Here is a 72,089-nt window from a genome sequence, read left to right as displayed (position 1 = left end):
ATATTACATAATCGTCAATTTGACCGATGGAAGGCTTCAGCGACCGTAAGCCTTTCTTCAACGATTTCCTTCTAGAATGACTGGTGGCCTCACTAACGCGCGCTTGTACCATTATACCGTTGGTATGATGGGTAGTACCTCGCCCAGAAAGTGTCTCTTCCCCGAAATCAATGTTGTCCCATACAAGAATAGTGGGCACGCTCTTTGCAAAGCCATGAGGAACAGAGTCATGTTCATTCACCAGTCGAAGTTCGGCCAGACTAGTTTCTAACCCAATGATTGTGTCAACTGAAGCACTATGCCCGAGCTTATTGATGATAGACAGTAATCGAGACGAACCAGTCAAATGACGAATGGTCATGCCTAGTGCGAGGGATTTGGGTGTCTGTGTCCGGCCCTTAGATTGGAAGCCAGGTAAATGATATCCTAGCAGATTGATGTCAATTTGACCTCAGCAGTATTGTCTACCTTAACATAATTCGTGGCTATGGGATCATCGGACACACCAACAATCCATGCAAGAAGGTTATACAATTCGTTTGGAATAATACCTTTCGCAGAGGACAGCGTCAGATCGTTGGCAGTAGGAGGCCATGGACAGTCCATCACAGTTGTTGGTTGTTGAATCGCATTCTTGATGATGAGCGCCGCTTGATATACAGTCCTCAGTTCGTCTACTTTGGGTAAATGACTTGACGGTTTCTCCAGGGTTTCATCTATCAAAGTGGATTCTGCTTCGGAGGATGAACCGTCTGACTGCCCTGAGGATACGTCCACGAGGCGATCCAAAACCGTACCGGTCGAGAGGACGTCCACAAATACCAGCTGACTTTTGTGCCGCTTATTTGGCTGGTGGAATACAAGCTGCGGGTAGTCTTGCTGTAACTTTCGCTTGAGCTTGTCCGACCGGTAGAACACACCGAATACACTGACATGAAAGGGACATCAATTAGACCGACTTCGAACCAAGGATCAGGACATTTTTTCAGTGTGGCCGCCAAAGGACACCACCTGTTGATCCAACAAACAAAATACGCAGGAAGGCAAATCAAATCATGATCCATCTACCTGAAGTCTGTGATACCAACTCCCTCTGCTTCAACCCATTTTATGAATAAGGTGACAAGTTTCGTCATCCGGATCACTTCATGATTCTTGATCACTTGTTCTACTACGACCGAACTGCAAAATGCTGCATAGGCTTTTGCATGCAGACCACTGAAATTAGAAAGCAAACGTAAAATGCAGACATATGTATTCATGTGGAGTAACCGGCCATGTGGAGAGATCACCTTGTGCCTTAGGCCCTGTGGAGTCAACTTCACAAAACAGGAAATTGTTAAAGTCACTGAAGAGGGACAGCGAACATGGCTGGCTCAGCCATCTGGCAGATGATGCTGGTATCATTACTTGGCTGGCACATGTGCTGAAGTGTTGCACACATTTCTTCCAGCAGGACATTAGCCAGAAAAACACATCGCTGCATAAATTTCAATTCATGTTCTGGTACAAAAACATTATTTCACACTTTAGCAGTGGTTTCGAAACTTACCTCTCAGCTGTACTGCTTTGCACTTTCATCGGGGTTTTCCACAAAATTTTACAGTAATCTTTGTAATAAAGCGCGGCGTTACTCGCGCTGCTTGCGAGCAAGGAGGAAGCGGACAAGCGGTAACTTATAAGCGTCTTTATTTCAGGAGCTCACTGTAACACTCGCGCGCTCCGGGCTGCGCGCCCGGTGTATATCATGAGGCCACGCCTACCCCTCGGGCGTGGCCACCGCCCACTTGGTGCGCGGAATGATGTCACCACGCCAGTGGGCTTTTGTGTCCGCCACACGCGCCCCCCCAGAATTCCCGCGCACCTGGAGGGCCAGTTTGCGGGGCAGACGAATGACCCGGCCGAAGCGCCCCCTGGCGATCGGCGGCGTCCGGGGTGCAGGGATGCCAAGTGGGATGCCCCTGGCTGCCCCTGGGATGGGTGCAGGACCAGGGGGCGGCGGGGTGGCGGGGCTGGGCGGTGCCGGGGGTCCGCCCGCAGGGGGGCGGTCCTGACGTGGGGGTCGGGCCACTGGCGGTGGATGGTCCACGTCGAGGTGGGCCGGCTTGAGGCGGTCTACCGAAACGCGGTCAGGACTACCGCCGATGTCCAGGGTGAAGTGCTTCGCCCCGGTCTCCAGCACGTGGAAAGGCCCGTCGTACGGGGGCCGCAGTGGTGTCCGGTGGGCATCGTGGCGGACGAAGACGTACTCCGCCGTGCGAAGCTCCGGGGCGACGTGCGTCGGTGGGTGCCCGTGGCGAACCTCTGGGCGGTCTCTTGCAGAGCGGAGCGCTGCTGTGCCGCGGACCATGGTGCCGTGGAGTCGGGGAGGAACTCGCCCGGCACCCGCAGTGGTTGCCCGAAGACCAACTCCACCGCGGATGCGCGCAGGTCCTCCTTGGGCGCCGTCCGGAGGCCCAGCAGGACCCAGGGGAGCCTGTCGACCCAGCCGCCATCGCGGAGGGTGGCCCGGAGCGCGGCCTTCAATGAGCGGTGAAATCGCTCACACAGGCCGTTAGCCTGGGGGTGGTAGGCCGTGGTTCGGTGCAGCCAGACCCCGAGCCCCTGTGCGACCGCCCCCCAGAGCTCCGAGGTGAACTGGGGGCCGCAGTCGGACGAGATGTCTGAGGGGGCGCCGAACCGGGCGACCCAGGTGGCGATGAAAGCCTGCGCGACATCGGCCGCCGTTGTCGACGCCAAGGGCACGGCCTCCGGCCACCGGGTAGTGCGGTCCACCATGGTGAGGATGTAGGTGAAACCCCGCGAGGGGGGCAGAGGTCCCACCAGGTCCACGTGGACGTGGTCAAACCGGCGTTCCGGCACCGTGAACGGGGCCAACGGGGCCTGGGTGTGCCGGTGCACCTTGGCGCGCTGGCACGCGAGGCACGTCCTGGCCCAGCCGCGGACGGCCTTCCGGAGGCCATGCCAGACGAACTTGTCGGCGATCAGCCTTTGGGAGGCCCTCGCGCCCGGGTGGGACAGGCCGTGGATGGCGTCAAACACCTGGCGCTGCCAGCCCGCGGGCACGATGGGGCGAGGACGCCCGAGGGAGACGTTGCACAAGAGGGCCGCGCCCGCGCCGTCGAACGCCACCTCGGTGACGCGGAGGCCCGTGACGGCGGTCCGCAAGGCCTGGATGTCGGGGTCAGCGGCCTGGTCCGCTGCCATCCGGGCATAGTCGATGCCGAGGTGGACTGCATGGGCGACGGCCCGGGAAAGGCAATCCGCCACCGGGTTGTCCTTCCCCGCGACGTGCTGGATGTCCGTCGTGTACTCGGACACGGCCGAGAGGTGACGCTGCTGCCGGGCCGACCACGGCTCGGTGACCTTGCCCATCGCGAAGATCAGCGGCTTGTGGTCGACGAAGGCAGTGAACGCACGGCCCTCGAGCAGATGGCGGAAGTGCCTGACCGCCAAGTGAAGCCCGAGCAACTCGCGGTCGAAGGTACTGTAACGGCGTTCGGGCGGGCAAAGCTGCCGGCTAAAGAACGCCAGCGGTTGCCAAGCTCCACGCACCCATTGCTCGTGCACCACGCCCACCGCGTAGTCCGAGGCATCAGTGGTGAGGGCGATCGGTGCATCGGGCGCCGGGTGCGCGAGCATGGTGGCGTTAGCCAAGGCGAGCTTCGCGCCCGTGAACGCCGTGTCCATCTGCTCGGTCCAGGTAACGTCGCCTTTGCCCGGCTTACCTCGGAGAGCTTCGTGCAGGGGGCGCAGGAGCTGGGCGATACGGGGCAGGAACCGATGGTAAAAGTTCACCATGCCCAGGAACTCCTGCAGCCCTCTGATCGTGCGGGGGCGCGGAAACCCCTTCACCGCCTCCACCTTGGCCGGCAGGGGGACGGCTCCGTGCCTGGTGACACGGTGCCCCAGAAAATCGATTATGGCGGCGCCGAACCGGCACTTTGCGGGGTTCACAATCAGGCCATGCTGGCCCAGGCATTCGAAGAGCGTGTGGAGGTGGCGTAGGTGCTCTTCGCGGGACGCGCTGGCGACGAGGATATCGTCCAGGTAGACGTAGACAAAATCCAAGTCACGCAGGACACTGTCCATCAGTTGCTGGAACGCCTGAGCCGCATTCTTCAGACCGAAGGGCATGCGCAGGAACTCGAAGAGACCGAACGGCGTGATGACTGCCGTTTTAGGGACGTCGGCCGCCCTGACAGGTACCTGGTGATATCCCCGTATGAGATCAATTTTCGAAAAAATGACCCGTCCCGCCAGACGGGCGGAGAAGTCTTGGATATGCGGGATCGGGTACCTGTCGGGGGTGGTAGCGTCATTGAGATGGCGGTAGTCGCCACACGGGCGCCATCCACCCCCCGGCTTTGGCACGATGTGCAGTGGCGAGGCCCACGCGCTATCGGAGCGCCGCACGATGCCGAGGTGCTCCAACGCGTCGAATTCGGCCTTCGCCATGGCGAGCTTGGCTGGGTCGAGGCGGCGGGCCCTGGCATAGACCGGCGGCCCGTGGTTGGTCTGTGGTGCTCGATCCCATGCCGTACTGCGACGGCCGAAAACGTCGGCTGCGTGAGGGCCGGGAACTCCGTGAGCAGGCGAGCAAACTCGTTCGCCGCCGGGACGGCGCATGCCAGCTCGGTCGGCGCAGAGCTGCTCAATGTGCATACCAGGGAGCTGAAGGTTTCGGCGTTGATTAAACGACGCCGTTGGACGTCCACCAGCAGTCCGTGTGCGCAGAGGAAGTCGGCGCCTAGCAGAGCCATGGGCACGTTTGCGGTTACAAACGTCCAAGCAAAGCGTTGGCCGCCGAAGCAGAGGGTGACATTGCGCGGGCCGAAGGTGCGGATGGTCGATCCGTTGGCCGCAACCAAGGAGGGGCCGCAAACCGCGGATTGCCTGTCCTGGTCAGAGGCGGGTATGACGCTCAGTTGGGCGCCGGTGTCGCACAGGAAACGCCGTCCGGACGCTTTATCCGTGATGAACAGTAAGTTGCCCGTGTGGCCGGCGCTCATGGCTGGTAATGAACGCCGGCCCGGCCGTTTCCCGGCCTGCCGAAGGTGCACGGGGGTCGGCATGTCCGGGCCTTCTGTCCGAACCTGGCATGATAGTAACACCATGCTTGGTCAGGTGGAGGCCCCGGTCGTCGTGCTGGAGGTGGTCGGCTCGGTGTAGCGGCCGCCAATTGCGTCGGCAGTTCGGTCTTCGACCGTGCCGGGTGCTCGGGCGCCATGGGTGTTGCGTCGGACGGCGGTGAGTCACATGTCGCCGCTGCGATGCACTGTCCTGCGGCGGAGATCTTGTCGGCTTCTCTGGCAAGGGCCCGGGGATCTGTGATCGTCGTGCTTGCCAGGGCGAGGCGTACCGGGTTAGGCAGCTGACGGAGGAACAGCTCCCGGAACAGGAATGCCGGAGAGTGCTCGCTGAGCAGTGAAAGCATGTAGTCCATTCGCTCGGAAGGGCGCATGTCGCCGAGCTCGGGCAGGTCGAGCAGGCGCCGTGCGCGTTCCGCCGATGGGAGGGCGAAAGTGTCGAGGAGAAGCTTCTTAATCGCGCCGTATTTGTCAGCGGCTGGCGGGCTCTCGAGGAGGCTCAGGGCGCGGGCCGCGGTGGCCGAACCGAGCGCTGCTACCACATGGTGGAAGCGGGTGTCGTCGGCCGTGATGCCTCGCAGGGCGAACAGGGAATCCGCCTGTGCGAACCAAACCGCCGCGTGAGCCTCCCAGAAGGTAGGCAGTTTAAGGGCGACTGCCGTGTCCATGTCGGTAGGTCACCAATGAAGGAGCTGGGGCTCCCACGTCGATCGGAAGAATGGACGCGACAAAAAGCTGGAATTCATCCGAGTTGCTTTAATCAAACCAAACACTCAGGCACTCTGAAAAGCCCGTTTATCGGGCAGCAATATATATACATATTATCCCGGAGCGTTTGCCTAGGAAAGGCGAGAGGGGGCGTGGCCCAGCGTCCCGGCTGCAGCCTGGCAAGTTGAGCGCGGGCCTGCCCGGGCGTCCTGGACGAGCCCGGCATGGTGATCGCTCCGCGTCCTTGATAGGTGCAAGGCGATTGTGAAAACCCAGCGGTAGCCGCTACACCAACATCCATTTTTAACGTACGCTGGAACGACCCATTGTCCCTGTGTCTTGTCCTATTGAGGGGGCTGATGTCCCGTCCTTTGGGGGCCCATACGCTGGTTACAGGGGTGGGGGCTGGGAGGGTGGTGCCTGGAGCCCGCGGACAGGGCCCAGGTCTTGGGAGGGTAGGTGTCTGGTAATTATTTCCCCTGATGCGGGGTCTCTACTCTGAACCAGCGGCATCAATCGCTGGTTTGCCTGCTTAACTATTTCTTTGATTGTTTTCTCCTGAACTTTATCCGCTTGCTTCCTTTCTCCTTGTAGTTTTAGTACTTCTCCTGTCAGACTAGCTTGCTTCGACGCTGCCTGTCTTATCATAGCTTCCTCTTTCCACCAACCATAAACCTTCCAATAGTCGGATGGGAAATGTTTTTTCTCTTTTTCCAGCTTGTCTAAAGCTCCATACAGCGCTCCTAATTTCTCTAGCGCAAATGATCCTTCCTCTGGCCAGGAATTACTTAGGTCCTTCGTTAGCTCAGCCCATGATTTACCTGGTCTAACAGCAGCATAACTATGCTTGTTATACATAAAATATGACTGGGTCTTTTTGAGGGGCTCACTCTCCCTTCCTGGTTTGTTTCCCATCTTGTCTGTCTAGGCCTTCCTTCCTGGGATGTTCTTGGTCTTACAGGTGTCGCCCTGCGTCTACCTCACAATCCCCTTTCCTGCTAACTGTCCTACCCTTGGTATTTCAATAAAACTCGTTACTCTGGGCAAAACACCCGTGCTTACAGTTTGTCCATGGCCCGAGCTTGGACGACGAAGAGGAGGATGGACTAAACCCAGAGCGAGAGAGTGAAGCACGTAATTTTTTGATAACCCCAGCACAAAAGCTCACCTTAATCGAATCGGATGCTGGCCAGTCTCTCTGCTCGATCCCTCCGGGGTCCGTCCTCTCCCTTGACTCTGAGTCGAAAACCCCACTCCTGGTACCAAATGTCGGTGAATCAATCGAAGTTCCACCAAGGATGAAAAGGAGTAACAAGATTTATTAATATACCAAAAACACGATCGCGGAGATGCTGGAAAGAGAAGGACTCACAAAGCCTTCAGACTTTCCAAACATCTGACCCTACCATACCAAGAGTTGAGTTTAAATACAAAATCTAATCTAATTATTCTTCCGCGAAACAAAAGGCAGTTTCAAAGGCATAAAGAATTTGAATTGCCCCATCCTGTCTTTATCGGCTTGAATTGTTAATGAAAACCAGACTCAAATCTTATCCCCTTTCCTATTGATTGAATTGTTCATCTTAGCCCTGGCTCCAAACGTTTATCAGAGAAGAGCTGTTCTCAGCTAAACGAAATAATTATTTATTTAATAACCTAACGTAAGTAAAGCAAATTGCCATCATTTTAATGGACAATTTCCCACATTTGTTTGCAAAGGAACTGTGCTTCAGTGATATTCCCCATTTTTCCAACCATTTATCGAGTGTGGATTGCTGGATGGCCTAGAGGTACGCACGTTCACCTCTGAGTTGTCGATTCTGGATTTGAATCCTGACCCAGCTGTAAACAGTCATCCTGTTGTTTCACAGGCAGGGTAATTCATCAATGTGTGTCGTTCCTCAGATGGATAGTAAATTGGGGGCCCATCTGCTAGCATTAGTGGTGGACTTTGAAGATTTCATGGTGTCCTTCGCAAAGAGTGGACGAGATATCGCCCGCACCCTAAACAAATTCCATATTGTTGCCCTGACTTCCTGCGTTGGAGTTTGTAACCCGATCCTAGAAACCTCTTCGGCAAAACCCGCGCTCTGCATATAGAGCACCGTTGATGTTTATGCCTCTCGGTGCTGCAAATGTTGATATCGATGGCGGACCTTTCCCACAGCGACACCACGAACCCAGGAAGGACCAGCAGCATTCGTATCGCAAGCAGAACGTCACACACACACACACTCACACACACACACTCACACACACACACACACACACACACACACACACACACACACACTCACACACACACACACACACACACACACACACACACACACACACACACACTCACACACACACACACATATATATATATATATATATATATATATATATATATATATATATATATATATATATATTGTTGCGAATATGGAATTTGGCCTCCATATCCGCTTGTAAATATTCCCCTATTTTCTCCAATACTCCCCAACTTTCCCCAATCCCCCATTCCCTAGTCCCATTGCATGTAAACAACAATCAGTAGAGCCGACCTTCCCCTTATTCCCCCATTAAATGTCGTGCCCAGGTCCACCGCACCACACGTAGACAACTTTCGGACATCTTCCTAGTTATTCTTAATCTATGTCAGTTAAGGCCTCGTTTCCATTAATTATGACTCTTCGTTGCACCAGAATGTGATTATATGGCATCAGTAGTGAGTTTAGGACCTTTCCCATACCTCCTCCCATCTTCTTCCCCAAACAACAACAATAACAACAACTACAACAACAATTACAACTACAACAACAACTACAACAACAATTACAACTACAACTACGACTACAACAACAGAGGGGCGGGGAGTGTGCGTCCTCACACCGGCTCGGTTACCCGCCATGACCATGCGCTCCACGGCGTTACCCCGAAGGGGCTGGCTGTCAGCTCCTCGTCAGGGGCGGAGCCAGTAACCCCCCCACGCACCCAATGAGAAGCAACGTGCCGATTCCATCTGGGGCGGAGCTAACGAGCCGAGGGCGTGTCACTCCCCGCCGGATATACGCGGCCCCGCGCCGGATGTGACGTAAGATGCGCCTCAGCTTGGAGAGAGAAGCCACCGCCACCCCCAGCGCGACGATACCTCCCCGCATCTTTGGACCGGACCGGACCGTACTGTACCCTGCCCCGAGCCCAGGAGGACCTGGAGCCATCGATACCCGCTTTCCTGCCATCAACCCCCGTGTGAGTCAGCCGTTGTCCCGTTTGTCTGTCGTCTGTCCGGGGTTAATATAAGAGTGTGTCTAAGTGCCTGTCTTTCTGTGATTATACCTCTAGCCCCTGTAATCTGACCTTTCCGTACGAATATAATCTCCTCCGGAGGTCTTGAGAATTGAAACATTGGTGTCGTATTGTGTTATTGTAATCCCGCCGGGTGTCTTCTTTTTCTTATTGAGCCAGCATCGCGCGACTAGTCAACGTTCGGGCACAATCGGGTAACTTGTGCAGACGTGGTCATACCATAAAACCGCTCGGTAAATAACATCCAAGCCACGTCTGTAACAATATATATATATATATATATATATATATATATATATATATATATATATATATATATGTACACACACACACACACACACACACACACGTATGTACACAAATGAATGAATTTGGCAGCCATTGCCAAGTTGCAAATAACCCTTATATTTTGCTTTCTACAAGACACTAGTATATCTGTAGTTCACCTGCAGTGGGTGTGGTGGTGTCAGTATGCTAACCAGCAACATTTTGATTGCCACTTCCATCCAATGGCATTCTCTGCTTGAGCATTCTTGATTTGTGCCACCTGCATATGGTTCCATTTGCATTTCGGGACCTTGCTTGACATTTCGCCACAGGAATTTAGACCCCAGGGAAGCACATGCAAGACACATAGAGGAACCCTGGTGTAGTTCTCTCTGTAGTATGGCGTGCAGCTATATTGCTCCTTCCCAACCTTAAGGGCACACTACTCACACCTGACACTGTTTTCCTTGAAGGCACACGCAATCACCACCTGCAGCTCTCACGACACGTTGCATTACACCATCTACTCTCCTCTTCTCTCTTACCCTCCTCCCTGTTTTGTTGGGACCAATGTAAGCCCCCAGCTTGCCTCCGTTGAGCGAGAGGCCACAAACACACCTCGTACTTCTTTCTATTCTCCCTATGCCTCTTCCTTACCTCGTTTTCCCGGAATGACTGAAGCGCTTGTATTGTAGAACTGCGACTACGTAACTGGATAAGAAGGGCTTCTGTGCTAAGGGTAAGAGCTTTTATTTGTAACAATGCCTTGTAAATACGTGTCTTTGGTTAATTTGATAAACCTTTCCAAAACAGTCCGATTTTCAGCTTCTATTGGTTTGACGTAGTGCGTGAACCGGGAGTTCCCCCTTGCCATTTCGTTATGGGTAACCTCTAGCCAATTTTTTCCACTTACGGTATCGCTTGGCCATTTGATAAATCGCAGTGGAACATTGAGAGCACAGTATTTTATCTGGGGGGCGGGGGGGGGCAGGGTCAATTTGCCGGAAAGCTAAAGTGGATTAGATGCTGCACCCTGCCTGAATTAAACATCTTGGACAGCGTCTGTCATTTGCTTAGCAACCCACTGCACCACGGAATTTTTCACGGTTCGTCAGCTTACAGGATCGATCGTCAGCTGGATAGTTCATTCAAGAACTTCCCTCATCATCCATACTGCTCTAAATCTGCAATGATACATACATACATACATACACTTACACAAACATGTACCCATGCATACACACCCACACAAACATACATATCCACACAAATACACTCACATACAGTGCTCTCCATAAGTATTGGAAAAGTATAGTCACATTTGTTATTTCCATATACTCAAGAAATTTGGATTTGACATCAAAATAGGAATATGAGGCAAAAATACAGAATCTCAGATTTATTTCTTGGTATTTCTTTGCATATATGTTTTACCATTTTAGAACAATAGCACTTTTTATGCTCAGTTCCTCATTTCCCCTCCTCCTCCCCATTTTAGGTAAGCATAAGTATTATAATAAATGATTGACAGGTGTTTCTTGGTGCTCAGGTATTCCTTGTTGCATTGATTGGTCACACATAAGAGCAGTGAATGTCTAGTCTTGGTTTTAGCCTTTGATTTTACCTTGGGAGTCTGCCTTTGGAGTCAGTAAGCATAAACCAACATGAAGACAAGAGAACTGTCTATGAAAGAAAAGGAAGCAGTTTGGAAGGTGAAAGAACAGAAGAATTCAATTAGAATCATAGCAGAAAAATTGTGTATAGCAAATACAACAATTTGGAACGTTTTGCAATAGAAAAAGAAACCATGAGTGTACTTAGCAACAGACAACGGTCAGGTTGGCCAAGGAAAACAACTGCAGTTGATGACAGAAAAACAATCAGTGCGATGAAGAAGAACCATAAAACAACTGTCAGTGACATCACGAACAACCTCCAGAGTACAAGGGTGAAAGTATCACAATGTACCGTTCGCAGAAGACTTCAGCAGCAGAATTACCAAGGCTACACTGCACAATGCAAACCTCTCATCAGCATGAAAAATAGAAAGTCCAGCTTAGAATTTCGGAATTTTTTTTTTCCCACTGATATTATGGGGTATTATGTGTAAATCAGTGACAAAAAAAATCTAAATTTAATCCATTTTTAATTCAGGCTGTAACACAACAAAATGTGAAACAAGTACAGATACATTCAAAGTACACCTCACCCATGCCAAATAATTAAATATCCTCCAGCACAGCATTGCCGGGGCACCTCTGGCGCCCGGCAATACCGCCGTGCAGCTCATAGAGACTGTATTTGGAGGTAGAGGTGCTCTAATATTTGATTGATTAATTGCATAATTAAAATCTATAAAAGATTGTCATAAAATATTTTTTAAATCAATTGGCTAATAGCATAACTAAACCACTAGTGCTTCATCCAAAGATGTAACTTTTAGAAATTTAATTAAATAAGTCATTAATGAAAATTAAATAATTAATTTATTAATCAATAAATAATTAATCGATTAATTGATTAATCAATGAATCAAAAATACCCTTTACAGACAAATCACGTGGTCATTGTCATGTCCAAATATCAGCTTCCTAGCTCAAAAGGTGCCTGAGATATTGGCGAGATGAGAAAGAAAATAAATAAATGATTAATAATGAAAATAAATAAATAATAATCGTAAAAAAAATAAAAAATTAATCAATTGCCTCATAGAACACATTAGTCCTTGAGCCCAGACCCCAATTTTCACATATTGGTACCACCCAGAGGGACCAAACCAAATTGCTATTTTCAGCTTGCTAGATGTCCCTAGTTTACATTTTGGTATGATAGATAGCCTTTGTAGATGAGTAGCTTAATGGTGGTTATCACCTCATATGTAAACATACCCTGCGCAAAAAAGACGAAACACACGTTTTTCCTTGTACTTTACGCTAAGAATAACAACTTTATTAAGATAGTTAGGAAAGAGTCAAAAGTACATTTTGAGTTATTTTTCAGTAGAAAACAATCTTAAAATGTGTCTTTTTATGAACTGGGATGTTTCACACACTTGAAGGTAAATTGAAATAAATGTGTTCATACACTCAATGTTGTTACTTCTGGCAATGTCATTTCAAAGAACTTTTTATATTTACATGGATTCACACCCTTATTCTGTTTAGAAAAGCCTAAATAATAAAATAAAACCAATATGTCACTTATCATGTCATCACTTAATAACCCAAGTCAAAATTGAAATTTCTGTTACCATGATACACACTCTCATACATGACTGTACACTGCCAAGTTAATCAGTGTCATCATCAGTGTCTGAGTCTGACAACTCTACTTCCAGCTCTTTTTCTCTGGCTTGGTTGGTGCAGGTTTGTAGTTTGCACATGTCTGTGCACTTCAAGCTATATGCCAGGCAGGTACAGTCCGGTAGTTTGCATGAGCGCACGCATTTGCAGGACAGCAACTGGAGCACAGCTTCTGGTGCAGGTGATCCACGCATCCACTGCACAGCAAGCTTGCCCTCTTCATCTGTGGTCCAACCACAGTCCTTGGGGTCAGGGATGAATGGGTGACTCTGCAAACATCTCCTCCAGATGGCCGCTTGATAGTTCGCACGGAGGGCATGCAGGAAGAGACAGTCCTCACAGGGAGGCAGCTGGCTAGACTCCACTTCACCACGTCTCGCACAGAACAGTTGGTAGCGAAGCTTGTTGACTGTGGCAGTCTGTGCAGAAGGCATGTAGAGATGGCAGGTGACCTTTTGGAGTTTACTGAACAGCTCCCCAGATACCTCCCATGACTGACCAAGTTCAGCAAAGGCCTCCAGATAGGTCTTGTCAGACTTCATTCGCTTGAAGGCAGCCAACTTGCCACGTCCAGCAAATGCGCTGACTGTATCACAGCCTGTGTAGCCATGCATACCAATCAGTGCCTCACACACCTCACCTCCCAGAGCATGGTTCAGCTTCTGGATGTCAAGGTATCTTGTCCTGGGGGCACAACATTCAACAGTGGAGAAAGTTCACCTCCAGTTCATCTAACAAGACCAGCTTGATCGAGTTCCTTGTGCAGACGTGGAAGGGGCCAGAACACAGGCAGAAGCTTGACAACAAGTTACTGTATGTGACCTGTGGACATCAATGTTACAAACTGTCGAAAGAGCACTGGGAGGAGGCCACAGAGCTAAAGTCCTCACAGGAAGAAGCTGACACCCGCATCTTACTACATGGTGTTCATGCAGCAGAATCTGGCATCAGGTCCGTTGTGATCAGTGCAGAAGACACAGATGTCCTCGTGCTGTGCCTGGCTGTTGCCAAGTCCATCCCATGTCCCATGTACATGAAGTGCGGAACCACAGGTGCTGTGGTCTTGAACTGCAATGCTGTGTCTCCTCCCCTGTTGCCCCTTTCCGCATTTTTGATGGATGTGTCTCTGTAGACATCGAAGACGACATCAATGCGGTGGCTCTTTCCACCTTCGTGGAGGACTTGAGACGGTGCTGATTCTGCCAGCTGTGAGAAGGTCTTTTCATTTCCTTTCAGTTTATGGACTCGGCTCATCCCATCAATGACTGTTGCTGAGGGCTCTGGGATGACCTCTGCTGGAGAAACATTCTTTTCCAACTCCCTGGCAAGGGCAGCTTTGTTGGTCTTGCAGAGAAGCCCATCACCATTGGCCAGAGCCCATGGCAGGGGCCCCAGTGGATGAGCCAGCACGTCACTCATGTGTAGTTTCCTGCTTTCGGCAACAAGTATAATCTGGCCAAACAGTTTCCTGTCAGCTTTGATGACTACTTCTTTGGCAGAGCTTTTACTCCATGACTTCTTTCTGATGTCTGAAAACGTCTTCAGCTTCTTCTTTGACATCTTGTCATGAAACGTTGTAGCTGGGGCAGCTGCTTCCAAGCGCTCTTGTTTGAACGTTTGATATGCCTCCTCTCCTACCTTGCGGGCGTCGAGAAGGTCCTTGGCAACTTCTGCTGGGGCCACCGCACCAGTTGACAGACTGACAAGCTCTCCATGGTCAAGGTTGAATGGATTCAACCAGCTGGTTTCCATCAGTGGAACCATGGACTGGATGTCAGCCTCATCTCTTCTGATTCTTGGCATCTGTAGGTCAGGATGACTGAAGTTGTCATGTTGGCCTACATGAACCATGTCCCTTAGCTGTCTCATATAAGTGCTTCGGTACTCAGATGTCAGGTAGTATCTAGCCACAGCTCCAGGTTTCAGGCTGAACCCTTTTGTGCCTCCAGGTGTCTGGGTGTCCTTGTTGACAGTCTCTTCGATCGTCTGGTCCACAGGTATCCGCCCAAAGGGATTCTTGCAGCCGATCTGCACAGAAAATCCACCTTGCATAAAGTGGGCATGGATGTCAGGATGTTCGATGGGTAGCCGAGACATTGTGGCATAGTAGTAGGTCAGGAACCGGGCATAGTTCACCTTGTCATAGGCAAAGCACCAGGGAATCATCTCTCGAATAGCTGCCAGGTGAAGCATCCAGTTACCTTCTCGAGATGCTCGGATGAGGCCCAGCATAATCTCAACCATGTCTAGGTAAGACATCCAGAAGGCTGCAAGGCTGTTCTCATCTCTGAGGGAGTTCAGGTAGGTTTCGAACAGCTCCAAGATACGTGTGCATGATTCATCCTGAAGCAGGTCCTGGAAGGATGCTTGGCAAACATTGTTGTGGAACTCTCCAATGCTCTTCAGGGCTTCTTCTAGGTGTTGGCTGTCTTCAGGATGAGTGTTCTCTATCCACAGAAGGAAGCCTTTCCAGGCAAGCCTCATCAGTTCTTCATATGCAGTCTTGTGTGCTCTAACTGCCCGGTTGTACCTGCGACCTTCCATCAGCCCAGCCACAGACCCTTCTGCAATGACACCTGATTCAACAAACACATCTCTGAGTCCTGCATCTTCAAATCTCTTCCCTAGGATGGACAGGAGGTTGCAGATTGTGTGGAAGACGCCCATCCTGATGATGATGTTCTTGAATTTGTCATGTTTCCACACTATCTCAACAGCCTTGGCAAAGAGTGCTTGGTCAAACACACAGACGATCTTGTTGAGCTGTAAGGACTGCATGATGCCAAGTGTTTGCTCCAGTACGTCATTCACAGTTGACATCTCAGTTGCAGGAGCATTGATTGTGGGAAGGTAGCTCACAGTGTCCTGGATCACTGTCACATCATTGCGGATCTGGATGTTGAACCCTGTCCAGCTGCTTATGGTCTGGTTCTCAGAATCTGACATTCGAGTCAGGAGCCATACATGGTTCTTCTTCTTTGCATCTTGAACTTCTTTGTTTGTGTCGGAATCAAGGGTCTCAGTCTTAGGTGGCCCAGTTCGCTGTCCAACATTGTAGGTTGGTAGCATCAATGGGGCAGGACTGATGCTCCTCTTCTTGGATTTGCTGACTGCAGGCAGGACCTTCTGTGGCATGGGCCCTGCAACTTTGGGTTGGACAGCAATGCCATTGACCCTGTGAGAGGTGCCTTCTCCACTCTGTGTCTCTTCAAGACGGTCAATGGGATTCCCACCTTGCCACCACCCAGGTCAGGGTGGTAAACACACCAGGATGCATGTCTTCTGGCAGTGGTATGTCCTCTGCTGAGCGTTCCAGCTTCTGGACACAAAGAGCTGTGTCAATCTCCTCTACTTGGGAGTAGGAAATAGCATAGCCAAGACTATTCAGACTTCGTATCAGTTCTGTGTTTCCTGTCAGTGACTTCACAGCAAATGGGAGGAGTATGTGCTTGGGTGGCTTAGTCTTGCCACAGGTGACAGCAAAGACTAGATCACTGCCAAAAGAAGCAGCAAGACGCTGGACTCTTTCAGAGGGATTTGCACACTCAGTATCCCCAGTCAGCAGGGTATACAGGAACCTAGTGACAGCTTCAGGGATGACACTTTTCTGTGTATCAGGTGGCCATGACTGTTGGACATCTTGTTTCTTGATCTGATTCCTCAGCTGTATGGCTGCTTTGGTGAGGACATCCATGGATTTGATAGACTGTGCTTCACGTAGATCTTGCTTCATGTTGTGGGCTTCCTTGACAAGGTCATCCATTGACAGGCTGTTTGGATAGAGAAGCACCCTTCCTTTCTCATTTGAGACAAAGTGAAGTGACCCTTCCAGCTCACTTTCAAGCTGGCGACGAACATGCTTCTTTGTCGAGGGTTTGATCTTGGTGATGCCATGGGAGTTCATGGATCTCTCAAGCCTGGCTGTGAGGTCTGTTAAAGGCAATATTTCAGGGTTTGGGAGGAATTCAGTCCTCACATGCATGAACAGTTCCTCATAGGCTTGTCTCTCTGTCTCCTCATAATCTGCTGCCTCACTCTCTTCCTGTTGTACTTCTGAAGAGCTGGTAGAAGACACTCTTCTTGTGTACTCTTTGTAGCACGTCTTGTGGTAATTCCCCTCTGCGGCAACTAGGTCTCTGCTCAGCAATGCAAGCACTCTTAGATCACATTTCTTTATTGCCGCCTTGCGGATGGTGTCGTCTGCTCGTAACTCAAGACACTGCATAAGAGGTTCCCTTGATTTTTGTCCTTTGATGTATTTCGGCTTCTGGCAGAAGATGCAGATCTTGTCGTACAGTCTTGAAGTAGGCCTACTTGGTGCATCCCTGGTCCTGGATGATGATCTTCTGGAAGCAGCTTCTGTGGGTTCAGCACTGGCACCTTTGGAGAGGATCGAGTCCAAAGACTTCTTCATGGTAAACATGCTGCGGCATTTGCGATGGTACTGTACCTGAGGTACTTCCCCTTCTTTTAGTCCTTTTGCCAAGTCAAGGACTGGGGCATGCTGTCTGATCTCTGCAGCCCGGAGCAAAGCCTTCCATGAATCCAGGTCCCTCAATGTCACCAGGGAATCAGAGTCATCGTCTGAGCAATGAATAAGACAGTTTGTGCACGGCCGCTTCTTCGGCAGGGTGGTACCTTGATCCATCGACATCACTCTGATCACTGTACAACACTATCTGCAACATACAAAAATATAATATTGGTTAAGATATTAGTTTTGAAAGAAAAGATAATATAAGTATAATTGGTGAAAAAAAAAACGCTTAAATCTACCTGTAATTCAAAATTTTAAGTTTCCAGCTGGAGATAAATACAATTATTGCAGGCAGTAAACACAATACAATGTAAAAAATAGTGTGAATCACATTTATTTTGTATTTTGCTTTTTAATCAAATGGAAATAACCTTATTTGCATTGTTTTAATCCACATTGGTGGAGATAGAAATTTGACACTGGCGTATCTTTCATTTTTTGCAAATTACACAATGGCGCTAATGACAAAAAAATGAGTTTTAAAAATTATTGACAAAGCTACCTATCTCAAAAGGCTATCATATCTTATTACACTCATATCAACCCTATAAACATTTTAGTACTACTTTGGTTTGGTCCCCCCAGGTGGTACCGATATCTGCTCTGGCCCATGGACTACATAAACCACCACCATTTCATCCAAATCTGTAACTTAAAAAAAATAAATAAATAATCAATTAATTGATTAATCAATAATTCAAAAATATCCTTTACAGCTAAATCACTTGGTCATTGGCATGTCCAAATATCAGCTTCCCAACTCAAAAGGTGCCTGAGATGATGGCCAGAAGAGAAAGGAAATGTATAAGTACTTAATTAATCGCTAATAATGAAATAACTCATCAATTAATTGATTAATCAAAAAACAAAAAATACCGTTTTTGACAAAGTACTTGCTCACTATTAGTCCAGGAGCCCAGAAGGTATATTCAAGTGAAAAGGGCCGGAACGTTTGACCTCATGGGCTGATGGGGTGGGTCATCCACCGACATCACAAAAATGCATTGCTGCCGGGTCTGACCCGTGGCTTTCCCCCCGAAATCACTCAATTAGTGACGCCATTACCAAAAAAAACTATTTTGCTCAATATCTGGAGAACTATGCATGATAATATCACGAATAAGGTGTCTATACCGATGTTTACATGGTCAATCATTACACTGACATCCGCATTATTGCTAGAAAATGTATAGTTTTCCAGTTAAATGTGTAGCCCACCCGCTCATTAACGACGCCATTACCGAACAACGATATATGGAAAACTTGCAAATGTGCAGTTCACATAATTAACTTGATGTCCTCTTGGCATTAGAAGTCTTCTCGATCACTTTCGTCACTCTCATCACTGTCCTCACTCCAAGCATTATCTGACTCTTCCTCATCGACTGAATTATCTTCCACGCCATCCCCGTCATCCTCATGTGGGCCTGTGAGGGACTCTGGAACTGAACTTCCTGGACACCAGTCTGGTTCAAAGCAGTTTTTAGACAACTTCCATCCATCGTCTGTCGGACTCGCCCCACCAGTTGGATCTATCTGATCAGCTCTCTTCCAGATTCTTGCCACATAGTGCGCCCTTTTCATATGATTATCAAGTGTCTTGGCGCACGGCGGAAGAGAGGCACAGTTTATCTTCTTTATTCTGGCAAGGGGCTCTTTTTCGTCACCACCACCCATTCGCATGAATGCCTTGTATCTGGCTTCATTAATGTCAGAGGTTTTGAAGCCATACAGCATGCAGACAAAGGATGTAACAGCTTGGATCTCTACCTCCTCAGCTGTTAGAGATCGCAATGCCATCACATGAGCTGCATCTGACTCCATCCGCTGGAAGGGCTTCACTTTGCACTTTCTGTAGAAACACGATGTGAAATCACAACCAGTCAAGGCATGAAGGCCGATTAGTGCTTCAGTGACACCAGTCTGTTTCTTCTCAAGAATGGCAGCTAGTTTAGTGACATCAATGTACCTTCGGTGGTTGCCAGATCCATAGTCCATGATGATGTTGATCCCTTCCGACCTTCCAGAAAGCTCAAGCAGAATGATGAAGACGTCCGTATCAGTGGACCGTACTGAATGTTACCAGTGGAAATGTTGTTTGCGTGAAAGGCAATGAGTGTGTCAGCTTCTTCATGTCGACATTGGAGGTGATTCTGTTCCTCTATTTGCAGCACATCATCCTCGTTGTTCTTCATCTTCACACACACACCACCATGTGAAACATAGTGTTTTTCTTCCAAGAATTGAACCATATTGGAGCTTCTTCCATTCCTCCATGACAAACCGGGCAAACTCTTCCTTGAATGATCCACTTTTGAGTAACTATGTGCCACTCTGTCGCTGAGCCTGGTCAGGTCCAGTAATGATGAATGATTGTGGAGTAGTTGAACGACGCAGGTTTCGCTCGGTATCTTTGATTGATGGTGACTGGTACTTGTCGAGCACGAAATGGATTTGCTCCCCACGATACAAACATACTTTTGCCAAAAGATCCTTTGCCATGGTTGCATATGTGGACTTGCTGTGCTGCAGCACGGTTTCATGGAGGATAATACTGCCATCAATCACTGTGGCTGATATTGGGGGAAGACTGGTGTCATCGAGAAACACTTCCTGTCTGCTTGAAAGTTTCTTTGTGAGAGATGCCTTGTCCGTGTTCAGGGGAGTTCCATCGCTATGGGCAAGAGAAAGTGGTACTTCAGTAACCGGGTCGCTAAGAATGTGATGCAGATCAAGTGCATCGCTTGTCTCGGCAGCAACAGCTAAGATTCGTCCAAAGACATCCCTGACTCCCTCTGCCGCATTCGCTCTTCGTGCTGCGGTCTTAGATTGCTTCACATTCTCTGCAGCAAAGTTCAACATTTTGATCCTTGCCACGGGCTTCAGAAACCGTGAACAATCGACTACACACTCATCCTCGAACTGAAGTCGAAGTTTTTCCCCCGTTCCAGTGTTCCAAGTAGGAATGTTTTGGTCTCCTCCTTCGCTGCTCTCCCTGATGACACATTGATGAGATCAGCAGGAGAATAAGTGGCGAATGGGTTGCATGTGTTGTCCAAGGTGTTGAAGAGGGCATTCATGTCAGCATTGTCACGTTCCATTCGCCATTTCCTCAGCTGATTAGCTAGTTCCTCCACTGGTTGGAGACTGACCAGTTCACAGACTTCTGTTTGGGCCGTGCTACATTGCGTTAGAGTGATGGACCACCTCCTGAAGGCACTATGAGAATTTGTGAAAGCGGTAATGCCTCCCATGGGAGAAGCAGCATCCCTGTTGATGGTCTACTCCAATGTCAGATCAACTGGACACCTGGCGTAGGATTGTAATATTTATATATAATAATATGTATATGTATATTATATGTATGTATATATATATATATATATATATATATATATATATATATATATATATTGTTGTGGATATGAGAATTGTGTTTTTTTATTGTTTTTTATTATTTTTGCTTTATTCTGGACCCTCCTTACTCCAGTTATGTATAAAGGTCAAAGGGCGTCCCATAATTAGGTCATAAACAATCACGTCAGCCAATCATAGATTTCCCCCTTGTTGATAGTTATATCTTTATTATGTGTATTAGGGTAAGGCCTTGTCTTCCATTAAAATGACACTCCATTGCACCAAGTGAAATAAGATAGATTCCCTTCATTCCCCATTCCCACTCCCAAAACTTCCATTGCCAAGCCTCAATTGCCAGCTACATCCCCTCCAAGCCTCCATTGCCAACTGCACTGGGCAGTTTGCCAGGTTTGCTACAGCTGTGGTTGCTGATTTCGCCCCAAAACCACCATTGAACATGTGCCCAGGGCGGGGAAGAAGGGCGTGCCCGCCCATCGTCATCAAGGGCGGAGCCAGAGGGCCGTGCCGACCAATCAGGGCCGAGGCGAGCTGACCGATGGGCGTGTCCTGAAGGCCGGCGGCTTGATCGCCTGAGGCGCTATAAAAGCGCGCGCGCAAGAAGCAAGGACGTTGTTGAGTTGAGTGGTTGGACCAAGCGAGAGACGTGTGTGGTTGGACCAAGCAAGAGACGTGGTTGGACCAATCAAGAGACGTGGTTGGACCAGACGAGTCAGACGAGTCCTGGAGAAAGCACGCGACGTCCACGCAGCAGCAGCAGCAGCCACAGCAGCAACAGCGGCAGCTTCAGCAGCAGCAGCAGCAGCCACAGCAGCTTCAGCCACAGCAGCTTGGGGCCTTGACGGCAGTTTTGAGCGGGGCCGTGAAGGAACGGCGGCTGCCAAACGCGCCGATCGTGCTGCAGTACCCGTGGACCTTCCTCTCCCTCCAGCCATCCACCTCCTGCCTTTCCATCCTTTTGTGTACGTGAGTTTGTTCTGTGTGTCTTGTCCCTGGGTATTAATTAAGCGTGTATAAGCTAGCATTGCACTGTGTCTAATATCTTCTGTATATTATTTTATTATCTTTCCTTCTTCCTTGGTTACTTTGGTTGTAAATAGTAAATAAATTATATTCGTATTCCCTACTTCTGTCTTCTTCTCTTTCACATCCGTGTCGCTTTTGTCTTTTCCATATTGAATATCTGTGGCGCGATCCGGCCAACGTTCGGGAATCGGGTTAGTCGGGGTAACTGTTCGGCCGCGGTGCCATCCGCTCGGCAAACCAACATCCTTATCCACGGTCCGTAACAATATATATATATATATATATATATATATATATATATATATATATATATATATATATATGCAATATATATATATGCAATATATATATATATGCAATATATATATTTATTATTTATATTATATATAGCATTGTAATAGTTCACCATAAAAACATGGGTATAGACACCTTATTTGTGATATTATCATGCATTGTTTTTCAGATATTAATGAAAATGGGGTTTCCCGCAATGGCGTTGCTAACTGAGTGGGTGAACTAAACATTTACACGGTAAACTATACATTTTCTAGCAATAATGCGGGTGTCAGTGTAATGATTGACCATGTAAACATAGGTATGGACACCTTATTCGTGATATTATCATGCATAGTTCTCCAGATATTGAGCAAAATAGGTTTTTTGGTAATGGCGTCACTAATTGGGTGATTTCGGGGGGAAGCCACGGGCCAGACCCGGCAGCAATGCATTTTTGTGATGTCGGTGGATGACCCCATCAGCCCATGAGGTCAAACGTTCTGGCGCTTTTCACTTGAATAAACCTTCTGGGCTCCTGGACTATTGGAAGGAAGAACTGTGTAATTGTGGTAAGGTGGGTGCGATCATGGGAGGGTGGGTTTTTTGTATACGAGACTTAGTTGAGGCTCGTATAATAGGTAACACATAGAACATAGGATAAAAGGAGCAGGAGACAAGAGGGGGAGAGAGGGAAGCAGAACACCAGTAAAGAACAGGGACATCGGTAGATCTGTGGAAGGGAGAGGGCTGGGGAGGGGTACATGGGATAAACAAGATGGACACTACAGGGGATTTCAGGAAAGAAAACAGGGAATTTGAAGGAAATTGGTTTGGGGTGGATTAACGGGGGTATAAATGATCAAGGTTTTGGATGGGGAAAGATATGAGATGGTGATGAACAGCTGTTTTGAAGACCTGGAGGGAGCAGTGGGATTGAAGAAAGTGTGGGAGATTGCTCCAGAGGCAGAGAAAAAGGGTAACGAAAGTGAAGCTGAGCAATGAATCTTGATTTTGGCAGTTTCACCAGAAGAGGGTTGCTGGCAGATATTGTGCGACCTGCAGGAATATTTGGGAGATAGAGCACAGACAGAGCTGGGGGAGCAAGGCCGGAGAGGAGTCGGTGGAAGACAGAAAGACCACCAACCTGCCTGCGGTGAGAGAGTGAAAGGCCCTCAGAATCAGCTTCATCGTGGGAGATTCCAATGATTCTGAAAGCTTTGGTTTCAACAGCGTGGAGACGAGCTAGGTGTGAGGCAGGAGCACCTGCCCAGATGGAAGAGCAGTATTCCATTGAGCTGCAGATGAAAGCTTTGTATGTGGTGAGGAGCTCAGGTGTGCCAAGAAAGGACTTCGCACGACGTAGGATGCCCAGTTGGCGACTGGTTTTGGAGGCCAGCTTGCAAATGCGGCTTTCCCAGGAAAGATCATGGCAGATAGTGAGACCCAAAAGCTTTTGTGACAGAAATTCTTGGAGAGGATTGTTGAGAAAATACAACAACAACAACAACATGCATTTTAAGGCCATTTTCCCTGCGAGAGCGGGGGTTAGCCTTGCGGCCCCCATGACGATCTTCTCCATTTTGCCCTATTTTCTGCATCTCTCCTTGTTAACCCCCTTGCCTGCATTTCTTCTTCCATCATCTTTAGCCAAGTCTTTCTCGGTCTTCCCCGTCCTCTACTTCCTTCTACATTCATTTCCATCACTCTTCTCAACCAGTCACTTTCATCCTTCCTCAACACATGACCAAACCATCTCAACCTGTTCCTCTTCACAGCATCAATCACAGGCTCTATTCCCATCATCTTTCGCAATTCATCATTTGTCTTCCTCTCTCTCAACGATACTTCGCACATCCACTGAACCATTCGCATTTCCACCCTTTCCAGCCTTCGTTGCTGCTCTACATTCATGACCCATGTCTCGCTCCCATAAATCATAACACTTCTCCCACATGCAGCATACACCTTTCCCTTCAGCTTCAACGACACTCCCCTCCCTCATTGTTGAGAAAATAGATGAGAGGATTTTCTAAACGGACTTTTTGGAGAGACAAGGTGAGTGTGAGATTTGTCGGGATTGAAGGACATGTTACACGTGTTTGACCAGTTTTTGATTTCATCTCCAAGTCTGCAGAGAGTGAAGAGGCTGCTAGCTGTCGATCTGACGAACGAGAGATGGAGTGGCAGAGGGTGGAGTCATCAACAAAGAGATAGAGAGGATTTTCAAGAGAGTCTGAGAGATCAATGATGAAGATTAGAAAAAGTCCAAACCTGGCGTAGCATGTCCAAAGCTTAGCATGTCCAAAGTAGAGTGGCCTGGTCTGAATCTAAATTGATGATCTGAGATCAAGCCATTGGAGAAGAGGAAGGATTTAATGTCAGAAGCGATGATGGATTCCATGTCAGAAGCGATGATGGGTGCAATTGTGGGAGTGTGGGTGCAATTGTCGGATGGTGGGTGCATTTGTGGGAGGGCGTGTGAAATTGTGGGAGTGCGGGTGCAATTGTCAGATGGTGGGTGCATTTGTGGGAGGGTGGTGCAATTGTCGGACGGTGGGTTCAATTGTCGGAGGGCGGGTTCAATTGTCGGAGGGTGGGTTCAATAGTCGGAGGGTGGGTTCAATAGTCGGAGGGTGGGTTCAATAGTCGGAGGGTGGGTTCAATAGTCGGAGGGTGGGTTCAATAGTCGGAGGGTGGGTTCAATAGTCGGAGGGTGGGTTCAATAGTCGGAGGGTGGGTTCAATAGTCGGAGGGTGGGTTCAATAGTCGGAGGGTGGGTTCAATAGTCGGAGGGTGGGTTCAATAGTCGGAGGGTGGGTTCAATAGTCGGAGGGTGGGTGCAATAGTCGGAGGGTGGGTGCAATTGCCGGAGGGTGGGTGCAGTTGCCGGAGGGTGGGTGCAGTTGCCGGAGGGTGGGTGCAATTGCCGGAGGGTGGGTGCAGTTGTTCGGTGGTGGGTGCAGTTGTTCGGTGGTGGGTGCAGTTGTCGGAGGGGGGTGCAGTTGTCGGAGGGTGGGTGCAGTTGTTCGGTGGTGGGTGCAGTTGTTCGGTGGTGGGTGCAGTTGTCGGAGGGTGGGTGCAGTTGTCGGAGGGTGGGTGCAGTTGTCGGAGGTGGGTGCAGTTGTCGGAGGGTGGGTGCAGTTGTCGGAGGGTGGGTGCAGTTGTCGGAGGGTGGGTGCAGTTGTCGGAGGGTGGGTGCAGTTGTCGGAGGGTGGGTGCAGTTGTCGGAGGGTGGGTGCAGTTGTCGGAGGGTGGGTGCAGTTGTCGGAGGGTGGGTGCAGTTGTCGGAGGGTGGGTGCAGTTGTCGGAGGGTGGGTGCAGTTGTCGGAGGGTGGGTGCAGTTGTCGGAGGGTGGGTGCAGTTGTCGGAGGGTGGGTGCAGTTGTCGGAGGGTGGGTGCAGTTGTCGGAGGGTGGGTGCAGTTGTGGGAGGGTGGGTGCAGTTGTCGGAGGGTGGGTGCAGTTGTCGGAGGGTGGGTGCAGTTGTCGGAGGGTGGGTGCAGTTGTCGGAGGGTGGGTGCAGTTGTCGGAGGGTGGGTGCAGTTGTCGGAGGGTGGGTGCAGTTGTCGGAGGGTGGGTGCAGTTGTCGGAGGGTGGGTGCAGTTGTCGTAGGGTGGGTGCAGTTGTCGGAGGGTGGGTGCAGCTGTCGGAGGGTGGGTGCAATTGTCGGAGGGTGGGTGCAATTGTCGTAGGGTGGGTGCAGTTGTCGGAGGGTGGGTGCAATTGCCGGAGGGTGGGTGCAATTGTCGGAGGGTGGGTGCAATTGTCGTAGGGTGGGTGCAATTGTCGGAGGGTGGGTGCAGTTGTCGGAGGGTGGGTGCAGTTGCCGGAGGGTGGGTGCAATTGTCGGAGGGTGGGTGCAATTGTCGGAGGGTGGGTGCAATTGTCGGAGGGTGGGTGCAATTGTCGGAGGGTGGGTGCAATTGTCGGAGGGTGGGTGCAATTGTCGGAGGGTGGGTGCAATTGTCGGAGGGTGGGTGCAATTGTCGGAGGGTGGGTGCAATTGTCGGAGGGTGGGTGCAATTGTCGGAGGGTGGGTGCAATTGTCGGAGGGTGGGTGCAATTGTCGGAGGGTGGGTGCAATTGTCGGAGGGTGGGTGCAATTGTCGGAGGGTGGGTGCAATTGTCGGAGGGTGGGTGCAATTGTCGGAGGGTGGGTGCAATTGTCGGAGGGTGGGTGCAATTGTCGGAGGGTGGGTGCAATTGTCGGAGGGTGGGTGCAATTGTCGGAGGGTGGGTGCAATTGTCGGAGGGTGGGTGCAATTGTCGGAGGGTGGGTGCAATTGTCGGAGGGTGGGTGCAATTGTCGGAGGGTGGGTGCAATTGTCGGAGGGTGGGTGCAATTGTCGGAGGGTGGGTGCAATTGTCGGAGGGTGGGTGCAATTGTCGGAGGGTGGGTGCAATTGTCGGAGGGTGGGTGCAATTGTCGGAGGGTGGGTGCAATTGTCGGAGGGTGGGTGCAATTGTCGGAGGGTGGGTGCAATTGTCGGAGGGTGGGTGCAATTGTCGGAGGGTGGGTGCAATTGTCGGAGGGTGGGTGCAATTGTCGGAGGGTGGGTGCAATTGTCGGAGGGTGGGTGCAATTGTCGGAGGGTGGGTGCAATTGTCGGAGGGTGGGTGCAATTGTCGGAGGGTGGGTGCAATTGTCGGAGGGTGGGTGCAATTGTCGGAGGGTGCGTGCAATTGTCGGAGGGTGCGTGCAATTGTCGGAGGGTGGGTGCAATTGTCGGAGGGTGGGTGCAATTGTCGGAGGGTGGGTGCAATTGTCGGAGGGTGGGTGCAATTGTCGGAGGGTGGGTGCAATTGTCGGAGGGTGGGTGCAATTGTCGGAGGGTGGGTGCAATTGTCGGAGGGTGGGTGCAATTGTCGGAGGGTGGGTGCAATTGTCGGAGGGTGGGTGCAATTGTCGGAGGGTGGGTGCAATTGTCGGAGGGTGGGTGCAATTGTCGGAGGGTGGGTGCAATTGTCGGAGGGTGGGTGCAATTGTCGGAGGGTGGGTGCAATTGTCGGAGGGTGGGTGCAATTGTCGGAGGGTGGGTGCAATTGTCGGAGGGTGGGTGCAATTGTCGGAGGGTGGGTGCAATTGTCGGAGGGTGGGTGCAATTGTCGGAGGGTGGGTGCAATTGTCGGAGGGTGGGTGCAATTGTCGGAGGGTGGGTGCAATTGTCGGAGGGTGGGTGCAATTGTCGGAGGGTGGGTGCAATTGTCGGAGGGTGGGTGCAATTGTCGGAGGGTGGGTGCAATTGTCGGAGGGTGGGTGCAATTGTCGGCGGGTGGGTGCAATTGTCGGAGGGTGGGTGCAATTGTCGGAGGGTGGGTGCAATTGTCGGCGGGTGGGTGCATTTGTGTGAGGGTGGGTGCATTTGTGAGAGGGTGGGTGCATTTGTGGGAGGGTGGGTGCATTTGTGGGAGGGTGGGTGCATTTGTGGGAGGGTGGGTGCATTTGTGGGAGGGTGGGTGCATTTGTGGGAGGGTGGGTGCATTTGTGGGAGGGTGGGTGCAATTGTCGGAGGGTGGGTGTGATGGAGGGAGGGAGTTTGGATGTGATGGAGAGAGGGAGGGTGGGTGCGATGTGAGAAACGGGGTTTATTAAAGTGCACCAGGCCTGACACACCAGGGGAGAAAACAAGGTTGATTAAAAAAAGGTGGGAAGGACAAGAAGCAAATACACTGATCAGTAGGCTTATTTCTCTGATTAGAAGAATTACCCATGATGAAGTTTGCTTACGTGATACCTTAACTTTTCATTACCACGGAGAGCAAGGCAGAAAGAAGAAGCCACAAGATATAATTCATGTTCCTTTGCACTGCGGAGTGCTTGTCGTTCGGTTCCCGTGCTGAGTGGACCTTTCAAACGTGCTTCGGCGTGCTTTGAGGACTTTCTTTAGGTCACCATTCGTGTCTTTCCGTCCTTCAGCACCCATTGCTCCAGCCTCATATGAACCCATTCTTGGTCATCCATGCAACCACTGACGAATAAATCCCCCTCCCTCCCCATCCCCACCGCTGAACTCTGAGTCCTATACACTTTCTCTGATGGCCTTCGTGCCTCCCTGAATTATCTTTCAAGCTATTCTGTTCTTTTCGCAGGACTCAACTTACGCCTACCTGTCCCTCAGCTTTTATCACCTTGCTATCATGCGTAGCAGCACTCTAATTGGCTCACCACTCAGCTTCTCACAGCTTTGAGCTGCATTTGAGGTTTTGAGTGGCTTCGAGTGGTTTCCAGCAGCAATCGGAGATTGTCCTTCCCAGTGTATCTATTAAATTTGCACAAGTTCACAAGGCCCTGTTTTCGTCTTCCTCGGGAGGGGTGGGGAGCGAAGGGTTGATGCCCAAGATGTATCTTCAGAAAAGAAGCCAGCAGAGCCTCACCCACCTTTCAGTTCTGAGACATGTTCCTCAATGCCTGTGAACTCACACTCCACGCCACCCAGGCAGAGTGGGAGGGAGATTGGCAGCTCCGTCTCCACTGCATATCCTCCAAGATTCCCTACTATACCGTTACAGATAAGATGAACTATATTAGATGGACCCCTATGTACCTTCTCGACATGCTGCAACTTCCTGATGATGCAGCGAAAGCTTTCCAGAAGGGTGCATTTGTAGTCTGTCAAACCAGCGGCAGCTTCAAAGGAATCTGAAGTGATATGTCTACTGAGAGATCCATCAAATAACTTAAAGGTGCTGGTGGTGTGAATTTTGTCATGTCAAGACAGCTAGCACTCATCCACTGGAGCTTGACTCGTCACATCACTGGTGAATTCATGAGTGAGCTGAGGAAGAGGATCGGACACAAAGATGGAGCTGCCGGTGAACACCCAGAACAAGGAAAGGCTGCTCTGACCCGAGATGAGCATGATGTCAAAACTCTGATCCAGCACACCTCAAGCAACAGGGTAAATCCATTCCAAGTCAACGAAGAAACCCCAGAAGTCCTTTTCAACATTGGAATGAGCACGCATGCTAGCACTGCTGTGCAGCAATCACTGCTGGTGGTGTGTTTTCCAATCGAGAGAAAGTGATTGTAAGTGCATCAATACCCAACTGGAAGGACTACCTTGACGTGGATGAAAACAAAACTGGTTTCATCCTGTTTCTAACATTGGGCATTGAGACGTGTGCTCAGAATATCCTCCAGGAAGAGCAACTTATCGTCCTGACTGGTACATATGCAGATGCCACTATTATTACAAAGCAAGTCACATCATCATCGACTGATCTACTGTCCGATGAAGCAAGTTCAAAAGTAACTGCAGAATAATTTTCATGGCAACTCATGTCATTTACGAAATGTCAGAAGTCAATCGAAGGCGCACTTATCATTGACAGCACAGACACGGATGTGTTGGTGATGGCAATCCATCATCTGCCCCATCTGCCCAACATTTCAGAAATATCGTGGAAAACAGGGATGACTACAAGTAAGGAAAACACGCAAAGGTTCGTCCTTGTTCATGACATCTACAACCATCACGACCCCACATTCCTACAATTCTTCCAGCATTACTTGCTCTAACAGCCTCATGTTGGCTTAGCGGTTAGGGTGCTGGCTTGGGATCCTAGGATCCTGGGTTCGAATCCCGGTCGATCGCTAATTTTAACACCAGGGGGGGTTGACTCAGCCTGTCATCCTTCCGAGGTCGACAAATTGAGTACCAGCTTGCTGGGATGAATGATCCCGGTGTGTACCCCGGTTTAGAATAGGTACACCGTATCGCTGCGCATCGTAAGAGGCGACTAAGGGTTGGCGTCAGGAAGGGCATCCGGCCATAAAAACATTGCCTCAAACAGGGAACCATGATTGTCATGGGGCCCGCAAGGATAGCGGGGAAAATGGCCTTAAAACGATCATTCATTACTTGCCCTTACAGGCTATGATTCCACCTCTGCATTCTTCAACAAAGGGGAACAGAGTGTACTCTAATGTGTGCAGAAGAAAGGAGTGCAATACTTCGAAAATCTGAGCACAATGGATAATGAAGATGAAACTAAGCCATCAATGTAGCTCGATCCCTTGTCACACTCCTCTATGATCCTTCAGAGTACCACAAAAATCGATACACAGTGATCCCAACCAACTACGCACAAAACTTGCAACCACCAACGACTTGCCTATTGCCAAGTTTCCACCGAGTGAGCCACACTTTCGACAGCATGTGCGTCGAGCGATGTGGCAAACCAAGCTGTGGGTGATGGCAAGAGATCCGAGTGTGGACAAGAGATCCGGGTCTCCTCGAACCCTTGGATGTGAGGACAGTGAAAATGGCATTGAACCGATCTTGTACGAAGGAATGACTGCATCGGAACTCATTGATGGCTTGGTGTGTGACTGCAAAGGCAAATAGTTATGTGCCAATGAGTGCCCTTTTTATCAAGTAGGGCCCACCTGCACCGGACTCAGCAAATGTGAAGGAGACAATGACAAGTACTAGTACCCTTCTGCAAAGCCGCAATGAGCCGGCGAAGCCAAAGCCTCTTGCCACTATTTTAACCATCACTATGGCATCAGTAGGTTAGGTAGTTTGTAGTAGGTAGGTGTAGTAGGTACCGTACCGAGTTCAAAATGACACCATTTGCATTCTGGAGGCGATTAAAATTTCTAAAATTTCCTTCTTGATTAATTCGGTGAATTCCGTCTCAACTTCGGATATTTCTGGCCGTGAAAAACTATCCCCTACAGCCGCGAGATTTCTAAAAACGAATTCTCCGTCAATTTTAGAATATTTGACGCCGTTTTCACCCTCCGAAACGCGTAATAATATTTTTTCAAATGCTCGAATCTCATTGGTTCTGGTGTTTGATGACGATTTTCGTTGAAGATAACGAGGTTGGTCTTAACGTATTTTAATTACTAATTAGAGGTTTCATTAGATTGTGAATCAAAGAACGACGGGTGAAACAAACTCCTATTGAACTTTTTCGCAATTGTTTTATGCAAACTTCCGCATCCGGTCGATGGCGGTCTCCATTGAGTGATTTCATTTTAGAAATATTTTTGCAAATGCTCGACTCTCATTGGGTCCGGTGTTTGGTGACGCGTTTTGTTGAAGATAACCAGGCCCGTGCGGGCCGATGTTGGTCTTAAATTATTTTATTAATACATTGGAGGTGCATAAGATTGTGAATCAAACGATGACGGGTGAAAGAAACTCCTAATGAACGTTTTAAATTTGTTATGCATACTTCCGCATCCGCAAGATGGCTGCCTCCACTGCGCTTCGGATTCTCGAGCCAAGGCATAATCAGGTTTTCAACATAATACGTACTCGTTTATTGACAACACCGGCTTCGCCGGCTATTAGTAATATTATGCTTGTTGTGTTAAGCGACAGACCTGGTTATGCTTCTGTGTTGTTACAGGCTGTAGGCCTACTGTTCTCGCTGAATAAAGCCTACGTTGTGTGACCTAACGAATCAAGCCTATTCCATTCACTCTTCGGCTTACCACGGTAGGTTGGCAGCACGAGTGGCGTGTGGGGACGTGCAGCACGCGTCTGGAGGCACGGATGAAGGCACGGTGTTAGGGATTGCCTGGCGCCATGTGCGGAACCAAAGGTGAGAGCCTGGGTCCGTGGGGGAACCACGTGACCCAGAGGGCACGTAAATTGCAGATGGCATTGGTGTAGAGACGATGTATGTAGATGACAGGACGAAGACTGTGTTAGAGATTAGAGGGGTTAGTGACGATGTAAATTGACGAGTTGGGAATGAATTATTTGTTGGAATTGGCAGACCATAGTTTAGCGTCTTCCTTTTTCTTCCTCGTTGTCCTGAGAATTGAAGGATGAATGGAAGAATGCTTGTGTGTGAGATGAGGTGTGAATGAGGTGCGTGGCGAATTTTTTTTGTTGTGTGGAGGAAAGGATTGAATGAATGATACCAGGTGGGTGTTTGTGGAGCAGAGTACACCCCCAATGGAGACGAACCCTCACCTGCATTGGCATTAGAATAGAGGGGGTTCAGATGTTTTGGAAATGGGTGTCATTCTGCGGTTGGTGCTGGGTGTAGAAAGGTTTGATTTGCAAAGGTGCAATGGTGTTGTTGAGAGGCTGGGAGTGTGGCTCGTCAATGTGTCTCTTGTAGGGGGGGACACTGGGCACTGAGAGCTCGCCGGCCAGGTGAGGCCGTAGGGGTCCAGGGGACCAGTTAGTGTAGTGTGTAGTGGGCGCAGATACCCATGGGAAGGGGCCTGGCATGCCAGGTGGCCTGGTGGGAATCAAGGGGGGAGAGCCAGTGAGGGCATCTGCCAGTAGAAGCCTGCCAGTAGAGCCACACTGCCCAGTATAGAAGATTTCTATATTTGTTAGGGTCGGCGAGTTATGCAGGTAGTCAAATTCAAACTTGTCCCTGACCCATGTGGATTATAGATACAATATATAATACAATTTATAAATATTAGTTAAATTGTACTTCAATGTGAATTTTGTTCTTAAAGCATGCAAGGAAATGTGTAAAGAACTTTGACCAACCAGCCAACCATCTGTGAAATGACCCAGTGACATCCAAGGATGTGAACGTGGAGTTGGAATGTATCCCTCCATTAGTGGGACTTGGGGAGGGACCTCATCAGTTTTTTGTGTCCTCCGTAATGATAAACATATGGAGTTTGGTGCCAGAAAGGCTGGCGTTAAGTGACTTCGAAATTCCAATGGAGCGAGATCAAAGCAGCTGAGATCTATTTAACAGGACCCTCCGAGGCTGCGAGAGAGAATTCTCCCCATGGAACGACGCGTTGTATTTTTGTCTGTAAATTATAACTGTATTTTCGTGTAAAATACTCTCTGCAAGATTAGTAATAAATCTCGATTTAAACTGAGTGAGTCTCGTGAAGTCTGATTGAGTTTTGCTTAGAAAGGTGTCCAAAAGCAGTCACAACAGTTGGGGGCTCGTCCGTGTTTGCAACGCTGGAAGAGATTAACATCGGTCTGGACATGTCCAGGCGATTGTTCAAGGTATGAAGAATCGGCTTGTCCATACGATCCTGCTAGTCTTAAAAAGGGTCTGCAATGAACCTGGTGAGGCTGAATTTGGACACAGATAGTATCGAGAATTGTAAAAGTATTGTTCATGTCAATTGCGTTTATACTTATTAGAAATGTGGTCGGTGGGCATCTCCACAAGGCATACCTCTTCAAGGTATGCGGAAAGCCCTGGAACATTTCAGTAAAGGTGCCATTAATTTATTTAATGAAGATCCACTGAGATGGAGGTGTACTACTGTATAATTATGTAAATTATGGTCGACCTTACTTGTATATATATATTTTTTCACGATTGATTCAAGCTGTACGTTGGTGGAGGTGATGTTCTGATGTCCTGTTTACAACTTTTTGCTCCTGGAACAGAAAAAATCGAGGTTCCCATAATAAATAATGGTAGAAATCTTTTGTCTGGCACCGGTAGAAGTGGAAGGAATGAACAGGGAAGGATGGTACATCCATAGCGATTTTATGTGATTTTTGCGATAACCAGCGATTATTATTATTATTATTTTTTTGCGATTATTCGAGTTTTTAGCGATTTTTTTTGTTCTGTAAATATATGCCCTAATGCGCTGTTTACACGTGACAGAGATACGTGCCGCAACTCATTAGCACAGCTGCGGGTTGATCTGACCCACGGGCTGTTTTGATACGCGCGTTTGTATTTTGCGCGCGTTCGTAGAGGAACGGTGGGTAGGGGGGTCGTTGAGTGAAGGATCGCGTGACTGACACGGGTCTCGCACGATTGACATGCGCGTTCGCACGAACACAAAACTATTAATATCTTTGAAACGGCTGGTTCGTTTTTTATAAAATAGATGTCCTTTTGTTGAACAGACCCATGAGTGAACAACGATATTAATCATGATTTTGAAACTCGTTTTGCGTCGGTACATGTAATTTTGCACATTGATGGCCATCGTGCTGCGCGGGTTATTGTATATTTGTGGCGGCACGCATCGTGACATCACTCCCTATACGCTCACACAGGAATGCAAAGTGCGTTCACACGTACATGCACGTACATAACGCACATACATAGTTCACCCGAGTGCGTGCAACGCGCACTCGAGTTTTGCACGGTCATTCACGTGCCCGTCCAATGTGCATGAGACGCGTGGCATTTAGAGATACTAGGGCATTGCCCGTACTATATCTATATCTAAAATTATATCCCCCCCCCTCTATTTACATGAAATGGTTTGGTCCAAAGCGAACGGCTTGCGAGTACGGTGACAATCCCCCCCCTCTATTTACATGCAATGGTTTGGTCCAAAGCGAACGGCTTCCGGAGTTTGGTAAAGAAATCGCCATCGCGTGCACAAACGCGCAGGAAAGCGAATGAATCGCAAATTCGGTTTTATTAGTTTTAAAACATAGTTTAACGCCAACATAGTTTGCAAACGTGAAATAAATGAATACGCTCTCAAATGTGCCATCCGAGGCAGAGTGTGCCCGCCACGTTCGGCACACGCGATCGTTCGCTGCTCTCTGATTGGTTGAATCGTTTTTTGGACATAGCTCGGTAAGTAATTGTCCGATTAATATGAAACCTTGAAAAGGCACATCCTCGGGTCCCCAGCAATATACCTGGCAAGTTAAAAGTATATCGGACCCGTGGTTGTCGAGAAACAGCGGTCACAGACAAACAGACGTACAAACGTACAGACGTACAAACAGAGATTACTGGAATTATAGATAGATATATTTGTTATTTTTTTTCTTTCCCAACTTGGAAATGGCCGAGCGGTTAAATATGCTGGGACGAAACCATAGCAGCCTTGGTTCGAATCCCGGCGGCTGTGTTTTTATTATTTTTGGACATATCATTCGTTTTATGCAGTTATTTTATACAAATCTCTGGCAGAGTTAAAACAAAATGAAATATGAATATATTCCATGTTCAGCTAGAGTGATAAATATGGTGGGAATCGTTGTTTTTGGTGAAGGCGTTGGTATACGCATCTGGACAGTGTTTGTGAGCCATGATGGGGAATTGTCCGTTTCGCTGTTCATATAGTACATACGGGATCGGAAGCAAGTGTTTTTTGGTTTTTTTTCTCAATGCAACCTCTGTCTCTCCCTTCCTCTCTCCCCATCTTTCCCTCTTCCCTTGTCCCAGCCTTGTCCCAGCCTTCCTACCTCTCTGCTCCTCATCCCCTCATCCACCCCCATCTCGTCGTCATCTCATCATCATCTCATCATCATCCATCCACCTCCACCCCACCTTCCTCCCCCGCCCCACCCCCCATCCACCCCACTGTCTCTCACACCACCACCCCCCATCTCATCCACCTCACCCCACCCCCCCCCCCCATCCTCCGTCTCTCAAACCTCACATCAATCATCAATGGGGTTCATAAGATAGGATGTATGTGTTTTGAATGTTTTGAAGATGCAAATGCTTCCAATGGTGCAAATAATTTTCAGAGTTTTGTTGTTGTTGTTATTTTTCTATACCTTGTCTGACTCCACCCATGAATCACTTCTCTTTCCTATCAAATCCCCATGCTTCATCTTCCCTCCTCCCCCACCATACCTTTCTCTTCCCAATCTACCTGTATTACCTGTGGTTTCCTGTATTACCTGTATTACCTGAGTTTCAAAATAATTTGAGCATGATTGGATCAAAATTGTCAATATTTTGAAGTGATTATGATTTTTGGCAAAACATTTTGAGATGGTTTTCCAATTTTAATTGTCAACAGGTTAACAATTTTGTAGCCACTAGTGAAAGTGTGGTTTTCACTATGCAACCATAGTGAAACATGACATCGGGAAAATTTGAGACTTTTTTTTCCAATGAACTGTCTCATATCTGTCTGATTAATTTTGTTTGACCGTCTCACGAATGAATCTATGTGATGCATGTAAACCATGAATTCCTCCCTTGTTCAACATGGATTGGTGTTGGATGCAATTTATCCCTTTCATCATCCATCTTTCTCCACCCCCCCCCCCAACCCCACCAAAAAGGCTGGTGGGTGCTTTGTGGTAGGGTGTGGTCCAGATCAGCGTTATATAGGTTTTTTGGGGGGTTTTGTTGAACTGACTGAGGTAGGTCTTGCCTGGGGTGGAAATATGTCCTGCAGGTAAACGTTATTGTTTTCTCCGAACCATCGGGCATGGCATGAGATGGCATTGCCCCTTGCCATGAGATATTATATCTTAATTTTATTGTTTTATTATAAATCAATATTGATATGTTATGTAGGTAATATTACCATTGTAAGGAGCTAAGGACACAGCAATCAGGGATTGTGGACCTTTGCCAGGATTTTTTTCCAGTGCTTTTAAGATTGTTGTGTTGACACGATTATGGTGTCTATACCATGTGATCAATGACATGATTGTGATTTTACCAAATTTTACAAAATTGTACAGGTGAGGTTTCACCTGTGATAGAATTTTCCTGTAATTCGTATCAACGAATGTAGAGAAAATCAAAATTGTTCTGTGCAGACAGACAAACATACGGGTTTAAATGTAATATCCTCTTTTTTTAATGGAGGTAATAGGACGAGTGGGAAGCATATTTTCGCTTCTTGGAGAGCCCCCAAGAAGCGGCATTGTGTTTCCTACTCGTAAAATGAGGAATCAGGCTGCATTGAGCTAAATGGTGTCTATTGGATTTTATTAGGATTTTTTTTTTGGCTGATGTTTTTGTTTTGGTGGGTATGGAACAACACACTATTGTTCTTTTGATAGAGCTTTTGATTTTCCATTCTCTTCTAGGTTCCTCTGTAAGAATTGATAGGAAAATGGATTAGCGTGGATATCAGAAGATTGGGAAAATAACTTTTATTTTTTTTTTCGAAATTTTTTTTGATAGAGGAAGAAGATTCATGTTGATTTGATTTTTGATTTGATTTTTGATTTGATTTTTGATTTCATTTGAAGATAGTTTGATTAAAAATGTGATAAAATCCACATTGTGAAATCAATGTGGAATCAATATTTATGTTAATGTGAAGATACCTTCAAAAATGAGCAAGGTGGTAAGTTGACAAAAGTGAAGGAAAGGTCCAAATATATATATATTTTATATTTGTGCTTAATATCTGGCGTGCCCTTTTGACAGGGAACACAATTACCTGGCCTCCGCAAAAGTGTTTTGGCTTTGGTGACAAGGGACCGATACATGGTTCCCCACCTATCGGTGGTCATTTACCCGTCCGATCAGTTTGGGGATCGGTTGGTGAAACGGTGGTACAAAAAGGAGGTGTTCCTGGACTCAGCTGCCATCATAAATTGAAAGTTGGAGAGACTCTTCCTGGAATCACCAGTGAAGAACGACTGTCATACCAACCTCAGAAGACGCAACACACAGGTTACGATGTATAAGGTGGAATAATCCCAGCAGATTTTATTTATGGTACACACAGCGGTTTGCCTAATACATTCCTATAGGCGAAATGGGAAATAGGGCCTGACAGGGTAGAAAGGTTGAACCAGATATTCCACGAAAAGGTACTTGCACATATTATATGTACAACCATTATGGTGTAGAGGCCATTAGGGAGGTTTAGAATTGGTATTTGTGGACAAAGGGACATGCCAAGGAGTTTCCAAGAGCTGGTACATTTGAGCGAAGTCAATTGGATAGTTTATATTAGGACAAGAACTGAAAGCTAGGAAGAGACAGAACCTAACGGTAGGTTAGACTGGAATTCCATCATTGGGACGTTGAATCCAGGAAATGGGAACAGCAAGAAAGGATAACGGACCTAGAACTTAAACTAAAAAGGACACAGGATACACTGAAGGAGATAAATGCACAACTGCCCTCGAATGTAGGAATAAAAGTGACAGTTGCCCCACCTGATTCCCATTTGTCTCCCCAAAAAGAACAGTACAGAGAATTTTCTTATGATCCAAGGGAAAATCAGAGACCTAATCTACAAGGAAGTAACAGGATAGGTAGCCCTGAAAGAACAGGCAATGACAAGGATAGGTGTTTTAATTGTGTAAATATGGGACACTGGAGACGACGTTGTCCATATTCAAATAGGAGACTAGTTCATAGGGTAAAACCAAGATCAAGGGTACCAGTGCTTACCGGTACCTCAGACAATGATTAGGCCTTCATTGCTGCAGATCCCAAATGACGAATGGCCTCAACAGATTAGATCACTAGACCAACATGAGTAACTGTCGATGCTTCTTGTGTCTGAAAAGTTTTCGGAGCAAGAATGATTCATTTTTTGCTTATTAGCAAAATAATAATTAATTGATTAAATGCCGAAATTGGACACTTTTTGGAACATATAATTAAAATATCCAGGATTAGAGTTCATTCTGGAAGCCTCATATTTGCCAATTATAAATGTGGCTTTAGGGAGCATTTTGGGCAAAACAATTTTTGAATTTACAGAGTTTGGAACAATTGCTTTGCAATTTTTTTTTTGGGAACCAAGTGACAAGAGTCACATGATGATCAGGTGGGAATTTCGGACTATTGTTTTGCATGATTGATAGGTCAGTGGTCGACTGACATGTAAACGGGTGTTTTGTCAAATTTGGATGTTATTGTGGGGGAAAAAAGGGTGATTTCAATGTGGACATTATAGGGTTTTTCTAAGAATAATTTTTTTTTTTTGTCTGTGTATCTGCGTTTCTAAAATTAAGGGACAAATTTTATGAAATTGACACCCATCTTGATCGGCAAATAATGGTTCCAACGCAAACAAATATACATAATGCATGAGTTTGTGTATTTTGTTTCTCTTAAAAGATTGCTGAAACCGACAGTGTGCCTGTCTTGAAATAGATAGTTTGATGTGGATGGGATCAAATATCCAGAAAATCCATAAAATAAAAAATGTGATTTCATTATGATGATTATCTCTTTTGTCAAGGCAGATGGAATACAAAGATTTGATGTGCTGAGTTACAAGCAGCCATTAATTAATAGTAGGAAATTGTGAGTAACCTTGGGATTCCATTTTTGATAAAACTTATAGGAGGATAAAGCTATTTATGGATATGAGCTTTAAAAAAAAGAATGTGGGAGTACAAAATTAGCCAAATTTGTAAGAGAGTTTTTTTAAAAGAATTTTAAGTTTGTAAGGTCAGGGACAAGTTTGAATTTGACTACCTGCATAACTCGCCGACACTAACAAATATAGAAATCTTCTATAGTTCCTCAATTTTTTCTTTTGTTAAATTAAAACAATTAATTTAAACAACTACCTACAAAATACTCAAACCACAAATTTGGTAATCCAATTTTCAATACCTAAGGCATATACCGTCATCCTGGAAGAATCTGATCATAAAACATTTCTTTCCAAAATAATAAAGCATCTGCAACATTTGGCAATTATTCTTCGAAAATACGTTTTGCTTCAGAACAAATGTTGACTTTCTATTTGAAAAGAAGAGGCTGATCACTTGTGTTTGAAATTCAAGTATGAAACATTTTCTTCTGATGTCTTCATAGCACCTACACTATTTCGCGTAGGATTTTCCGCTGTTGTGATAACTGGGCGGAGTCATAAACTGACCCTGCTCTGCATGTAGCATCCTTGCCACTCTTGCTGTGAGCCATAGTAGTTCTTAAACAAGGCCTTCGTCCAGTTGTAGTTGACTTGCCTCCTCACTCATCATGAGTGGGCAGCAAGTGTTGATGTGATGTTGGTTGACCAGCAAGATGTGGAACAGAGATGCCAGATGCATCCACAACGATGTTAGGACCATGGTGTTCAAGTTGTTCATGGTCCATACCAGGAGCAACCAGCAGAATCGTGCACAGCCGTTGTAGAGGAAGAAGCACAGCCATCCACTTACAGCTCTGCGCTGGTGCCCCGGAAATGGGTGGAGCAATGACACACGTCACCGCATCCAGTAGAAGTTGCAGGTAAGATGTCGTCGTCCCGCAATTGCTGAAGTGATGAATGTTCGAGGCATTCGAACAGAAGCAAGTGATCGCCTTTCTTCCATACGTTGCAGTGTGATGCAGGCAAATGGTCACATAAATTTTCCTTGGCGAAGGTAAGCATCCAACTCCAATCTTGCAAAGGAGAAGGCCTTCATCATTCTTTGAGAAGGAGGGTGTATGCCAAGATTAACTTCATTTTTTCCCACAAATTTTCTTTCTTGAACTTCTTCCCAATGCCGTTATCACTCCATTTGAGATGTGATCTGGTCTTATTCTTCACTCAGCCACATCTATATCTGCTTTCCACACACACCGAATCAGGTAGGGTACATCTTGACATGAAATTACCATGTTTTAACTAATTATGTATATCTTATAACAGCTTCACATTCAACAATTTGCTGTTTTCCTTAAAACATTCAAAAAGTTATATTCATTTATATGCTTCACACGAATAATATCCAAATCAGGTATGTATTTTTGACTACTAAACTAAGAATAGCATTTACAGTTGCTTTCAGGTTAATATAGTTTGAAAAATTAAACTCATGCAGTTTTTTAACACTACTCAAAGAAAATAAATGCATTAATAATGAGTACATATGATTAAAATCACAAAGAGGAATATCTAATTCCCATCAAATTTTGCAAACAAGCAAACAACGCATAATGCATCCATTATCATAGTTCCTCCCCCTTTAAAAAAAAAAGAAAAAAAAAAAGAATAATTAATGCTGTTAACTACTAGTATGTGCCTTTCAAATGGTAGCCTGTGGTGATATGAGTTCACTGATTTTGTAAAACTGACAATTCATAACATTTTCGTTATGCCATTATCTTTAACTCTACTGTACTCATTTGCAACATTACTTGATTCAATCTTTTTATCTCGGTGTTCATATCATCATAAAAGTCTTTCTATCTTGGTTCCACATTTGTTTCTATTCTCATCAACATCCTATAATTTATCAATTTGTTCCAACACACTGTAACCAAGGGTTTTAACCAAGCCTCTACCAAACTATTTCCAATTTTAACTCAAAATGCTAGTTAAACAACAATTCGGAGAATTAACTTCAAAGGGTCAACAAATTCATTTTATAAACAGATCTAATTTTCATCTAATAATTTTCCTTACCAACTGTCATATTGTAACACTTTAATAAACCTTCGAAAAATGTCTCCCAAATCAATAAATTCCCTTTTTACTTTCCAAATACTCATCTGTAAATTACGTATTCAATTACAGTTTCTCCCAATTTGTTTGGCCTGAATGGCCACAGAAGTCGCTGCCAACATGCAGTACCTTTTTTATCTACCAAGCAAGTATTCTTCCACATAAGACCTCTACCAAATTTTTTAAATCTGGGATTTCTAATTCTATGGATGCACACTCTCAGGATATTTCAGGCTGCTGTTAAAAATCCACTGCGATAAATTAATTCCTTTACCCACAATTAATTAATTAATACAAATTGAGGATATTATCCCTATCACATTCATTTATAGATTCATTGTTTTATGAAAATCAATATTCGTTAAAGTCTGGTGTTACTTTTCGGTATCAATTTCAGCAAGATTTTCTTTACTAATCTTTTTTCCCATATCATCTACGCCTAATACATATACATACAACACAATTTATATGCTGATAAAATTCAAGTTTATATACATATCAAAAATCCGTGAACAGAGTATTCTGGGTTATTCTGGTCACCTGTATTTATAACGTGGGTTATTTTTATCGTGCCGATTATTTATTTAATTAATTTGTATTTCCTTAACCTTATTTAAACATTGTTAGTTTAGTTTGTTTAGTTTATTGCCGAAAAATGGCAAATAGGAATAGTCAAAGGACTGCTGATCGTGTTAGTAATGAGGGGTTATCGCGTAAGCACGGGCTGTGCCTTGTTCCGCCGGAAGACGTGCAAATGGACGATGTTCTACTTGCAATCGGAGATTTGATCGGGATGAATAACATTCGTGCTGCGTCTCGAATGAACCACAAAGTGGTGGTTTTTGTGTCACAAGTAAGCCTTGCAGACATCGTGGTGCAGAACGGGTTAACGTTGGGGAACGACCAATTTGTTCCGGTATCGTTCATGGACACGCCCGTGGTTGAAGTTATTTTAAGTAACGTTTCGCCCTTTCTGAGGAATGAAGAAATCCTACGTGAATTAGGGGAGCATGGGACTGTCTCACGAATTATCACGGTCCCCCTGCGAACCAGGAACGGAAGGCTGAAGCATGTAGAGTCGTTTAGACCTTTCTGTTTTGTCGTACTAAAGGATGAGGCAAAACAGCTGAACATATCTATAAATTTTAAAATAGGAGATAATGATTACCGGATCTTTGCAGCTACTGAGACCTTGATTTGTTATACATGTGGGGCATACGGACACACTCTGCAGTATTGTCCTGATGTGAGGAACAGTTACGTCACAGCAGCTGGGGCACCTCCCCCTGTCAATGGCTTGAACGACCCTGTCGATGAGCCAGGTGTAGAAAAAATGTCAACACCGGAATATCAGGGTGCGGGTAATAGTGGTGCTCGTGGCGAGGCCCATACGGTGGTGGAGCAACCATATGTGGAGGAGAGGCTGCAACCTCAAGAACAAAGGGACTATGAAGAGGTGAAGCTGATGGAGACTGAGTCGAGGAGAAATTTGAAACGCTCTCTTGCGAAAGATGAGAATGGAGGAAAAGGAAACAAAATGTTTCTTGTGCAGGCAGATGGTAATACAGACTAACCTGATGACCATGAGCAAAATGGTGATGCAATAGGTAGCGATGGGAATCTGTCCATTTCACAGGATGAAGAGAATCGAAGCATTACCGAGTGTGTCACCGTGTGTGATGGTGGACACCCTGCACCATGCGACGAGCAGTTAAGGACCCTCATCTCAACGGAAGATGATGAGAAAGAGATTGATAAGTCTGTGGTAGACAACAACGATGGGGTAGTTGGTGCCATGCAGATGCAACAAAAATATCATGGTGACAATGACACAGATGAGGTGCCAGTACCTGACACACTTCGAGGCGAGAGTAGAGTCGAGGCTGATGAGGAAGGATGTAATCTTGCTGCCCTGAGTGAGTCTCAGAAGGAGCAGGTGAGGCAAGCAAAGGTGACAAAAGGGAAGGTCATTGATCTCTTAAACGAAACGTTAAGACAACGTCATGTTGTAATTAGAGATCATTTCCCTGATGTTGAAGCTTTCATTAAGGCTTCAAAACCTCTTTTACTAAAAAAATGACCCCATGCTCTCGGAGCCTCAATTTCAACGTCTTCGGAAAGCAGTAACAAAGGCGAATAAGGAATTGCAGGCGGAGGTTGAACTACCACCTTAGAATGACAATGCGAGAAATACATATTGCCTCCCTGAACATTAATACCCTGGTGTTGGCTTAGTGGTTAGGGTGCCGGCTTGGGATCCTGGGTTCGAATCCCGGTCGATCACTGAATTAACGCCAGGGGGGTTGACTCAGCCTGTCATCCTTCCGAGGTCGGCAAATTGAGTACCAGCTTGCTGGGATGAATGATCCCGGTGTGTACCCCGATTTAGAATAGGTACACCGTATCCCTGCGCAGCGTAAGAGCATGACCAAGGGTTGGCGTCAGGAAGGGCATCCGGCCATAAAATCATTGCCTCAAAACAGGGAACCATGATTGTCATGGGGCCCGCAAGGCTAACCCCCACTCTAGCGGGGAAAATGGCCTTAAAACGATCATTCATTCATTTTCATTTCTCCCTGAACATTAATGGGGGATGTGCCCCCTTACAAAAAATTCAAGCAATCTAGGCAATGGAGAGAGTAAAAGCAGATGTCATTCTATTGTAAGAGACCCATGCCCCCAACAATTTGGCAGCTGAATGGTGTAAACTTTTTAAAGGGCAATGGTGGCTGAGTGGGGTTTCCACACCCAAGGCTGGTGTTGCCATCACTTTAAGTCCCAGGCTTCCCACTCAGTGTTGCTTAGAAGGAGGTCTATAAGGCACATTTGATAGCGGTGGAGTTCTACTGCAATACACAAAAGCTTATTATAGTAAATGTGTATGCACCAAGTGAACCTATAGAAAGAAGAATATTCTTTTCCACATTGCGGGACTTTGTAAAGGGACTGGATCCAGCTGCTCTCACCTGTATCGCAGGGGATTTCAACTGTACATTTGATCCTTCAGTTGACAGGAATGGACATGAACCCCACGGCGCTTCTGCGAAGGTGTTAGAGAGCCTCATCAAAAACTATTGTTTTGAGGATGTGTGGAGGTTGCAGCATCCAACTTCACGGGCCTACACATGGTGCAGATGTCACGATGGCGTCATATCAAGGGCAAGGCTGGACAGGATCTATATCAACAAGCATTCTGAGTATTGCGCTGCAATACATGTCCCCTACCAAAGTTCAAAGTGCCATAACTTTGTCAAAAATGATCGAATATGCAAATTTATGCACGGTTGATGCTGGTTTTCAAACTTGATCTGAAGTATGCTGAGACACATGTGTGTCACGCCTCGCCTCATTGATAAGCCCGCAAGGTCGCTACGTGGAGCAGCCTGCACGTATTGCACTGTGTGAATTATATAATTACCAACTCACGATGTGAGGCACTAGCGATTCAAGAGATATCCATTTTTTTTGTATTTTCGTTTAATTAACGATTTCTGCCAAACCACGTGCCCTATCGCAAATTCCAAAAGGACATTTTAGTAGACTGACATGCTGAACAGATCTGTGAAGTTTTCCCTCGATTGGATCAAAAATGAGGAAGGAGCTAGGTTTTAAAGGTTCATGCTTAAAAACGTCATAACTCTGAAACCATGTGACGCATGACGTCATGCTCGCTGACTTTTTTGTTCGTCATGGGTATGCGATTCTGCCTGCAAAGTTTGGCCTCGATCTGTTCAGCCGTTGCAGAGAAAAAGGGGTTTTCGTGTTTTCACGAAAAACAATATGGCGGCCGAACCACGTGACCTGTGACGCCATAATTACCATTAAAATATTCTACAGACCGAGTCCCCCCTACCGTGAAAATTTGATCTCAATCGGTCCAATTATTGCAGAGAAAATGTTTTTTAAAGGAAATTAAAGCTTAAAATGGCACTGAGTTAAGGATCATCAGAATTATCAGAATTACCAAAGTTCAAAGTGCCATAACATTGTCAAAAATGATCGAAACGTCGTGAAGTTCGAACTTGATCTGTAACTTATCATAAGGAAACCATGTACTAAGTTTGAAATCATTAGCATTAAGAGTTTAGAAAAAAAAAGTCCGGAAAACTGTTCTTTGCGTGACGGACTGACTGACGGACTGACGGACGGAGGGACGACGTGCAAACCTATATTCCCCTCTGGTGTACACCGGTAGGGGACTAATAAGCCAATGCTGAATGTGGTGTCCACTAGCCAAATACTCCCAACAGGGTTTTCAGATCATAATTTTAGTGTCAATGTCCTTTAAATTACCCCTGACATCAGGAGGTAGCACGTACTGGTCACTCAATACTCGTCTGTTAAGTGATAAGAAATTTAAAGATGCCTTCCGAACCGTGTGGGGGAAAATTCGGTCCTCTAAGCTTGAGCATGCCAACCTTCGCATATGGTGGGACCTTGCAAAGTGTCAAGTTAAAACGTTTTGTCAACAGTATAGTCTGGATACTACTAAAATGCAAAGTCTCTCAATTGACTCAGTAAAGGCTGAAATTGCAGAATTGGAACAGAATCGTAATGGGGCTGGAAAAGATTTTGGATATGATCAGTTACTATGGACAAAAAGGTCGTTACTGACCGAAATGGTGCGGCAGCGGGCAATGGGTACCTTGGTGCGTATGAGGATGAGTTACTTGACTTTGGATATGCCAAATAAGGACTTCTTTAGCTTGGAGAATTCGGTTAAAAACTCTCAGCAAATTCATAAGCTCTGTACTGCTAACGGGTCAACGGTTACCTCCCAACCGGCGATTAAGGCGGCCTTGAAAGTGTTTTACTCTGACTTGTACTCTGCCCAGAGTATCGGCAGTGAGGCGATACAGAAGCTGATTGCCGGGCTCCCAGAAGTCGAGGAGAACAAGCAACACACACTTGAATCGTTAATTTCACCTGATGAACTTGAAGCAGCCATGCGAGGCTTGAAAGATGATAAAGCCTCGGGGATTGACGGGCTGCCTGGAGAGTTTTATAAGACATTTTGGAATCTTGTGGGACCCGATTTGCTTGAAGTCCTTGACGAAAGCCTTCGTGTTGGAGAACTTCCTCTGTCCTGTAGAAGGGCGGTCGTATACCTTTTGCCGAAGGCTGGGAACATTCAACTCATTGAGAACTGGCGACCTGTTTCCTTACTGTGTGCTGACTACGAAATCTTGTCTAAAGTACTAGCAAACCGGCTGAAAGAGGTGATCAGCTCCGTCATGCAGCCGGATCAGACCTACTGTGTTCCTGGACGGCCCATGCATGATAATCTGTTTCTGGTAAGAGATATTATTTCCTGTAAAAAGTATGTGCCTGCCAGTTTTGGGTTATTGTTTCTGGATCAAACAAAGGCTTTTGATCGTGTTGATCATGCATACTTGTTTTCGGTTCTTAAGGGGATGGGTTTTGGTGAAACCTTCATATCACATGTTAAACTTTTATATACAAACACTTTCTGTATGTTGAAAGTAAATAATAACTTATGTTCCCCCTTTCCCTTTCGACGGGTTATCCGCCAAGGCTGTCCTCTCTCGGGACTGTTGTACACAATTGCCCTTGAACCACTTTTGGCATCTTTCAGGAAACGATTGCCTCAGGATATGGGAGTAGAGGGGTCAAAATTTGTCGTAACAGCTTATGCTGATGACGTTTGTGTTTTAATTAAAGGCCCAAGCAGTGTAGCTGCAGTACAGCAGTGCTTTCAGACTTCTCTGCAGCCTCTTCTGGTGAAGTAAACTGTAGTAAAAGTGTAGCCTTGTGGTGTAGTTCAGGTAACCCCTCAGTCACATCGCCACCATCACTCCCACAAAATCTGGTATGGAAAACTGACGGAGTCAAATATCTTGGAGTTTATCTTGGAAACCATGAAATGGAAATGAGGAATTGGGTAGGAGGTGTGGAAGAAATTGCATACCGTTTAAAATCATGGAAAGGACTACTGTGGTCTCTTTCATACAGAGGCTGCACTCTTGTTATCAATAACCTGATTGCAGCGAGATTGTGGCATAAAGTCATTACGCTGCAGCCACCCAAGGAGCTGATCCCTGCCATCCAGAGGAAGTTAATAGATTTTTTTTGGAGTGGCTACCACTGGCTGCGGCCCAGTATACTGTACCACCCTCGAAAGGAGGGGGGCCATGGAGTCATTGATGTCTCTGGTCGGCTTATGGCTTTTCGCCTTCAGTCTGTACAGAGACTACTGTATGCGGAGGAGCTGCCCTGGTGCCCATTTGCACATTTTATTTTACAACAGGCTGGTGAACTGAACTATGATCGGCACCTTTTCTTGGTGGACCTTGATTGTGTCAGCATTGCTTCACTTCCCAGTTTTTATCGGAGTTTGCTGGATGCATGGAAAGGCCTTGAGGTTAAACGTTGTCTTGAGGCATATAATTGTCGTAATTTCCTCCAAGAACCTCTGTTCTATAACAGCTTTTTCCCATGTATTCCTCGTAGCCATGCTTTAATTCAAAAATTCATTAAAGGAGGCGTAAGCAAAGTGAGCGACCTAGGGGATGCATCTGGAACCAAGTGGAGGTCTGCTGCGGTGGTGGCGACAAGTGTATGTGTAGCGTCTGTTCAAGTTGTTCAAGTTGTTCAACAAGTGAAACGTGTAGTCGTAAAAAAATTCAGGCAGCTAAACATTGGCTGGGAAGGCGCCGGAATTGTCGAAGATTTTCGGCTATCTTTCCCCGAAATCAAGGTGCTGCCCTCTGTCCAGTCCAATGATGATGGGTTTCCCTCTCCCTTTCACTTAGTAACTAAGGCTGGTGTCCTTAAACTCGTGAGGGGGAAAGAAGTCTCATCCCTGTCTGGAGCGACGCGTGTGGCCTTGTGGTCAGAACGGTTAGGGCCGGGGTCTCCCTCTACTCAACTGTGGCATAATGTGTTTGTTTCACCCATCTATGGGTTCCCAGCGGATATCCAATGGAGGCTAACACATTGGGCTCTCCCCTCAAAAACTTTTATTCACCATCTTAATGCCTCGGTGCCTGTAAATTGTCCCTTCTGCGAGCAGGAGGAGGATCTTTTTCACGCATATGTCCAGTGCAGGAGGTTAGCACCTCTATTTTCTGTGATTGCACACCTTTCTTATAAGTTATGTTTCATTTTTACCTTGCATATGTTTATTTTTGGTGTACCCTTTATCCTTTCTTGTAAAAATGCTGGTGCCTTGTTGAATTTCTTGATTGCCATTGCAAAATATGCAATTTACAAGTCAAGAAAAATTAAAATTGAGAATTAAGGTCATGATGTCATTCCCATGTTTAAAGGGCTGGTGTCAGCAAGAATAAGGCTGGAATTTGATTACCATATGAGTAACGAGAATGTTGAACTTTTTGAATGGAAATGGTGCATTAACGAGGCCTTGTGTGTGGTTCAGGACTCGAGACTCGTCGTAATGTTTTAAGAATTGCATCAAGAGTGTGATGCTTTGTTTTTGTTGTACATTGTTTTGTTTTTTTCCTCTGCCCCTGCTTGTAAATACCTCTGCGGTATGGATTGACCTGCTTGTGCATTTTATTGAAATAAACGGTGTTCAAATTCTTTCTTTCTTTCTTCCTTTTTTTTTTCTTTTCTTTTTCTTTTTCTTTCTTTCTCTCTCTCTCTCTCTCTCTCCCCTCCTCCCATCTTTTACACTACAAGAAAAAAGAAAAAAGAAAAGAAAAGAAGGATGAGAGATCAACCAAGCATGTTGTCATTAAACGCATGCTTCGTTGAACGGTGACTCATGAGGTAAATGCTCAAATTTCCTTCAATTTAAAGTTTGACCACTCAATAATATTAAAATTGTGTGTTTAAAAAAAAAATCAAGCAAGGTAAATTCAAGCAAGGTAAATGCTTGTTATTTTTTTTCATCAACCACTGTCACAACGGGAACACAGCGGGTTCACGGGTCGTCTAGCGTATTTATATAATTACTCCGGCCAGAGAGTAATGCATTTGATCGTGTCCGTCCGTGTGTGTGTTCGTGTGTTCGTGAACAAGATATCTGGAAAAGTTCTGAACGGATATGGATGAAAGTGGAGGGATGATTGCCCTTGGGATAAGGAAGAATTGCTTAGTTTTTGGTGAAGCTCAGGATATTATTCCGGATCCAGGAATTTTTTGAAGGATTTTTTACCATTGGAAGATCGGGCTCAGCAGCGGCCACCCACGGCGGGAGTATGCGCTCTACTGAGTGGCGTTCTAGTTTTTTATGTGAAGCTTAAATTGCTTCCCCATGACGAAAAATTACCGCACGCCACTGCAAACGTCTCAAACCAAGAGTCAAACATGTTCACTCCGTATACTTTATTCATTTTTTTGTCTTTTTTCAGCACAAACTCTTATCGTGCAGCAACTTGTTGTAACCTGCATACACCATTGTATACTTTTTACATATTTTTTATATATTTTCTCATATTAGCTCATATTTTTGTCTTTCTGTTTTGCAGGGTTTTTTTTTGTTTGTTTTTGTATACAAGATCGAGGCTCGTGAAAGAGCTAACATTAATCACACAAAAAGTCGAAACGACACATAAAACACAACATAATGTGAGCGGTAGACAAGATGGGGAGAGAGGGGGAAGGACACAAACACAACATTTGAGAGCAGGGACATCGAGAGAAATTTGTGAGGGGGAGGGCTTGAGGGGAGGTGGGAGAGGTATAAAACATATGGACACTGCAAGGACTTCTCGGAAAGAAGTTGGAATTTCAAAAAAAGTGTATCTGTGGTGAATTAGCGGGGGTAGAAAAGATCAAGGTTTCAGAATGGGGGAAGATAAGAGATGGTGGTGAACAGCTGTTTTAAAGACCTGGATTGAGGAGTGGGATTGAAGGGAGTGGGGGAGTTTGTTCCAGAAGTGGGAGAAAAGGGGAATGAAAGAGTGAAGGTGAGCAGAGAGCCTAGATTTTGGCAGTTTAACCATAAGAGGGTTGCTGGCAGATCTTGTGCGACCGGTAGGAATATTAGGGGGACATACCACAGAGAGAGCTGGGGGAGCCAGGCCGGAGAGGAGTCGGTAGAAGACAGAAAGACCACCAACCTGCCTGCGGTGAGTGAGTGAAAGGCCCTCGGAGTCAGCTTCATCGCAGGAGATTCCAATGATTCTGAAAGCTTTGGTTTCAACAGCGTGAAGCCGAGCTAGGTGTGAGGCAGGAGCACCGGCCCAGAGGGGGGGAACAGTATTCCATTGAGCTGCAGATGAATGCCTTGTATGTGGTGAGGAGCTCAGGTGTGCCAAGGAAGGACTTCACACGACGGAGGATGCCCAGTCGGCGACTGGCTTTGGAGGCCAGCTTGGAAATGTGGTTTTCCCAAGAAAGACCATGGCAGATAGTGAGACCCAAAAGCTTGAGCGACAGAACTTCTTGGAGAGGATGGTTGAGAAAGTAGATGGGAGGGTTTTCCAGTCGGTCTTTTTGGAGAGACATAGTAAGAGTGTGAGATTTGTCAGGATTGAAAGACATGCTCCACTTGTTTGACCAGTCTCTGATTTTGTCCAGGTCTGCAGAGAGTGAGGAGGCTGCAGACTGCCGATCTGAGGGATGAGGAATGGAGCGGCAGATAGTGGAGTCATCAGCAAAGAGATAGAGAGGATTTTCCAGAGAGTCGGAGAGATCATTGATGAAGACCAGAAATAGCACAGGGCCCAGAACACTACCTTGGGGAACTCCAGCCAGAATAGGAAGGGGAGATGAGAGAAATCCATTCAGGGCCACACGTTGCCGACGACCAGAGAGGAAGTCCGCAAGCCATGAGTGGAGATTTCCATGGATACCATAGGAGGAGAGTTTGGTGAGCAGAGCTGGGAGCCAGACCGTATCGAAGGCACGTGATATGTCAAGGGAGACAGCTCTGATTTCCTGTTTGGCATTGAGGACCTCCATCCATTGTTGAGACAGCAGAAGCAACATGTCCAGAGTAGAATGACCTGGTCTGAATCCAAATTGATGATCAGAGATCAAGCCATTGGAGAAGAGGAAGGATTTGATAGCCGAAGCAATGATGGATTCCATGACTTTGCTGATAATTGGGAGCAGGCTGATTGGTCTGTAGTTGCAAGGATCTGTTTTTGCACTTTTTTGTGTAAAGCGGTAATGTTTGCTGATTTCCAAGATGCTGGCAGATGATCTTGAGCAAAAGATAGGTTGAAAAGAACAGAGAGAGGGTGAGATGGAGTGGCAGAGCAGGATTTTAGTACCCGTGGGCTGATGCCGTCTGGTCCAGTTGCAGAATCAGAGTCGAGGTTTGAGAAAAACTTCTCCACCTTGTCAGGAGAGAAGGACATAGAGTCCAGGAGCAGTTGGGTTCGACTGGGAAAGGTGGGAACAGAGAGAGATGGGTTTGGGACACAAGATTTTGAGGCAAACACAGAGTTGAGGCATTCGGCTTTGTCACGTTCGGTGTCAACTGTGCAGCCATTTGAGGTAAGGGAGGGGATGGAGGGGGAACAGATACCAGAAACGGATTTGACCAGATGCCACCAGGATTTGGAGGAAGGAGACAGGTTTGAGAGTTCAATCCTGAGTGTGGAGAGATAGTGCTTCCTGGCACTCCTGAGGGTAGACACACACTTGTTCTGAGCTTGGTGGAAGGAACTGAGATTGCCTTCAGTTGGATTTGCCTTCCAAGAGGCAAAGGCAAGTTGTTTCAGGGCAACTGCCTCACCACAAGATTCAGTGTACCATGGACGGAAGGAAGGGTAAGACAACTGAAGACAAGATGGGATAAATCTGTGCATGAGAGAGAGCAGTTTGCTTTGGAAGAATTCCCAGGAAGAATTGATGTCAGAGGCAGTAGAGATGGGAGACCAGTCCAGATGATTGATGGCTGCTTGCAGACCGTGCCAGTCAGCCTGAGTGAAATGCCAGACTCGTTGGCGCTGAGGAGGCTCTCTGAGAATGGCCAGAGAGATGTCCACTTTAACAAGCACATGATCAGAAGAACCGATTGGAGCAGAAGAAGAGCAGCAGACATTTGCAGGGAACTTTGTCATAACCAAGTCTAGAAGAGAAGATACTCCATTGACTGAGATCCGGGTCGGGAAATTGACAGATTGTGTCAGTCCCAATGAGTCGCAGAAGTCCTTTGCTGAGGTGCCATGGCTGGTGAGAGAGGAACCCACACCCAGCCAGCTGGCATAATGACCGTTGAAGTCGCCACATATGAGGAAGAGAGAGTTGGGATGAGTGGCTAGAAGTTGGTCCATGTTGTCTGACAGCCTTAATGTAAATGGAGTCATCATTGTTTGGAGGACGGTACAGAACACATATGAACAAAAGGTGGGAGTGGAGAGGAAGCCATAGCCAGAGGTACTCCTGGGGGTGAGGTGGAGAGAGGGCAGTGCAAGGAGAGTGAGGAAGAGAGTTTTTGATATAGATAGCCACCGCACCACCAGGACGAGGCTCAGGTCTATCATACCGGAGGAGGGAGTAACCAGGAAGAGATATTAAGGAATCAGAGACATCTTGAAGGAGGAAAGTTTCTGTTAAGCAGATCAAGTCTGGATTGTCAGAAGCAACCTGAATGGAGAGATCAATCAGGTTTGAGCGAAGGCCCCGGATGTTTGAGGTCCATACCGTTAATGAGGAGAGAGGGGGAGCATTGGGTGCAGGGCAGGGGAGGGGAGGGGTACGGTCAGATGAAGGATGAGAGGGGGAGGGAGGGAGGGAGAGCAGTTCATAGTGTGTCAGAGATTACAGAAGAGTTACAAGAAAGGGAAGAATGAGGAGGATGAAATGTTTGATGGTGATGGGATGAGGCACAGTGAGGGGTTGTTTGAGGGGGGGGGGGGCAGAGGAAAGTAGAAGGTTGGGGGAGGTGGAGGTAGGAGATAGAAGGGAGACGAAGTGGGGAGGAGGCAGGTTTGAGGAGGAGGTGGGAGGGGGGAGAATTTGGGAGGGATGGTTGGGGGGGGAGATTTGAAGGGGAGGGGTTGGGGGGGAGTTTTGAATGGGAGGGGCAAGGGGGGAGTTTAGGAGGGGAGGGGCAAGGGGGGAGATTTGGAGGGGATGGGCAAGGGGGGAGATTTGGAGGGGAGGGGCAAGGGGGGAGTTCAGAAAGTGGATGATTCATGAAAGACATGGAAGACGAAAGACCGACTGGACAACCCTCCCATCCACTTTCTGAATAATCCTCTCCAAGAAGTTCTGTCACTCAAGCTTTTGGGTCTCACTATCTGCCATGATCTTTCCTGGGAAAACCACATTTCAAATCTGGCCTCCAAAGCCAGTCGCCGACTGGGCATCCTCCATCGTGCGAAGTCCTTCCTTGGCACACCTGAGCTCCTCACCACATACAAGGCTTTCATCCGCAGCTCTATGGAATACTGTTCTCCCCTCTGGTCTGGTGCTCCTGCCTCATACCTAGCTCGTCTTCACGCTGTTGAAACCAAAGCGTTCAGAATCATTGGAATCTCCCGCGATGTACCTAACTCCAAGGGCCTTTCACTCACTCACCGCAGGCAGGTTGGTGGTCTTTCCGTCTTCTACCGACTCCTCTCTGGCCTTGCCCCCCCAGCTCTCTCTGGGCTCTGTCCCCCAAATATTCCTACAGGTCGCACAAGATCTGCCTGCAACCCTCTTATGGTTAAACTGCCAATATCAAGACTCTATGCTCACCTTCACTCCTTCATTCCTGTTTTCTCCCGCCTCTGGAACAAACTCCCTCACTCTCTTCAATCCCACTCCACCCTCCAGGTCTTTAAAACAGCTGTTCACCACCATATATCTTATCTTCCCCCATCCAAAACCTTGATCTTTTCTACCCCCGCTAATTTCACCCCAAATCCTACACTTTTTTGAAATACCAACTTCTGTCCTGGAAGTCCTTGGTCTCCTTGTGTTTTATACCTCCCCCTTCCCACGCCTCCTCCCCCCAAGCTTCTCTCCCCATCTCCCCATCTCCCTGCTCTCTCCACATCTTTGTGTGCTTGTCTCCCCATCATCTTGTCTTCTCCCCATCTTGTCTCCCCATCTTGTCTGGTTGATTTGTTTGTGAAATAAATGTAAGCTCTTTCACGAGCCTCGATTCAGTATACAAAAAAAAACAAAAAAAAAACAAACAAAAAAACCAAAACGAACATTTATAACAATTTGGGTTTATTGTGATTTTCAAGTTAGCGATCCATTTAAGAACGATGGAGGAGGGGTGGAATGAATGTGAATTTAGAGCATGTAGTGATTTAGAATTGTAAGAGATTGAATATTTTTTTGAAATGGAACGAGTTGGAGAGGAAATTGAAAAAAAGCCTTTTTAATCGGAAGAAAAACAGCGTGTTGTTATATACCACTGAATAAAACGCTGCAGGGGAAAGTTTAAACATATTTAAACAGAACCGTGAAGAATAGTCTTATATTCAGAAAAATACCAACGGGGAGAGGGAGCCTAGAGGGACAACCACGAGTCACGTGAACAGGGGAAAAGGTGGAAGGCAAGGAGATAATGGGGGTGGGGTGAGACAGCGCACCTGGACAGAAGCACACGATGGGACACTTCACACGTGCAGAATGGGAAATAAATGTTGTTGTTGTTTTTTTGTTGTTTTTTGTGGGGGGCGGGGGGGGGGAGGTTAAAACGTTAGACAAAGAGTTGATGTTCGGGGAACTTTGGGGGAGAAGGGAAAAATCTAAGAACCTAGCAAAAACAGCGAAGGAAGAAACAAACTTCGACGGGGGACCGGGGAAGCCTGAGGCAAGGCCGCACATGCGCGGCAAACAGAAACGATTAATTTATGAAAGATTAACACCGAGACACTTCCAAGGGACACACTGTAGGTTCACACACCGAAAGATAAATACAGTTTCGACAAAATGCAATTGTGAACAATGACTTAACTTTGAAAACGTGGAGAATGTGTACAGCTTCGAAAATCTGTGCCGTCACCATCAAGATCTCGCGAGATCTCTGATTAACCCTTCATCATGTCAAAAATAAGGAAATGGAATGATGACTATGTGCACTTTGGTTTCACTTGCATAACGGGATATGATGGCTTGCAAAAACCCCAGTGCACTCTTTGTAGCGTTGTGTTTTCCAACTCAAATCTGAAACCATCCAAGCTTCAAGAGCACTTCCAGAACAAGCATGGCGGAGCTCATGTTGAAGGACATGATGTTGGGTCATTGAAAATCAAAAGAGCTCGTTTTGATTCTGTCGGAACTCTTCCAAAGTTGGGTTTCGTTTCTGTTGAAAAACCACTACTTCTTGCTTCATACCAAGTGGCATATGCAGTGGCCAAATCCAAGAATCCCCATACAATTGCAGAAGATCTCATCAAGCCATGTGCACTGGAAATGGCAACAACTATCCTGGGCAAAGAAGCAAGAAAAAAATTTGAACAGGTGCCCCTATCAAATAATGTCATTCACAACCGAATCAGTGATTTGAGTGAAGATATTTTGGACCAAGTCATCTCAGATATCAGAGCTAGTCCTCTTAAAATCTCTATTCAGTTGGATGAGTCAACTGATGTCTCCAGTTGTTGTCAACTCATCACATTAGAGAGGTATGTCAATGAGGGTGCTGCGAAGGAAGATTTCCTGTTTTGTGAAGATTTGAAAACAAGCACAGCTGCAAAGGATGTGATGCAGCTGGTGAAAGACTTATTTGCCAAACATGATTTAGATATCAAAGTCATTGGTTCTGTGTGCACTGACGGGGCACCTGCAATGCTTGGAAATAAATCTGGCTTTTCTGCATTGATAAAAAAGGAGATTCCAGACTTGCAAGTTACCAATTGTTTTCTTCATCGGCATGCTTTGGCATCAAAAACATTGCCTTGTGGGGGATACCCCATAGAGGTGTTCGTAATTCACTAGCACGGGACCAATGGGACTCTTGACGGTATGGGCGTGGTGTGCGCTCGGTTGTGGGAGCCACGCCCCTTTAAGAGGATCGGCGGAAGTGATGGGGGATATAAAAAGAAATTTTTGGAAATAAAGGAGCCTTGAATAAGTCAAGAAGTTTTTAACCTCTCGTTGCCCACAACTCCTACATTGGTGACCCCGTCTTGCTCTTGGACGTTTTCGGAGCTTTGAACGAACATGGTGACAAGCGCAGTTTCGATCAAACTGCCGGAGTTTTAGGAACGACAGGCTGCCGTCTGGTTCGCACAAGCTGAGGCTCAATTCGCCATTCGGAGCATCTCTGCTGACGACACTAAATATTCTTATGTCATTCTTATGTCTTATGTCTGCGCTTATTCTTCTGTCTTATGTCTTATGTCTTATTCTTATGTCTGCGCTCAGTGGCTCCACGGCGACAAGGGTGGTGAGCTTTCCCCAGGATCCTCCGGAGGGTGGCAAGTACGAGACACTAAAGGTGCTGCTACTTGATACCTTCGAGCTCACTGAGGCTGAGCGCGCCCGTCAGCTCCTTTCTCTACCCGGTCTGGGCGACTCCAAGCCGTTAGAGCTGATGGACCACATGTTGTCTCTCCTGGGCAGCCACCGGCCATGTTTCCTCTTCAAAGAGCTGTTCTTGCAGCAGCTGCCAGGACAGGTATGGTCAGCCTTGGCCAACTCGCCTGTTAAGGATTTCCGCGCCCTGGCCAGGGAAGCAGACAAGTTTTTCTCCACCAGACAGCAATGCAGTGTGGCATGGGACCCTGGCCCCGTCGAGCCTACGCCGCTGGCGGGCACCATTGCGGCCGCCACGACGGCCCAGCGGCGGAAGCCCCAAGGCTTGTGCTTTTACCACGCAAGGTTTGGTCCCAAGGCCAAGGCATGCTGGCCACCCTGCAGCTTCAGCGAGCCGGGAAACGGGGTGGCCGGCGCTGGTTAACTGCCATGAGCGTCGGCCGTTCGGGCAGTTTGTTGTTCATTTTGGACACCGACTCCAGATGTCGTTTTCTCTGCAACACGGGTGCTCAGGTGAGCGTTCTGCCTGCATCAGCATTGGACCGGGAGGCTGGGAGTCACAGCCCCGCCCTGGAAGCCGCCAACGGCAGTGCCATTCAGACTTTTGGTAAACAGAACGTGGCACTGTGTTTTGGCGGGCAGCGGTTCATGTGGGATTTTGTCACGGCGAGGGTGTCCACCCCCTTGCTGGGCGCTGATTTCCTCTGCGCCAATGGCTTATTGGCGGATGGTAAAAATCGGCGGTTCATTAATGCAGAGACCTTGAGTTCATTTCCATGCTCGCTGAGCGGTTCCGGCTCGACGAGGCTTGCTTGCGCACTCTCGACCTCTGATGAGTTCTCACGCCTCCGCACCGAGTTCCCGGCCCTTACACAGCCCACCTTTTCGGCCGTTGTCGTGAGACATGGGGTGGAGCATCACATTCCGACCACTGGCCCGCCTGTCTACGCCCGGGCTCGACGCCTCGACCTGGGGAAACTCGCTGTTGCTAAGGCGGAGTTCGACATGTTGGTGCGTCTTGGCATCGTACGACGGTCCGACAGCCCGTGGGCTTCGCCTCTCTGCATTGTGCCGAAGCCGGGGGGCGGTTGGCGCCCATGCAGGGATTACCGCCACCTTAACAACGCCACTACCCCCGACCGCTACCCAATCCCGCACATCCAGGATTTTTCTGCCCGCTTGGCCAGTAAAGTTTTTTTTTTTTCTAAGGTGGACCTCGTTCGTGGTTACCACCAGGTCCCCGTCCGGCCGCAGGACGTTCCTAAGACCATGGTGATTACACCGTTCGGGCTTTTCAAATTCCTCTGCATGCCTTTTGGGCTCAAGAACGTGGCCCAGGCTTTTCAGCGCCTGATGGACAGCGTGTTATGGGACTTGCTGTTTCTGTTTGTCTATCTGGACGATATTCTCATCTCCAGCACTTCCAGGACGGAGCATATGCTTCACCTCCGAGCGCTCTTTGAACGCCTCAAGCCGCACGGCCTTATCATTAACCCGGCCAAATGCTTGTTCATGGTGGCCTCAATTGACTTTCTTGGCCAGTGCATCATGAGGGAGGGGGCTGTTCCACAGCTGTCTAAAGTAGAGGCTGTGAAGGGTTTTCCACGCCCCCTCACCATCAGGGCCCTGCAGGAGTTTTTAGGCATGGTGAACTTTTACCATTATTTCGTGCCCCGTGTGGCCCAGCTGATGCGGCCCCTTTATGAGGCCCTCAAGGGTGAGCCTACCAAACACGCCATTGACTGGACCGAGGAGATGGCTAAAGCTTTCACGGATGCTAAACTGGCCCTCGCCAGCGCAACCATGCTGGCACATCCGTTGCCCGATGCACCGATTGCTCTCACCACGGACGCTTCGGACTAGGCTGTTGGCACTGTGCACAAGCAGTGGGTCAATGGGGCATGGCAGCCACTTGCCTTTTTTAGCCGGCAGCTCCGCCCTAACGAACAAAAGTACAGTACCTTCGATCGTGAGCTCCGAGGCCTCTACCTCGCTGTCCGACACTTCCGTTACCTGTTGGAGGCCCACCCGTTCATGGCGTTTGTGGACCACAAGCCCCTGATTTTTGCCATGGCCAAGGTCTCGGAGCCGTGGTCTGCCAGTCAACAATGCCAGCTCTCCTTCGTTTCCGAGTTCATGACGGACATCCAACATGTTGCTGGGAAGGATAACACGGTCGCCGATTGTCTCTCCCGGTCCATAGCTGGCACGGTGCACCTTGGCATCGACTATGCCCGCTTGGCAGCCGATCAGATCTCTGAGCCGGATGTCCAGTACTGCAGGGCGGTGGTCACGGGGCTTCGACTGTCTGAAGTGCCGTTCAGGGACACGGGCACCATGTTACTGTGCGACGTTTCTTTGGGACAGCCTTGCCCCGTCGTACCCACCAGCTGGAGACAGCTGGTGTTCGATGCCGTCCATGGTCTTTCTCACCCGGGCAGGAAGGCGTCACAAAAGTTGGTGGTGGCGAAGTTCGTTTGGCACAGACTCAGGAAGGATGTGCGCGACTGGGCCAACACCTGCGTCGAGTGCCAATGCTCGAAGGTGCATCGCCATACCCAGGCCCCGTTGGCGCCATTCCCAGTGCCCGAGCGACGGTTTGACCATGTTAACGTGGACCTGTTGGGGCCCCTTCCCCCCCTCGCGGGATTTACCCACCTCCTCACGATGTTCGTTAGGACCACCAGGTGGCCAGAGGACGTCCCGCTTACGTCTACGACGTCTGCCGATGTGGCCCGGGCGTTCATCGGCACTTGGGTTGCCCGTTTTGGCGCCCCCTCAGACATCTCTTCAGACAGGGCGCCCCAGTTCACTTCAGAGCTCTGGGGTGCTGTTGCCCAGGGGTTGGGGGTAAAGCTCCATCGCACGACTGCATATCATCCCCAGGCTAATGGATTGTGTGAGAGGTTCCATTGCTCTATGAAAGCTGCTCTCAGGGCCAGCCTCAGGGATGACAGTTGGGCCGACAGACTCCCGTGGGTCATGTTGGGCCTCAGGACAGCCCCTAAGGATGACCTCCAGTCCTCACCCGCGGAGCTCGTCGATGGCCAGCCGCTGTGGGTTCCCGGGGAGTTCATGCCTGATGCCACAAGCCCCTGGTCCGCTGCCCATCAGCAGTCTGTTCTCCGGGAGAAGGCCAAGATGTTTGCACCGGTGCCCACATCTCAACATAGTTTGCCTCAGGCCCACGTCCCACCGGGTCTACGTACAGCGGAGTATGTCTTTGTTCGCCATGACGCACACCGGGGGCCGCTTCGGCTGCCTTATGATGGGCCTTTCCGCGTTCTGGAGGCTGGGGACAAGTCCTTCGTGGTCGACATCAGCTGCAAACCGGACCACCTTTTGGTGGACCGCCTCAAGCCGGCTCACTTGGACCAAGACCAGCCCCCTCGGTTGGCCCAACCCCCACGGCGCGGCCGTCCCCCGTCGGATAAGCCCCCGGGTGGCCTGCCTACCGCCAAGCCTCTAACAGTCCCTGCTCGGGTCATCAGGGGTCGCTTCGGTCAGGCGGTGAAGGCCCCCCAACAACTGACGTGGCCAGTGCGAGTGAATTCTGGGGGGGGTGCATGTGGCGGATACCCCATAGAGGTGTTCGTAATTCACTAGCATGGGACCAGTGGGACTATTGACGGTATGGGCGTGGCTTGCGCTCGGTTGTCGGGGCCACGCCCCTTTAAGAGGATCGGGTGGAAGTGATGGGGGATATAAAAAGAGAGGAGTTCCGGTCGGAAAAAGTTCTTTTGGAAATAAAGGAGCCTTGAACAAGTCAAGAAGTTTTAAACCTCTCGTTGCCCGCAACTCATACAGTCTCCAAATTTGAAGGAAGTCTTTGATACTTGTGTGAAGATCATCAACTGGATCAGGGGGTGAGCTGTGAACCATCGCATCTTCAAATAATTTTGTGAAGATCTGGGAAGTGAGCATTCAGTTTTGCTTTTCCACACAGAATTCCGTTGGTTGTCACGAGGACAAGCTTTAACCCGCTTATTTGAACTGCGGGAAGAAATCAAAGTTTTTCTGGAAGAGCGTGAATGTGATCTGGTTGGGGCATTGGAATCACAGCAATTCGCCCAAATGCTGGCTAACTTAGCTGGCATTTTCACTCGTATGAATGACCTGAGTGTTTCTCTTCAAGGAAAAGGGATAAACATATTGAAGGTTGTGAAAAGTTGAATGCCTTCAAAGAAAAAGTTACGTCTTTGGCGTCAAAGGATGGAAAGAAGCAATCTCTCAAATTTTCCTTCACTTGAAGATATGGTTGATGATGCTGGATCCATAACTCCTACTGTGCTCGAAGAAATTGTGGCTCATTTGGAAATGCTGTCAGAATCGTTTGATGGATATTTTGCTGCTGGAGACCTGAAGATTTCAGAAGAATGGATCATGAATCCATATTCCTACAATATGGAGAAAATGTCAAAAGATGAAGAACTGAAGGAAGATCTTATTGATTTGCGGACAAATCTAGCTCTTGAAATGCAATTTGAAAGCAAGACTTTGGAGGAGTTTTGATGTGCAGCACTGGATATGTTCCCAATACTTGGTGGAAAAGCACTCCATGTCCTCATTCTATTTGCAACGACATACTTGTGTGAATCTGGATTCAGTTCTCTTTTGTCAATCAAGCTCGCGAGAGCTTGATCTCGCGAGAGCTTGGAGACGGCGGCAGCGATTTTCGAAGCTCCACACGGTCTCCACGTTTTTCGAAGTTAAGTCTGTTCACAATTGTATTTTGTCGAAACTGTATTTATCTTTCGGTGTGTGAAGTTATTGTGTGCAACTTTGGTTGTTTCTCGGTGTTTATCTTTCATAAATTGATCGTCTGTTTGTCGTGTCGCGAGCAAGGCCTTGTACAGTGTGCACTGTACAACCTTGAGGCTTTGTTTTTCTCTCAGTGGTCCGTCGTTTGTGATCCAATAACTTTCGTTCTCTGTATTCCCAGGCTTTTCACCCATAGCCTACTTCCTTGTGGAAATCTCAACTCAAAAAAAAAAAAAAAAAAAAAAAAAAAAACATTTCCTTCTCTGTTCTCATTCGTTTATTCATTCTTATTCGTTCGTTCGTTCTTCGACCACGTGTTTCTCCCCCATTTCCCCAGATAGTTTTCACTCATTAACCTTCAATGTTTACACTTTCCCCTCAAGTTATGTATTCCGTCATATTTTATAACACCTTTTTCTTCTTCTTCTTTAAAAGGCTGCTTTCGACTTGCTCACCAAATCAATTCATCCCAAAAAAAATATCCATCTCCTATAGTGCCTTTGTTCTACATTCCCTAAACTCTCCTGCACTCCATCCTCCATCCAGCGTCCTTAAACGTATTTTTAACTCGAAGGTCACAAGAAACTCATTTTGCAATAAATGTTCGTTTCCCATAAATCGTACACTTTCAAAAATCCAATCTCACCCCTCCCCTCCAAATCTTCCCCATAACCCCTCCCCTCCAAATCTTCCCCATCACCCATCCCTTTCAAATCTCCCCCCTTGCCCCCTCCCTCCTAAACTACTCCCTCACCCCTCCCCGCCAAGACGCCCCCTCGCCCCTCCCCTCCTAGACTCCTGCCTCACCCCTCCCCTCCAAATCTCCCCCATATCCCATCCCTTTCAAATCCCTCCCCTTGTCCCTTCCCTCCCAAACACCCCCCTCACCCCTCCCCTTCAAATCTCCCCACCCTCATTGCTTCTCAATTTCCCCCCGCTCACTCCCCCTCCTCAAAGCGTCCTCCCCGCTTCTTCCCCCTTCAAACTCTCACCTCCATCTCCCCCAACCTTCTGCCTCGCTCTTCCCCCTCCTCAAATAACACCTCATTGTGGCTCACCCAATCACCATCAAACCTTTTGTCCGCCCCATCCTTCCCTTTCTCCGAGCTATTCTGAAATCTCTGACACACCTTCAACAGCTCTCCCTACCTCTTCCACCTCTTCCACATCTTACCCTACCCCTCCTCCCCCCTGTTCTGTATCTGATGCTCCCCCTTCCTCTTCATTAACGGTATGGACCTCAAACATCCGGGGCCTTCGTTCAAACTTAACTGATCTCTCCATACAGGTTGCTTCTGTCAAACCAGACGTGATCTGCTTAACAGAAACTTTCCTCCTTTATGATGTCTCTGATTCCATAGTATCTCTCCCGGGCTACTCCCTGCTCCGGTATGATAGACCTGAGCCTCGTCCTGGAGGCGGGGTTGCTATCTTTATCAAAAACTCTCTTCCTCACTCGCCCTGCACTGCACTCTCTCCACCTCACCCCCAGGAATACCTCTGGCTACGGCTTCCCCTTCGCTCCCACCTCTTGTTCATATGTGTGTTGTACCGTCCACCAAACAGTGATGACTCCATCTACATCTCGCTGTCTGATGATATGGACCAACTTCTATCTACTCATCCCAACTCTCTCTTCCTCATATGTGGTGATTTCAACTGTCATCATGCCAGTTGGCTGGGTGTGGGTACCTCTCTCACCAGCCATGGCTCCTCAGCAAAGGACTTCTGCGACTCACTGGGACTGACACAATCTGTCAATTTCCCGACCCGGATCTCAGTCAACGGAACATCTTCTCTTCTGGACTTGGTTATGACTAACTTCCCTGAAAATGTCTGCTGCTCTTCTTCTGCTCCGATCGGATCATCTGATCATGTCCTTGTTAAAGTGGACATCTCTCTGACCATCCTCAGGGAGCCTGCTCAGCGTCGACGAGTCTGGCATTTCACTCAGGCCAACTGGCACGGTCTTCAAGCAGCCATCAATCATCTGGACTGGTCTCCCATCTCTACCACCTCTGACATCAACTCATCCTGGGAATTCTTCCAAAGTAAATTGCTCTCTCTCATGCACAGATTTATCCCATCTCGTCTTCAGTTGTCATACCCTTCCTCCCGTCCATGGTACACAGAATCTTGTGGTGAGGCTGTTGCCCAGAAACAACTTGCCTTCGTCTCCTGGAAAGCAAATCCAACGGAAGGAAATCTCATTTCCTTTCACAAAGCCCGAAACAAGTGTGTGTCCACCCTCAGGAGAGCCAGGAAACAATATCTCTCCGTTCTCAAGACCGAACTCTCTTATCTGTCTCCCTCTTCCAAATCCTGGTGGCGTCTGGTCAAATCCGTTTCTGGTGTTTGTTCCCCCTCCATCCCCTCCCTTACCTCAAACGGCTATACAGCTGACTCCGCACGTGAAAAAGCTGAATGCCTCAACTCTGTGTTTGCCTCTAAATCTTGTGTCCCAAACCCATCCCTCTCTGTACCCACCATACCCAGTCGTACCCTGCTGCTCCTGGACTCCGTGTCCTTTCCTCCTGACAAGGTGGAAAAGTTTCTGTCAACCCTCGACTCTGATTCTGCAACTGGACCCGACGGCATCAGCCCACGGGTCCTAAAATCCTGCTCTGCTGCTCTATCTCACCCTCTCGCTGTTCTCTTCACCCTCTCTTTTGCTCAAGGTCAACTGCCATCTGCTAGGAAATCAGCCAACATCACCGCTTTGCACAAAAAGGTGCAAAAACAGATCCTAGCAACTACAGACCAATCAGCCTTCTCCCAATTATCAGCAAAGTCATGGAATCCATCATTGCTTCTGATATGAAATCTTTCCTCTTCTCCAATGGCTTGATCTCTGATCATCAATTTGGTTTCAGACCAGGTCACTCTACTCTGGACATGCTGCTTCTGCTGTCTCAACAATGGATGGAGGTCCTCAATGCCAAACAGGAAATTAGAGCTGTCTCCCTCGACATATCACGTGCCTTCGACACGGTCTGGCACCCCGCTCTGCTCACCAAACTCTCCTCCTTTGGTATCCATGGAAATCTCCACGCATGGCTGGCGGACTTCCTCTCTAGTCGTCGTCAACGTGTGGCCCTGAATGGGTTTCTCTCATCTCCTCTTCCTGTTCAGGCTGGAGTTCCCCAAGGCAGTGTTCTGGGCCCCGTGCTTTTTCTGGTCTTCATCAATGATCTCTCTGACTCTCTCGAAAATCCTCTCTATCTCTTTGCTGATGACTCCACTCTCTGCCGCTCCATTCCTCTTCCCTCAGATCGGCAGTCTGCTGCCTCCTCACTCTCTGAAGACCTGGACAAAATCACAGACTGGTCAAACAAGTGGAACATGTCTTTCAATCCTGACAAATCTCACACTCTTACTATGTCTCTCCGAAAAGATCGACTGGACAACCCTCCCATCTACTTTCTCAACAATCCTCTCCAAGAAGTTCTGTCGCTCAAGATTTTGGGTCTCACTATCTGCCATGATCTTTCTTGGGAAAACCACATTTCCAAGCTGGCCTCCAAAGCCAGTCGCCGACTGGGCATCCTCCGTTGTGCGAAGTCCTTCCTCGGCACACCTGAGCTCCTCACCACATACAAGGCTTTCATCCGCAGCTCAATGGAATACTGTTCTCCCCTATGGGCCGGTGCTCCTGCCTCACACCTAGCTCGGCTTCACGCTGTTGAAACCAAAGCTTTCAGAATTATTGGAATCTCCCGCGATGAAGCTATCTCTGAGGGCCTTTCACTCACTCACCGCAGGCAGGTAGGTGGTCTTTCTGTCTTCTACCGACTCCTCTCCGGCCTTGCACCCCCAGCTCTCTCTGTGCTCTGTCCCCCAAATATTCCTACAGGTCGCACAAGATCTGCCAGCAACCCTCTGATGGTTAAACTGCCGAAATCTCGGCTCTCCGCTCACCTTCACTCTTTCATTCCTCTTTTCTCCCGCCTCTGGAACAAACTCCCTCACTCCCTTCAATCCCACTCCTCCCTCCAGGTCTTTAAAACAGCTGTTCACCACCATCTCTTATCTTCCCCCATCCAAAACCTTGATCTTTTCTACCCCCGCTAATTCACCCCAGATCCACCTTGTTTGAAATTCCAACTTCTTTCCTGGAAGTCCTGGCAGTGTCCATATGTTTTATACCTCTCCCACTGCCCCCTTCCCACGCCCCCCCCCCCCCCCCCCCAAAGCCCTCGCCCTCTCTCAGATCTCTCGATGTCTCCATGTCTCTCGGTCCCTGCTCTCAAATGTTGTGTTTGTGTCCTTCCCCCTCTCTCCCCATCTTGTCTACCGCTCCCTATGTTATATGTTTTATGTGTCGGTTTGTCTTTCTGTGTGATTAATGTTCGCTCTTTCACGAGCCTCGATATTGTATACAAAAAAAAAAAAAAAAAAAAAAAGACAAAATCTAGGAATCGCCTGGAGCCACAGGCAGACCTGTGGATCGCAGTCAACAAGGAAGTTCCACGTTTTGACAAAATCATGAAAGAGAAGAAGGAACAAAGAAGTCATTGAATTTTATGTTCACAATTAGGATTGATTTTAGTTTCATTTTTTTCCTGAATAAATTAGGATCTAATTGTTCAATTTATATTTGCATTTCATGCACCGAGTTAAAATCTTATTTCTTGAGTTCAATTTGTTCACCCGCAGTATTGTATGTGGTTCAATTTGTGGTTCAAAAATTTGACTTCTTCATCTTCAAATGTGATATTACTTTTGTAAGGGGTGCGAACATTAATCAAATATTTCCTCGGGGTGTGGGGCATAGAAAAGGTTGGGAACCACTGCCTTACCTGTTTGCCTTGCTTTCTGCTGTCGCCTTGTCATGCCACACACGCATGTTTAATGGTTTGCCCCATGCTGCGCCAGCACATGGACTGACCAGGACGACAGTTTGTTTTTGTTTGTTTTTCTGAATACCAACTCCCATGCTGCAGGCTCGCTGCCATTTTAAGCTGCTTAATTGTTTTCATTTTAGTGGCCGGTTGAAATTGACTGTACACGGCATACAGCAACAACAACACAACAACAACATGCATTTTAAGGCCATTTTCCCTGCTAGAGCGGGGGTTAGCCTTGCGGTCCCCATGACAATCTTCTCCATTTTGCCCTATTTTCTGCATCTCTCCTTGTTAACCCCCTTGCCCGCATTTCTTCTTCCACCATCTTTAGCCAAGTCTTTCTCGGTCTTCCCCGTCCTCTACTTCCTTCTACATCAATTTCCATCACTCTTCTCAACCAGTCACTTTCATCCTTCCTCAACACATGACCAAACCATCTCAGCCTGTTCCTCTTCACAGCATCAATCACAGGCAATATTCCCATCATCTTTCGCAATTCATCATTTGTCTTCCTCTCTCTCAACGATACTCCGCACATCCATCGAACCATTCGCATTTCCACCCTTTCCAGCCTTCGTTGCTGCTCTACGTTCATTACCCATGTCTCGCTCCCATAAATCATAACACTTCTCACACATGCAGCATACACCTTTCCCTTCAGCTTCAGCGACACTCTCCTCCTCATCAGCACGCCACTCAGTTCCCGAAACTTCTTCCATGCACATCTCACTCGAGCAACCGTTGCCGAGTCTGATCCACCTTCTCCATTCAGCATGTCTCCGAGGTAGCAAAATGTTTTCACACCTTCCAGCTTCACGCCGTCTCCAAGATCCAACTCAACATTTCCTCCATCTGCAGCTCCCTCTGTGCACACCTTACATTTGAATGTAGCTGCCACACTGGTAAATGACCCTCTCAGACCACTACATTTTTGATGAACCCACTCAGCGCACATTGTACATTGAATGGAGTTCACTCCGACACCCTTCCTGCACACAGCACACGGCCACTTCCCAGTTCTTTCCACCTCACCACATGCTTTACCACTTGCCATCACCTTCGTCTTTCCGATATTCACCTTCAGACCTTTTGTCTCCATACATTCCTTCCACTTGTTCATCTTTTCCTTCAGTCCATCCATACTTTCCGCAATCAACACCAGATAATCTGCATACAACAACTCCCACGGTAAACCCTCCTTTACGTTCTGAGCCAGCACCTCCATCACAGCTACAAATAGTAGTGGACTTAGTACCGACCCATGATGCACTCCCACCTTCACCTCAAACTCACCACTGTTCCCGTCCTTCGTCCTTACAGCTGTGCGCGCTCTTTTGTACATTGCCATCACTACTCTGATCAACCATTCCTCCACTCCTAACTTCCTCAATGCCCATGTCAATACTTTGCGTGGAACCCTATTGAATGCTTTCTCCAGATCAACAAACCCAAAAAACAACTTCTTCCTCTTCTCCATGTACTTCTCCTGCAACTGCCTCACAATGAAAAGCGCATCTGTCGTTCCTCTTCCTGGCATAAATCCAAACTGCATTTCGTCGATCTTCACTTTCTTCCTTATCCTCCTCTCCAACACCCTTTCCAATACCTTCATTCCATGCTCCAATAACTTTATCGCTCGGTACGAGCCACACTCCAGAGGGTCACCTTTCCCCTTGTATAGAGGGACGGGGGTACTCAGTTCCCAATCCACTGGAATGCGGCCTTCTTTCACCACCAGATTACAGATCTCTGTCATTCTCTTCACACCCCAACTTCCTGCTGCCTTCAACATATCTCCCACAACTCCCGTCGGCCCTCCCGCTTTTCCACTCTTCATTGCTGTTATCGCTTCCTCAACTTCCTTCTCAGTTATCTTCTCTGCCGGTCCTAAAACTGGGTTACTCTCTATGTTGCCATCCCATTCATTCTCTGTATTCAACAGCATTTCCATATATCTTTTCCATCTTCCTTTAATTCCATCTGGGTCGACAACGATTTGTCCCACTTCATCCTTCAAGCAACTCACCCCCATCACGTCACAACTCTCTTTCGCTATGTGCTTTGCAATCCTGAATACTGCTTTCTGACCCTCTTCTGAATCCAAGCGTTCTCCGAACATTTTCCTACATGCCTCCTGCGCCTTTGCTACCTCTTTCTTTGCAGCCTTCCTGGCTGCCTTATAACTTTCATGCTCTGCTGTTTCTGCTCCCGTACCCTTCGCCTTCTGCCACTCCTTGAACTTCTTCCTCTTCTCGTCAATCCTCTTTCCAACTTCATCATCCCACCACCATGTTTCCGAGTGCCTCGGTGGTCCTTTTGTCCATCCACATACCTCACCAACGGCTCCCAACAGACTAGCTTTCATTGACATCCAACCACTTTCATGCTCAACCACATCATCCTCTACCCTACTCAGCCTCTCTTTTAATGCCTCCCTTACTGTCACCTCTTTCAACCTCCACACCTTCATTCTTGGTTGGTACTTCACCCGCCGAGCTCTCCTCGCACCTTTCATTTTTATGTCGCAGACAACCAAGTGGTGCTGTGAAACAGCCTCCTCCCCCGGGATCACCTTTGTGTCCCGGAGGTGCCCCCTATCTCGCCTCCGCACCATCAGGTAGTCAACGGTTGTCGTCGACCCACCTGACGTGTATGTAACAAGCTTATTATCCTCTTTCTGGAACTGAGTATTACAAATCAACAAATCAGCTCCATCAGCAAACTCCAAAATCCTTTCACCTTCTCCATTTCTCACACCATATCCGTAACCCCCATGAACTCCCTCAAAACCATCCATACTCCTTCCCACATGTCCATTCAGGTCTCCTCCCACCACAACAACCTCTTCATCTTTCACGTTTTCCATCAGCTTCTCTATCGCACACCAGAACTTGTCCTTCTCTTCATTGCTTCGACCAACCTGCGGAGCATATCCCGAGATGACGTTCACCAAGAGTTTTCCAATCATCATTTTCACCATCATCAACCTATCACTCACTCTAGTCACACTCACCACACTGTCTACAAACTCCTCAGAAAACAGGACACCAACACCATTCACGCCCTCCGGGCACCCTTGCCACACAAACTTGTATTTCTGTCCCTGCCTACCCTTCACCATTCTCACACCACTTCCCTTCCATCTCGTCTCTTGCACACAACATATGTCCACTCTTCTTCTGACCAATACTTCCACCACTTCTCCTGATCTCCCTGTCATTGTCCCTACATTCCATGTCCCAAACCTCAGAAACCGATCTCCACTTCGGGCTGCACCCTGCCAATCCTTTGTTTTCACTGACGTCACAGTTACCCATCTCGCATTGCGCGGCGGCCATTTTGATACCCAAGCTAATCTGTCCGTGTGCGCCGATATTGATTTGTTGCGTTGGTTTATGGTGAATGCGGATCGCAAAAAGTCTGTTTTATAAAGTAATTTTGTTTGTTTTGTCACGTTCATGTGGAGTGTGGTGCCATCTAGTTTATATTACGTATTGTTGCCCAACAAACACAGAACATTCGGTTTAAGTTTGCCGTGGACCAGTGAACTGGTGAACACCTGGGCAGTGGGTCAACCTGCAACCAACTACCTGTAGAACAGACTTGGAGTGTACGTAAGGATACGGTAGATCCAGGCTTGAGTATGGCTAGCAGTGCGAGTGCCAACCTTGGCTACCAAGAGACGCTCCCCCCGGACGTTCTTGTTCGTTACAAAGAGAAGATTTCTGTCATTGGGTGTGACCCTTATGGTCTATCAAATGATCAATTTGAGAAGAATGTGAGCAAGTGGCCTCAGGTGACCCACATCGACGTGATCAACTACCTGTTGTTCAGCAAATCGGCCTATACCAAAGATGAGTTGAAGAAGTATAAATCCCTCGAGGCATACAGGTTGTACCAAGATGGATGGGTGCGACAAATCCTACACAAAGAACTGAATGACGTCCACTTGATTCGATCCAAGGTATTAATATATTAAACGAACATGTATTTTTTAAAGCTGCTTGTGTTAATGTTATGGACCTGATTGATTAAGTGCCCTCCATTTGTTCAAAAACCACTGCAGTTTTAAGCTGTGCATGCATGTGTGCATACTTTGTAGACATGTGACGCACAGTGCGAAGTGAGTGCCGCCATGTGTGCTTTGTGCGTATGGCCATAAGTCATCACCTATATTTATCATGTAAGCAACGATTACATAGCACGTTCTTCACATGATAAAATCGAGATTCATTTTGACCGAGTTGATAAGAGTACATAACTTTAGAAAGTTTATTGGACAGTTTCAAATTCAATACTTTTATGTTCCAGGTTTCGCATTCCATGAAACATGTTCTTACTTACTGTTAACAAAATGCTCGGAGCAGACAGGTGTGCGATCCCACTGTGATTCTGTTTGGATGTCACTGCGATTGATGGCAGCCTTCCACAAACGCCGCCTCTCTTCACTTAAATTTCTTGTTTCCTCACCCTGATTCAGTAGAAGTTTGGGCGTTTTGTAAAACTTAACTCCTGGCCTAACGCCTGGCCTGTTTGAACAACGAAATACGCCGCAAATTGGCATGACTGGTCGTGAACAAAAACTATTTAATGTGAATCCGCTGACGACGTTGTTCGAGAGGGTATCAAAATGGCCGAGGTGTCCCAGGGTGCCCTGCGCGCGTGCTCCGATGACGTCACAAGAAAACAAGCAATATGTAGTTGTAATTGTCATGGTTCTCTTTTTGAGGCAATGTTTTTTTATGGCCGGATGCCCTTCCTGACGCCAACTCTCTTAGTCGTCTCTTACGACACGCAGGGATACGGTGTACCTATTCTGACCAGGGTACACACTGGGAAACGTTTAAAACATGGAAATTCTGGGGGGGGGGGGGCGTCGTCAGCATCACGGCTGCAGTTTAAACATATTCCAACAATATCCAAACAGAACCATGAAAACCATGAAAAACAATCTGGGAAAAGTCTCCAAGCGAGAACGTGGATTTGAGAAGGAAGGAGCAGAGGTGGGAGAGAAACGAGATACAGGGGGCGGGGCACAAGCCGAGACGAGGAGGAGAGCGAACAAACGTGTCCGGGAGGGGAGAAAGAATCAATATAGAATTCTTTGTCTAGGGAGGTGAGGTGAGGGGGAGAAAATAAAATAAAAGAAACAAGCAATGCAGCAGAGGAAATAACACGGCATACAGCCTGCCATGATAATGATAAATGTTCAGAAGGTGCCCTCTGGCAGAATTTTCTTTGACAGGTCCTGAGTCGGTATCTGTAAATAAGTTGATTGATTGTGTATGCCCATGGCAAGTGGGGTATGCCAACCACAAAACCAAAATGTTTTGTAGTTTCAAAAATTCTGGCAATTTCGGTATGTTTGTTCTTATAAGGTTGTTATGTGAGTCTGTTTCTTAGTCCCCAATGCATTAGGTGGGACATTTCTAGTTTAAATTGTTGCACACACGAAGGGTAATGTTAAGAGTCAAATGTAAGTAGTTTGGGGATAAACACCTGCCACACCATGTTTTTTTTGTTGTTGTTGTTGAAGGTAATGGTAAATGACCAACTCCCCTTTCGTTTCACATGTGTGAACGACTCGGGACAAGTCTGGATGGGAGAGGGGGTAGAGTTGCGGTTTTGGGAAACCGCTAAGAAGTAATGACAACCACCATACAGGTCCCTAAAAATAGTTATTTCATAGCAGACCATTATCTTAGCCCCTTCCCCTTATTTTGGGTTATTATGTCTTCATGCATTGGGGAAAGGAAAGATAGGTCCTCCACTTTTAAGGGATAAGCTACCAGGCTACAAGGCACAACATGGTGTCCATGTTCAGAAACCCACCAATCAGGGTGAAGGTTACTGTGGGGGAACCTGTGGGGAGGAGTAACGGCTCCACCAATAGGGAGCCAGGACACCTCCAAGATCCCCCCCCCCCCCCCCCCCACCCTCGGCGAGGGCGAACAAAGGGATTTTGAACACGATTTTACACTGTCTTGGTTCGTGGCTGGCATCGCAGTTGGTCACGGTTTGTTTGCCCTCTTGGTTCTTGGACATTGTGGACCTAACACGTGCCTGTATTGAGTCTCTCTCTGGCCGCTCTCTCTTGCCCCGCCGAGCACATGGACATTCTTGCTCTTGGCTCGTCTCCCTCTCACAGCCCTCGACACCTGCATCATTCCACCCTGGGCCTGTCTCTTGTGCACCCACCACGT

Source organism: Myxine glutinosa, chromosome 14, assembly GCF_964187855.1.
Source record: "Myxine glutinosa chromosome 14, kmMyxGlut1.1, whole genome shotgun sequence".
In the NCBI taxonomy this organism is placed as follows: domain Eukaryota; kingdom Metazoa; phylum Chordata; class Myxini; order Myxiniformes; family Myxinidae; genus Myxine; species Myxine glutinosa.
The sequence above is the reverse complement of the archived record's forward strand: the minus strand, read 5'-3'. Positions refer to the sequence as shown.